The sequence below is a fragment of the Salvia miltiorrhiza genome, chromosome 6, assembly GCF_028751815.1.
Source record: "Salvia miltiorrhiza cultivar Shanhuang (shh) chromosome 6, IMPLAD_Smil_shh, whole genome shotgun sequence".
NCBI classification, from domain to species: Eukaryota; Viridiplantae; Streptophyta; class Magnoliopsida; order Lamiales; family Lamiaceae; genus Salvia; species Salvia miltiorrhiza.
Window position 1 is genome coordinate 7,816,537 of NC_080392.1, and position 72,089 is coordinate 7,888,625.

The following is a 72,089-nucleotide window of genomic DNA, read 5'->3' on the forward strand; positions in this document are numbered from 1 at the left end:
CGCATCTAAGTTCATTGAGATATCTAATCAATCAATAAAGCATAAAACTTGAATGTAAGCATCAGTACATTCATATAAAACGTGAACTTCTCAATGTTTTAAAATCATTACCACCTTCTTTCTTGCTGAGCATGACGATGTGATGAAGTGATGAGCTTTGGCTGACTGACTCATATATACTAGTGATCATACTAGAAAAATGGGCTAACTCTAGGGTTCAGAGCAAATGAACTGCTCTGATACCACTCTGTCACGACCGGTCCTAATTAAGGATAATTAAGCCGGGAAATCGTGGCTAATGGAGGGAGATTAGAAGCGGGGTAGAAAGGGGAATAATCAAACAAGAAAGGATCGTATTTCATCATTGTTAACAACATGGATATCTATAATATAACAGAGTTTTTGTCGTATAGACTCAAATAACTAACAAGTTCGGATAACTCCGACTTATCCAAAATAACATAAAACTTCTGAGTACGCAGCGGAATAAGGTTCTGATTACATGTATGAAGACATGTAACCCTAGAGTTCATTAATACATAATAAGACAAAAGAGTCCCGCTCGTCACTTCATCACCATCGGCAGCTGCTCAACCTGCACATTTAGAAATATATGCAGGGCTGAGTACAAAAGTACTCAGTGGGCACATATGCCTACTATGAAATATAACATGCTTCGTAAAGTTGTAAATTGTCATGCCATCATAAACAGTACAGCAAGGGAGTTTTTCGCTAAAAAGGCCCAAGCTTACTAAATTCATTTGTGATTCTTAAAGTTCGTCTGCAGACTAAGTTCTCTTGTAATCTATCATATCTGGAACTGTGTGCCGGAGAGGTGGCCACCTCTCACGGACACTTGACCGGCCAACCCGCTAGATGACTCACGGTCACTGGTGTACACTAGCCCTGGCAGGATAGCTATCAACTGCTCAAGACCCGAATTCGATTACATGATTAAAGTCACATCAGATAGATATCATACTGAAATTTAAACATTTTATGGCAAGACAATATTTGAAATAACTTCAATTAATTTAGTCATGAAATAACTTGCTTGAACGTAACATTTAAACTCATTTGATATATATGAAAGTAATGCCCACCTGATAGAAATTTTCTGTGGTACAGTAGCTCCTTGACTGATTATTAATCTCGTGTTTGACCTTTATTACGAGAATATAAATAAGATACTGCTCGAATAAAATCCTCAATTAATGAGAATGCGTAATTTAACTATGCATGACTCATATTCCGATAATTATTATTCTGAGATAATAATCTGGGAAATTCTATTATAAATCCTAATTGTCGAAATAAAATAATTTAAATAAGGCTCGTCACATGAGGTCGGATAGATTATCATAATCAATCCGTTCTCATCGGGTGTTCTAATCCGTCAATTAAATAAACCCCGTTCCTCGTAGTCAATAGAAAATAAATACTTCAACCTATTCGCTTTATAATCTCATAATTAATCGGGCTTAATAAATAAGAACAAGTAATGTTATAAAATTAAAAAAATAAATAAATAAAAGGCTCAACATAAGGCACATAAGAATCACAATCAAACATCATCAAAACATGCTCTGCTTTTACACTGACTCAACTTCAAAATTTAATCTGTTCTGACTCCGACATCTCCTGGACTCGAGACTCATACCGAAAGAAAGATCTTCGAGTCTAGTTTCATATAAAAAAAACATAGAGTCGAAAACTCCAAGTGGTTTGAGAGATATGACGTTTTTACCACGATCTACCATGTTCGGCAGTTTTGAACAATCGAAAACTTGTATTTTTGAAAAATAGTAAACGTTGTCAAACTGGGCTCAACTTTGGTGGATATCTAAATAACACAATAAGGTTAATACCATAAAAATTTGGAAAGCTAGATCACCCAGGAAGCTACTGAAATAAATGACTCTTTTCTCTGTTCTCTGAAATTCTCAGTAGTAATGTGCAGTTTAGGTTTTGCATTTTAAAGAAGTATCATACGAAGTTGGAATGGCTTGAAATTTTACCAGGGTACTCAAGACTCATGTAGGGACTTGCTATAAAATTTTCAAAGCTGTTAGACATCGACAAACCGTCGATCACAGTAGGTCAGTAGGCCTACGAAATTCATATTTATAAGTCCTTAAAAATAATTTATATAAATCAAGAAATAATAGTTTAATCCCAAAAATATTCATTAAAAGTCCATCCTAATTTAAATAAAGAACGGACCTCATTTAAAATAAATAGTCCCAAACTTGTTACGCACATATACTAAATCTTTCACGAAACATCCTTTAAAATAAACTTTGATACATAGAAAATAATTCAACAACTTGAGCTCTTAAGGGGTTAGTTTTACAACAGACACCAAATCTACCTCGGATCTCCAAATGAGGCTCCAAAAGACATTCTGGAAACTAGACATTTCAAGGATCATTCTCCAATTTGAATCGAATGAAAAACAATTCAAACGAGCAAGATATGCCCTCTCAAAGATGGGTATTTAACAAGCAAAAATCTGTAAATTTCATATTTCCAGATTACAACCAAGTCAGTGGGCTTTCTTTAAAAATTCATATCTCCCTTTACAAAACTCCACTGGGAACCCCAAAGGTCAATCTGGAAACTAGGGAGAGATCATAACACTCTCCAGTTGGATTTACTCTAAGAACCTTCATGGTTTAGAAGATATGACTATCTAAAGTTCAGTGCACAAAAAGAGTTCAAGTTTGGCAGATTCAGAACATAAATCGGAAAAACCACTTTAAGCTTCACCAAAAATTCTAAAACTGAACAAGTAAGTTCCCAACATGTCAGTGAATATTCAGTAGAAAGATAGGCTTGAGAATCAAATATTTAAGTCGGCCTTTTCCACCTCAAAGTCGTAGGTTTGTAAAATCTACTGGATGGTACATGGAATAAGAACTAGATTTCAAGAATTTATACCGATTGTTTCCCTTACTCAAAAATGGTGAGGCCGATGTCAAAAGAAAGATACGGGAGTCTAGAGTGACATATTCAAGTTTCAAAGGTTTTCACCGATTGAAACTTTACTTATGATCTCCCAAAGATTGTTTACCAAAAATGTATTCCAGATGGGCAGTGATGTTTACAAATTCATAAATAAATCATGCGAGCTCTAAATATTCTGAAATTTTACCAAAATATAGAAAATGTATGAAAGATGATACACAATTAATTTGAGAATTTTTTTGGGAACCGTTTGGATGATATGCAACTGAATTCAAAATAAAGAAGCTTAGTATATACCTCTTCAAGTTACAATTTGGAGTTGGAGGAAACTCTCTCTCCCTTTCTCAACTTCTTCTACACGTTTTGGTGAGGGAAGAAAAGACTTGATGGCTGAAACAATATGTGTTGTTGCATAATTGAGTTGGTGGTGAAAGTGGTGGGGAAAATGGTGGTGAAAGTCAAAAAGTAGATTTAGTGGTAAAATGGAGTGGGGAACAAAATTAATGGAAAGAAAAAGAGAAGAAAAAGAAAGGAAAAAAATGTAGAGGATAATTATTGATGTATTTTCTCTGTCTCGGTGATTCTGTAACTGTAAGATGGATCGTGTGCTCGTATATGCTTGATACTGTTTATTTAAATAAATCTCGTATTTCGACATGTGATTTCTCGCTTAAATCGATAAATTATAAAATGAATCTAAATTAAATCCGTAGATTTAATTCGTTTGTTGTTCTAATATTTAAATTAAATCCGCAGATTTAATTAACTCACGAGTCAGAAATAAATCACGACTTGACTAAAGATAAAATCTAATTTCATCTTGCTTAAATAAATAACGTGACTTTGCTAAGTCAGTTATAACTCTGAAATAATATCATTAACTGCTTTAACAATATAAATTCAGGATCATAAGCTGAATTCATATTAGGATAAAAACCGTTTTCATTCACTGATGAACAAAAATAAACACTCATTACTAGATTTAAAATATATAAAAGAGCGGGTCACTACAGCGTTGTCACTTTTGGACAACGTCATATATGAGATATTGGTTGATGCTTTATTTACAGGTTGAGGGTCTGCCTAACCCCTCACCCCTTGGGTGTTTTTTTTTAAGCATATCGGTTCTTGACATACCATATCTCACCACATATTTTTGAAATATTAATAAACACGTAAAGATATCCGAACTTAATTTAATACATATCAAAGATAATTGTATGGATACAAAAAAAATACATACATTAATAAAAAATAAAGAAATTGTCATATTTAGAAAGCAACACTAATTTTAAACAAATTAATTAAAACATGTAAGCTTTTATTTATCTCTTATAACTTTTGATTCAATAAAAAATGAATTATTTAATCTTGAATTTAATTTTCATTTATTTGATGATGAAGCAAATATTGAAAACTAAAATTAAAATTAAGAAAATAATAATATATGATAACATGTTTTTAAAATATTTTTTTATGTAAATAATTTACACATAATTTTAGACTGAAGTAATAAAGATTATTTAAATATTTAACATATTCAAATGGTTTAATAAAAAGATTATTTAATATTGAATGAGTTAGCTTATTCGGGGAAAACAGTTAGCAGCACATAAAAAAAAATTCAATTATTTAATATTTATATTTAATTTTATTTTTGAAATAGGCTATCATTTAATTTTTTGTTTCGGCACAAATCATTTAAAATTGTTTTTGCTAATATTGAACTCATTTGTCAGTTAACAATTTTCGACATTTTTGTAGGAGTATAACTAACGCCAGTTTTGTAGGAGATTTTTGTTAGTACAATTATTTTCTCAATTCCAATTATGTCCTTCAAATTGAATTAAATTACATTTACTTTATATATATATATATATATATATATATATATATATAAATTACACAAAATACTATTTTCTTAATTTTCGTGCTAAAAAAAGTCTTAAAATAATCGGAACGAAGGGAGTACAAAAAGTGCATAATTCTCTCAACTGGAATAGACTTCAGCACGCAAATCTTCAAACACCATATACAACTTCTTCTTTGATTGAACTCGTCGCGATTTTAGTTCCATGATTTTTTATTTTTTCTGAATTTTTTGATGTTTGAAGAGGAAAAAAAAGATAGAGAAGTAGAAGGAATGGAAAAGATTAGGGGATAGTTGATGGTGGTGGATCTTGGTTTTTGATTGTCTGTACCCTATTTTTTCTACTTTCTCTTTCTGTACTCTCGTTTTTGGTACTACTGGTACCTGTTTTTTAATAGATTTTACCATTTTCTGCTAAAAAAAAAAAAAAAAAAAAAAAAGAAGGAATGGAAAAGAAGAAATAGGATAAGCTGTGTGAGTGTTGTAATAATTCAGGTGAGGTAATCGAAAATGTGTAAAATATGGATCTGCATTGAAATTATAAAACATATTAATTAGGAGAGATAAAATTCAGTATCTGAGTTTTAAATGTGATCGATTTTATCCATTTATGTTATTAAAATTTTATTATTTTAACAATAAATCTATGCAGCCAAAATGTGGCCACCCACAAAGTAGTATGGTTAGGTTTCATTTGTATACTTGGTGGAATCTGGCATATCTTAACTAAACCCTTTGCGTGGGCTCGACGCGCCCTTGTATGGTCTGGAGAGGCTTACTTATCTTATAGTTTAGCGGCTTTATCCGTCTTTGGTTTCATTGCTTGTTATAAGAAAAATCTTAATTTATTTCATTTATTTTTTTTAAATAAAAATAGAATTTAGTTATTTTATTATATTATCTACATTGTACTTATTTTTTTCATTTTTTTTTGCATTTTTTATTTTTAATTTATTTTTTAATAAAAATAAAAAAGTTATCAAAAATTACAAAAAAAAATACAATGTAGAGAATATGATAAAATAATTAAATCTTATTTTAAAAAATAAGTTGAATAAATTAAATTATTTTCTATTTAAGTAAATTGTGGGTGGCTACATTGCGACTGTTTAGCATTACTTTTTTTTTGACTTGGAGGAGTTCGGGGAAAATAATTAAATCTTATTTTTATTTAAAAAAATAAATTGAATAAATTAAATTATTTTCTATTTAAGTAAATTGTGGGTGGCCACATTGCAACTGTTTAGCTTTACTTTTTTTTTTTTTGACTTGAGGGAGTTGGGGAGGGGGAGCAGTGGGGTTTTAACCCGGGACCTCACTGTTCACACACAGGAGGTCGCACCGCTTGGTGTCCCTTGGGGACACTGGTTAGCATTAGTACTCCCTCCGTCCCATATGCTTAGGCTTGTTTTCCTTTTTTGAATGTCCCATTTATATACGCTTGTGTCTATAAAAAGTAATATTTTTTTACTCATTTACTATTATATTCCTATTTAATTCTTTAATTTACTCTCACTTTAATACATCATTAAATAATAAATATAAATATACTAGAAAATTTACTTATATATTTTTATTTTCAATAATTTTTCTTAATCTTTGTCAAAATCCCAATTAGTCTGTCCAATTAGTCTGACCATGTGGGAAGGAGGGACTATTACTCTTATTTTAAATTAGCATGTGCTACCACTACGTCCGAATAGCATTACCGAATTTGATAAGCTCAATTAATATACTAGTATTAAATACACAGCGGGTGAAGACTGAAGAGTACCTTGAAAAATGTAACTTTACATAAAATAATCAAGCGTATCATTTATCATTTAAAATATCAATTCCATATAGATCAATTAATACAAGTAATCAATCTGACTTTGATGCCATAGATCAACAAATGCAAGTAACCGTTGTTACTTAAAATGGATGTCAACCACCTAGTGAAAATGAAGCATATTCAGAGATCTTTAGAAGAAATTATTCTAGTGATTGTATTAAATACACACGTCAACTTGGATGATTGGATCTTTTTGTATTAATGCAAAAATTATATTTTTATATTTATATTAAATTAATACTAATTCATTTATGAGTGGATTTTTAAAATGGCCACTTTCATATTGTAAAATTAAAAATTGTTCACTAAGATAAAAAATATTAAAAAATAGCCAGTGTTACCAAAATACTCTTCACATTAAAAATTAAAAAAATGTCCACTTCATTTTACACTTTAAACATCACCCCTTTAAAAAATCCCGCAATTCACAACCAGTGTGAATTCACAACCAAAATTTTTTGGTTGTGAATTCACACATAACCAGTAGAATTCACAACCACAATTTTTTGTTTGTGAATTCACAACCAGTCGAATTCACAACCAGAATTTTTTGTTTGTGAATTCACAACCAGTCGAATTCACAATCAAAATTTAATTCACAATCAGATTTTTTTGGTTGTGAATTCACAACCTAAATTTAATTCACAACGAAAATTTAATTCACAACCGTAAACCCTAAACACTATCTAAGCCCACTCTAAACCCTAAACCCTAAATCCACTCTAAACCTAAACCCTAAAACCTAAACCGTAAACCCACTCTAAACCCTAAATCCTAAACCCACTCTAAACCCTAAACCCTAAAACCTAAATCCTAAACCCTAAACCCTACACAATCGAATTCACAACAAGAATTTTTTGGTTGTGAATTTACAACCAAAATTTAATTCACAACCAAAAATTTTTGGTTGTGAATTCACAACCAAAATTTAATTCACAACCAGAATTTTTTGGTTGTTAATTCACAACCAGTCGATTTCACAACTAAAATTTAATTCACAACCACAATTTTATTTTGATTGTGAATTCAAGTAGTTGTGAATTTGAGTTTTTAAAGTTTGAATTCACAACTAAAACTAGAATTTATTTTGGTTGTGAATTCGAGTTTTAGTTGTGAATTCATAAATCTGGTTGTGAATTCAAGAATATTAAATTGTGAATTCATAGATGTGGTCGTGAATTAAAAAACATTAAGTTGTGAATTCAAGAACATTAAGTTGTGAATTCATCAAATTGGTTGTGAATTGAAGAACATTAACAACTACTCAAACTCACCTCCATATTCATAGCTTCATAATTTGATATTTCCATGCCAAAAATTTACAAACGAGAAAAATAGAAATACACAAATCTACAAAATCATTAAATATACAGACTTGATTAAATGTAAATTTTACAAGCTCGAGCTTCACTGTGATTTTAAATGATTCAAAATTTAAAACCTCCAAACCAGATGTTGATGGTTTCTAATTCAAAATTCTAAACTCAAAATCAAACATTATACAGCAAATCTCTGAACCAGACGTTACTGATTTTTAATTCAAAATTTTAATCCTCAAAATCAAACATTGTGAAGCACACCTCCAAACCACACGGTGCTGGTTTCTAATTCAAAAGGTTAAACCTTAAAATCAAACATTGTGAAGCAATATGTGGTTTTAAATAGTTCAATATTTACAAGTTTTGTCTGCAGTTGGTGCGGAGCAGCAACAGCTCCGCCGGTGACCTCACCGCGGGCGGAGGCTGAAGCCACAGCGGTGTTGGCTGAAATCGAAGGAAGCTGCCGGCGACTGTTGCAGCGTAGAGGGAGAGAGAGATCGAGTAGATCTGTCGTCGGAGGAGGTGGCGCTACGGCGATTCGATGTTGGAGGAGGCGGCGCAACAAAGAGAGAGAGATGATCTGGAACTTGGCGCGGAGCCTGCCAAGAGCATTTGCCGATCGTCCGACGTAAAATCGAGCTCCAAAATGTCCAGATCTATCAATCATTGTCGACGAGATCTCGTTGTTGTTGGCGAAGCTCTCCAAGTCAGAATCGAGAGAGAGAGAGAGATAGAAAGAGGCACCGCGGTGGTGGTGGCTATGCGGCGCTGCCGCTGCGATTGCCGGAGATTGAGTGGCGGCGGAGCGGCGCGACGGACAGGCGACGAGGACGAGAGGGAAAGAGAGAGAGAGAGAAGAGAGAGAAAATGAGTTGTACGATACAAAGAGAGAGGGAGAGAAAATGACTATTTTTTAATTTTTATTATTAAGGGTAATTTTGTACTTTTACACAAAAACTGACCAGTTTTTAATGTTTTTATTTCATAGGCCAAATTTTAATTTTACTATATGAAAGTGGCCATATATATATATATATATATATTAACTCTTCATTTATCATACTTATAAATGAATATAACCGAATATATTCCAATTGAATATTGAAAATAAATCCAATAAGGCCTAACTCAAGTGACAAAGTTGATGCATCCAAAAACTCTCATTTGTGAGAGGTCTTGAGTTCAATCTCGCCTGCATGCGGATAGTTTTTCCACATTTGTTTGGGTAGTGGTTCAACCTACGTGTGAATAGTTTTTTCTACCTTTGTGTGGTGTAGAGGTCCCGCATGTGTGCGGGTTCCTTATTTGATTATATTATAAATACCTATTGTAATTCTAAAAAACAAAATGAAAAAAAAAGAATTCACAGTTATAAAATTTGATATTATGAAAAGTAAAAAAAAAGTTAAAAATAAAAAATAATAAAAAAGAATTAAAAAATAGAGTTATTCAAAAAAGATGAGAAAGGAGAGAGATTTTTTTAAAATTTAATATTTAAACAAATATAATTTTTACATTTTAATTCAAATATTTAGATATAATATATCAAATTAAAGCTCTTATCACGATCTTTAATTTGATATGCATATTAAATATTTTATAATTAATCGAATATCATAATTTTAGAAAGAAGTAAAACAAAAAATAAGAAGTTAAAGAAAAAAAAAGAATATAGTTCACAAATAAACTTTTAATTTTATTATAACTACAAAAATATCACTCAATTTTTAAGTTAATTTAAAATTGATTTTAAATTAGAAGTTGCGTTTTTAATATATTATAGATTATAGAGATACTAATAGTTAGCTGGTCCATCGATCTGTGCAATCATTTATGCTCCATACTTTGACCATTTTGCATTAACTGAGTAATATATATACTTGGTTGCGTATGGCTTCCATGATCTGATTCCATGATTTTGATTGAACTCGTCACGATTTTGATGCCGTTATTTTTTGTTTTTTTGAATTTTAAAGTTTGAAGAGAAAAAAATAGTGAAGTAGAAGGAAAAAATATATATAGGACATATAGGGTGTGTGACTTTTGTAAGCTCTCAAAATTAATCTTCTTCCATTGAATTAATCTTGTTTATGTCATCTCAAAATTTGTACTGTCTTCTTCTTTTATAAGTACCATGCGATTACAATTCTCAATCAATTAATAATCTCAGTTTGAACTTTGAAGCCAAAATCAAATAAGGAGGAAAATTACAAAGGGAAAGACAAATTCAGTACATGACTCAAAGTTTGATCTTATTGTGTTTACGAAGTCTGATGCAAATCACATATATTACACAAAGTGAACGTTTGGTGGCCTGGTGGGTACGCAAACATTCAGCATTTGGTTTTCGGTTCTATCTTTTACTAAAATTAAATCAAATTTATATTTGATTAAAAAAATCAAATTAAACTGAATTAATCAAATACATCAATTCTAATTAATCAAAATTTTTAAAATAGAATAATTGTAAAAAATAAACTGAATCGAATCGAAAAATTGAAAAAAAAATTATATTTTAAATTAAGTTTCAGTTTAAACTTGTTCAATTATTCGATTTCGAATTTTTTTCTTAAGTTTGAGTAATTAGGGTATAGATCCCTTGTTTGATTACTTTGTACATAGATGATGAGTTATGAAGTTTTCTTTTTTTTTTTTTTTAAAAAGATGTTGAGATGTTCTTTTGATGATGTTTGGATGACTTGAGATTTTATATCCGAAATTGAGTTTGAGTATTCGAATAATTCGAGATAATTATTTGAATGAGAACGGTGAACTCGGAAGTGAGATCTGAGTCCGTTAAGACGTTTTTGAAAATTTTGACTTTTTGACGATGAATAGTAAAATACTGCTATTTCGTCTTTTTGTCGACTTTCAAAATCTTACGTGCACGTCATCGAGAAATATTCTTAGTTTTTCGATACGAGTCCAATAATGAAAGTTTTTATTTTTGGACGATGAGTGAATAGTAAATCGGGATTTCTCGATAAACGTGTAAATCTCGTTTATCAGAATTTCGAGAACGAGCTTGTATTTTCTATATTTATATAGAATTACGAGTGTAATAAAAGTGAGTAGGAGTTGAGAGGGCGAGTAACGAAGAGTATGGGTAGTTAGTCATTAAAACGAGACGAGACGAAACGAGATATTTAACGACTAAATATCTAGGCCTACCCTACCAAAACCACCCCCCAACCGCCCACTACCCTTAACTCACGCTGCACACAACACACACACACTAATTTGTGCTGCACACACACTAAACCACATTAGAAACACACACACACTTCACGTAACACCATTGTTGAGAAGCTTAAGCTTTTGACCTCCGATTTGAGCACCGAGACGAGCGCCGATCATCTTTTCGATCACGTATCTAAGTAGGTAAGATCTCTACCTACGTTTTGATGGTTTTCTTTTCGATTTTCGTCGACGTCGAAAAACGTCGATTCTCGACTTTATTTTGAAACGACGTCGGATCGTCGTGAAATTTTAGTATGTTGTTCTTGGGTAGATGTTGAGCATGTTTAATGAAGGGAGTAAGAACGGAACGAACCGTAGCTATGAAACCCATGAGGGCAGCCCCGTTTTTCACATATTAGCTTGTCTTTCGATTTTTGTTTGATCGTTTTGACTTGATATTTGTGCTTAGGGGTATGCTAGAATCGATATATATTAAATTCGTATTTTTCCAAGCACGAAAATTGTATAAATTTTTAGAGTATGATTATTTAAATTCGTGAAGTTTGAAACGTTGCATAATGAATATTATTGCGTATATGTGTTCTACGATATCACATGAGCATGCTAATTGATTTACAATTTATGGATGATAATTGTTGAACGAAATTAAAACTGGAATTCTGTCAAAATTTTACAGCAGTTTCAAGCTTATGTTTCGATGAGTTTTCATTGCTTGATGGCTCTGAAATTTTAGTATGTTTATCTATGATATGTGTATTTCGTTGCTGCAAAATTTCATGTCTTTTGGATGATGTTTGCTATTTTAAAGATATTTTGAAAAATCCTTGACAGAATCTGTCAACTATTGGTAGACTTCACAAAAACGTTTATATCTATTAATCCATGAAGGATTTTGCATCACCGTTTTTTTAAACGAAACTAGACTTCAATACTTTTCTAAAAACATAAGATTTCGATTTTTATGACCTCTGAAACAGAGCAGTTTATTATTTCAAAAATGCCCTGTTCTGCTGTCATATTTGTCCAACAGTAAAAGTGTATGAGTTTCATTGTTTATTTGGCAGATCATATGAACGTTTTCTCTTGTGAAATTTTAACCAAATCTTCAAGGATACCTTTAGTTTTGGATGATTAAATTTGATGGAATTTTATTAAGGTTTGCCTTGGTTTCTAATGGCCTAAACAAAATTGGCAGAAACTGTCAATCTTTGACAGCCTGCACTAAAAGAGCAATATCTCCAAAAACCTTTAACCTTTTTGGTTAACTACCATTTTTAGAGTGAACTACACTTCATGAAGTTTTTGAGATCAATTGGTATGAGAGTTTATGATGATTGAGTTGGTTGTTATGAATTTTTAAAGATGACACAAAAACAGTAAAACTTTCTAGAAAACAACTTGATTATATTTGTTTTGATGGATGATACGATATGACTAAATGGTGTGAGTTGTGAGAGTTATGATTAACGCACATAAATGTTGGTATCTGACAGTCGAACAATTGGTGTCGAGTATAAATGATAGTTTACTGATAAAGAGTTTTGATGATTTTGAATTGTTTGGTTTGCGTTGAAAAGATGTCAAGATGTTAAGTTTTGAGTCGAGAGACGAGTTCACGTAGTGAGATTCACGCGTTGAAATCTCGTGGCTGACATTATATGTGAATAGGTCATGCCGAATTTTTTAGTGAAATTAGAATTTGAGCATAGTCGATTCTTGTTGACCCGTGACTCAAATACATGCCTAATGGAAAGTTTAACTTTCTAATTGGTTAATTAGACGAGATGAGAGCGAATAGATCTGCTAAGAAAGTGGACTTTTCGATGTGTTAAATATTTCTTTTAATTGAAGCGCTGCTAATTATAACATAAGGATGTTATAATTAATGAGTAATGATGAGAGATAATAATTGTTATATTGATTAACAATCAAGAGAGATGAACATTAGAGATACTAATGTTTCATAAAAGAAATTAGATTATTAATCGAGGTTTCTTTTATAACTTCTCACCAATTCTTCATAACGATGAAGGTCCTTTTGGGAAGTAACGACTTGAGGGAGAGAGTGACGTTACTCATTGATACAGAGACACAACGAGGTGGGCATTATTTTTACTATACGTATATAGAGATCCCCTGCGTATCGTAGGCCTCTTATACGAATGAATGCATGAGATGATTTAACTGTTAATTTCAGTTTTATATATCTATCAAACGAGTTTAATGCTACCTCTGAACAAGTTATTTCGTTACAAAATCTTTGAGTTATAGTTATTTCAAGTATTGTCTTGCCATAAAATGTTTAAATTTTAGTATGATATCTATCTGTTTTGGCTTTGCCAATGATGCAATCGAATTCGGGTCCTGAGCAGTTGATAGCTATCCTGCCAGGGCTAGTGTACACCAGTGACCGTGAGTCATCTAGCGGGTTGGCCGGTCAAGTGACCGTGAGAGGTGGCCACCTCTCCGGCACAAAGTTCCAAATATGATAGATTACAAGAGAACTTAGTCTGCAGACGAACTTTAAGAATCACAAATGAATTTAGTAAGCTTGGGCCTTTTTAGCGAAAAACTCCCTTGCTGTACTGTTTATGATGGCATGACAATTTACAGTTTTGAAGCATGTATTTTTATACCTAGGCATACGTGCCCACTGAGTGCTTTTGTACTCAGCCCTGCATATGTTTTCTAAATGTGCAGGTTGAGCTGATGTGATGATGGTGCTGCAATGAGCGGAGTCTCCAGGGTTGTTAATAAATAGTTAACCTGTCTAGAATATGTCTTCATACATATGTCTAGCTACTTTCCGCTGCAAGATGTTGTTGATGTTATAGTATGTTATGTCATACTTTGAGTCTTAAGAGAATGGTTTCATACGATGTATAACTTGATTAATGATATTAATTAAGTTTTATGCTGTCTTTCATAGACTGTTTTCAATTGAGTATTAATGAATAAAAATGACGAGTTTTATTAAGATGAGTAAGTTTTACGGCTATAAATGACGCCCCTTTTCTTCCCCTTCTTCTTTAACCCCATCCCTAGTCGTGGATCACTCGGCCTAACTATCCCTAGTTAGGGCGGGCTGTGACACATCAACATGTTGATGAAGGGATGAAGGGAGAAGATTGGATGATGCATGTATATTCATTGGGAGAAAATAAGAGTTTTAATACACATCTATATAATTCAGCAACTTAAATGGTGAGGTATGTTTTGAACAAACACAAAAAAGCAGAACGTCATATGTATATTTGAAAAATTAATTTACATTAATATTTACATTAAATAACACTAACATTATTTTGAAATGACACTAACACTATTTTATTTTATAAATGACACTATCATGTTATATAAATAATATTGTCGTGAAATGACACTAGCACTATATTGAAATGACACTTACATTAAATGACACTATCATGTTATCGAAATGACACTGTACATCTGGGTGCACACACTAACATTATATTGAAATGACACTAACATGTTATTGAAATGACACTGTACACTCGGGTGCACAGAAGAATTTGTGTAAGAAAAATGGAAGGGAGTATTATTAATTGGACTGTGAAATTTTATTATTATAAAGAGATATTAATTAATTGATAAATTAAAAGAGATATTCCATATTTAACGATATTTTTGGGGAAAGTAAATAATAAATTCATATTTTCCCAAGTCATCAAAGTTAACTTTAATTCTAGAAGAGTATTAACCGTACTCCAATCGGGAATGGCACCATAGATTATTCTTTTTTTGATACAGAAAAAAATTACCAATTTGAAATTTGGACCTAATGGTACGTGATTTACGCTTAATTTTTTTTTTATTATAATAACATTTGTTTAAATTATTATACTCATTTCATTCATAAAAAAGATATTCAAAGGGAGAGGCACGGATTTTAAGAAAACTTATGTTAGTGACTGGATAAAGGGATCCACAAGAAAAGTGAAAAAAAAAATTAAGTTAGTGAATAGAGAAAGATGCCCATGAGTTAGTGAGTGGAGAAAGTAATCAATAAATTATTAATAATAATATATTAGGACATTTTTTGTAGACGAATCAAAATAGCAAATTATGACATTTTCTTGTGGACAGAGGTAATAATTAATAAATAAATCTTAATTAACGAAAGAAAAATAAATATCCTAATGAATGATCAATCGTAAGAACAAATTATTAAATCAAAAATAAAAATATCATGTTTAAAAATAATCATATATCTTAATTGGGTATCACAAATACTCCTGTGCAATCGGTTGCACCGTGTAACTGGTTTCCAGAATGACACTTGGACATTTTCGAATGACACTACTTCAATATACAAATGACACTTAAATATTTCAACATACAAATGACACTTCTTTAAGTGTCATTTGTATATTGAAGCAGTGGCGGATTCAGGGGGGGCTAGGGGGGGCTGAAGCCCCCTCCCATTTTTTTTTTTTTTTTTTTTAATATAGAAATTTATTTCACTTAATATATCAATATATATGTATATGTGTATATAAATAAGAAATAGAAGAAAAAATATAATACATTATTTCTAGTATATCCAACTATCCATATTATATAATTCTTTGAAATTGTACATTGATTTGTTACATTTATGTTATTTTTATCCTATTTTTTTTTCTTAATTAATTTTTAATGTTGAATTTGAGTCCATTCTAAAGTTAAAAGTAAAATAACTAATTATTAACAATGAAAGTTAGTTTATTTGTTTAGAAAATGAAATATATTTTTTTAAAAGAATGCATAAAAGTATTGTTTTGTATACTTTCAATCTACTTGATGTTGAATTAATTGAATTGCAAACATATATCTATTATATTAAGTGATTGTTAAAAAAATGCATGAAAATAAAGTGTACGGAATGTTCAAAAAAATTTGTTTCGGGGGCTCCCGCCCCCGAACCCCCGTGTAAATGTCTACATACGTCGTAGATCAATAAATTCAGCCCCCCCTAACCTCAAATCCTGGATCCGCCCCTGTATTGAAGTAGTGTCATTCAGAAACCAGTTGCACGGAGAGAGTGGCTCATTGGGTGTACATATATAATAGTAGTAGTATAATATAATAAATCGTTACAAAAATTGACCGAGATGCAAAAAACTGAAATCGAAAGCTGTACACTACACATGCATGCACACGTCCACTTGAGCAAGATGCAGATGACGTGGATAATATTAAATAGATTTGTTGTATTAAATACGCACGTCAAGCTGGATGATTGGATCTGTATATATACTTTTATAGAAATCGGATCTATATATACTATACTACTAATAGTTAGGTGGATCATCGATCCATGCAATATCATTGACCATTTTGCGTTAAGTGATAATAGAGTTGGTTGGGTATGGCTTCCATGATTTCCTTGTTCAACAGACCTCCTCAACCTCAACTGCTTCATGTGAAGCCTCAAGCTCCGGCGAAGAAATGGAGGATGGTGGTGGTTTCAGCAGGGCAGAACCCTAGGAAGAAATTACTTGCAGAGGAGATGAAAATGGCGGCGATGAAACTGCATAAGATAAAGCCGGGGGAGAAGGAGCCGGCCGGCATGGCTATTGCTAGCTGCACTACAAAAAAAATAGCCTATAGCTACACCCTTTTTATGACATTATGCAGAAGGTGTGGTTATAAATAATCTATTGCAACATTATATTTAATATATTGATTAATGCAAAATACGTTTTACATTATTACAACATCAAAAAGTCTCTGCCATTATATCATGTCAATTACGACACCAAAAAGGCAAAAAAATCCCACCGCTCCATACTGGAGTACTACAAAATACTAGCGTGAACTCTCCGTCAAATTAATTAACTTACAGGTTCTCAAAAAAGAAATTATATACGAAAAAGTCTGAAAAATAGAAACTATGTGTGCCCTCCCCACCTATTTCCAAAAGCAGTTTATAGGGTTCGTATTCTTTTCTTTTCAATCTCTTTACAAACAAAGAAACAATGAAAATTTTCCAGATCTTGTCACTTTGATTGCAAAATCTTTACATAATTAGATTTAAGGAAGGGGGCAGAGGGCAGAGGGCAGAGGGCGGAGTGCAAGAGCAGTTCTGGCGGCATCTCGTTCTGCATCTTCTTCTACTGCATCGCCGCTCTTCTTGAGGTGAAATTTTAGTCTTTGTTGCTTTTAATTTTTTGCAGTCTTATTGTTAAATGTTTAGATGCATGAATTCCGTATTTACTCGTTTGGTTATTGTAGAAAGATTTAAATTTATTTCATGTTTAGTCGGCTGTCAAGAATTTTTAAATAGATGATGTTAAACCTAGGGAAAAAGTTGCATACACAATTCTGTTTAAAGATTACATATGTGAGAATTTGTGCTTCATTTGGTTTGACTCCTATTATTTATAGTATCGTATAGTACTATTTTTATATCATTTACTTTTTTCCTATGGTTACAGGGATCGTGAATTCCATGGGTCTCAAGGTGCGAAAGAGGCTCAATTAATTTTAGATTTTAGTGAATTTTTTTTTACTGTGAATATATAGTACTCATAAACATATGGTGCACTATTTTGAGTTCATGAAACCTGATTTCTATCTGATGTTGTTCTGCATATTTTACATTTTATGTTAAATTCTTTGTATTGAAGTAAATAAGGTGATTTTGGTTTGGCAGGGAGTTTGCGATGTGAATTCTTGGAGGATTCACAAGCTCTTTCATATTTGTTACACTGCTCATGGTAAGAGAACTTTTTTTAAAAATCATATATTATATGATAATGGCATTGATGATCCAACACTTAATCTACGTCACTTATTCTTGGTGTTTGCTAACCATATTCCTAGTATTATCTTTTACCCATTTATATTGCAAAATATTGTGTAATTAGATATATAGATTAAATAAGCTGAACAAAGGTTTTATTTAATGTTCACTACTTTTCTTACAACTAATTTAAGATATTATTCTGTAGTTTGCTGGAATCCTCTTTGCTTATGCAAAACTAACACAAATATGATTTTGTATATGTTATTTTTGTTATGCTATATACCTTTGATTTGGATGTTTCATCTTCAGTTCATTTAAAATAGTCAAGAAATAATTGATATCATACCAAGATGCAGAGCTGCTAAGATGCAGAGCTGGTGAGTTTCATTGTTCTTAAACTATAATTTCTTATATACCTATTTACCTATTAATGTCTACATTGGAATAAGCTCTAGTATTGCTTAGATACTTTTCTGTTTAGTTTGGAAAGAATCATTGTTTTGTATTTAATATGGTTACAATGGGTGGATCCAATTTCCAAGAAGGCAAGAACTATATCTTACTTGATTGCTTAAGGCCTAATTATTAATATGAATAATGTAATAGCTTTATTACTCTTAGTTGTAGTATTCTAATTTTTTAGCCCCTCTATCCGTTAGATTTACCTTTTGTGTTATTCCCTTTGTTGAGTTCTAATGGCTCTTGATTTTATAGTGAGGTAATGAATTGATTTTGTGGATTGGTGTGAGGTAACTTGAGATAGCATTGATAATTCTGATATTTATTCATGGTTCAAGGTAAATTGATAATTATCGATTGTCACCTTGTCAAACTTCACATATGTTTCAAAGTCTTGATGTTTTTTAACCTATCATATTTGAATTGGTTGTTGGATGCAGGGAAGTGGGTACCAACAGGGGATAATGCACAAGAAGGTGTATATATAAAGCAAACTACTCATAGATATGAAAGAATGTCGATTGTCCATCACTTATTCAGGAGCATTATACTTGTACCTTATTTTTAGTTTGTCATTTTTCAATACTTTATATGGTTGATGTTATTACTAAAGCTATTAGCTTGTAGGTTTTGTATAAATTTTCATTGTTTGTTGATATGTTGACTGTTATGGAAGTAATATTTAATCAGAATTCTTTTTCTTTTAGTTATTGTTATTACTTTCATATTTTCGTTTATTTATAGCAATTCAATAGAAATTTACAATAAATTTGCGTAATATAAAATTAAAAAATGGTTTCGAAAGCATTAATTGTCAATAAAGAAATTTAATCAATTTTTTTAGTTGCTTATATATATATATTAAAATAAAATGGCAATTAATAGTGTCATAACAACTCATTTTACAATGGACGTGTAGATGCTTATTGCAACACATTAGAGTGTCTTTATATCTTATTATGCTTTAGCTACACAAGCATGGACGACACAATTAATCAATGTGGGGATAGGTTAAATGTTGCAACAAGCGGTTTATTGCGACAATTTTAGGTGTCTTTAAAAGCAATTTTTTTTGTAGTGCTGGGAGCCTACTCTTGATGGCTACTTGAGATTCTTGGCGGATACTAAGCTGATTTATGAAGCTCTCGAGAATATTGTCGACCGTGCTGTCTTCCCTCAATGTGAGTCTATATATCTTTGTTTTAAAGTCATGAAATGAGATATATTTGGGTGAAAAATATATTATACTTATCAATTATCATTCACTATATAGAGATAGAGAGAAATGTTACATTGAGAAATTAAATATTTTGTGAAATTGCGAAACATTGAATATATCAATAATTATGATGAATAAGATAATAAGTTGAAAATCTCATTACCCCGGAATTCAAACCCCAAACCAAAATGCTTGTTCATCAAAATCGCAGTGGGGCTCAATTTGGGGGAGGAAATCAAGATGAAAATCGAACCAGAAAACTGTAAGTATCACTACAAGAAAAATCACTTTAAAGGACATCAAAATATGTTGTAATAGATTATCTATAACCACATTTAATCTATAGCAACGGAGATTTTAAATGTCGCGTGTTCCAGTGTAGCTAAAGCTTAAATATGTATAATGACAAGAATAAGTGTTGCGATAAGTTCTTGAGAATCAGTTGGCATTTGAATAAATGCCATGATAGCCCATCAATTACCACATCTTCATTTGCCTGGAAAAGATATACGAATAATTTGTGATACTTTTATGCATTTATAAATATATTATAATATTATTAATGACGTCAATTTGAAAAGGCCATTTCACGGAAATTTAAGTATTTATTTACATTTTATAGCTTCAATTTCTATGGAAGAGTTATATAATTGGAAATATAAAAATAATGACAATTAAACACATCCAATACAATAAAAATCATATATTAATAATAATAATAAAAAAAATCAATGATCCCAAAAATTTGGAACAAGATGTCCATCACTTCATTAACTTTTATAGTAGCACTAATCGAACAACCTAGCTACTTAGAAAAATATCTAAAATTTCAAAGAAAAAATATATATAGTGCTAAAAAGTGATGGCATGTTGCACTCTTCTTCTGAAGCCATGTTGTGCATAAAATCTCCAACCCGTGTCTTTAGTTAATATGGCAAGCACCTTCTTCTTGCTACAATTTTAAAATTTGTCGTTTTTCCTGAATTTGATAGACCAATAAGAACGGTCATCCTGAGAACAAAACTAATATGAAAACATTTCAAAACCAAGACCAATATCTACTACTAGAAATTGGATCAAAGTATAAAGAGATAGATACATTCTATTGTTAAGAAAATAAAATTTGCACCATATGTAAGCATACCTTGATGGTTTCTACAATAATACTAACATCTTGAAGTATCTTAACAACTTGTTTCTTGACTTCTTCGATGGGTCATATACCTGATCATCCCTACAACTATAGAATCATTTATCATTCAATCCTAACCTAACTGAAGGAAATTGAATAAAAAATAATATAGTATACTTTATCTACATTGAAATTCTCATTGAAAGTAACAGGTTCATTTTTCAACAAACAGAAGTTAAGGTAAAAACATAAGAAAAGTAACATAAATATAAACTATACTCATTCAAAATGAACCAACTCATTGGGAATATTAGAGATACTGTTTTTCTACAGCCATTCTTCATGTTAGCCTATTATATTTTCTTAATAAAAATAATTTAGAAATTGAAATAAAGATATAACAAAGTATGACCACAACTGATTAATAGTGAAGAGCAGGGATTAGTAGGAAATAACCTGATATGAAATGTGCATCCAATTAGCAATCTAACTCAGCAATAGACTTTCATGTACATCAATAATTAAAAAACAATAATTAAAAGGAATATACAATAATTAAAAAAACTTTACAATATAACTTTAATAATTTCAACCCCCAACAACTTTACAGAAAAACAATAATTAAAAATTTCTCCTACTGATTTTAGCAATACTCTTTACAATATACAACAATGCCTAATAAAAGAAATAGATCCATCTAGTTAAGAACCGAACTTATTACTTGACATTGCAATGATAACGTTAATTTATAATTTCACAGCTACTATCATATAATAAGTTAACCAGAGTTAAATAATAAGAGTTGAGGGTGGAAAGCACATACACTGTAGATAGCAGTAGATAATGGCTCCAGGGAGCATCCATTTCAACCTCACTGAAAAATTTTAACAAAAAGCAAGATACTCATAGTATTTCTTACACAAAAAGCTAAATCAACATAGAATCAAACTTATGTCTTTATAAAAAATCTAAACAGAAAGAAAGTAGAGCATGATAAGAATTTGATATATATATATACACTTATAGGTCCATGCATTGCTAGACAATTGATACTAAACTATACTTCTGAAGTAACAATTAATATATCTAAATACTCAAATCCTGGAACTTGTAATGCACAAAAAGTTGAGTTAGATATATTAATTTTGCGCACTTTAATCGACTAGAAACGCCAAGCATATATGTGTCAATGTGTGTGTGAGACAGAGATAGAAACACTCACTGAAGAATACATACCAATTGACCGGAGAAGAGAAAGGCATCTAATGAAACTGAATTTCAGAAAAGGACGAACAAATATTAAAAAATAAACAAAATTAAATTAGGGCAGAATCAGATTTCAATAAAATGATCAGACAAAATAAGAGCATAGCCTTACCTCAAGGGTTCCTACAAATTGACCATTCCACTGATGCTGATGAACTTCTAAAAAAGAAGGGCAATTCAAACCATGAACAAAATTGAATTAGGGAAAATCAGATTTCAATGAAATAATCATTAGCGAAAAACGAGAGCATACCTTACGGGTTCCTTCATATTGAAAACAAAAATTTGCTGGGTGAACTTCTGAACTTTGAATTAAGAGAAACTGTGAACTTTGCTTCACATCTAGAGTAACCGTCTAGTAGAAAAGGAAATTTTTTAGCGCCATGTGCATATTACCGGGAGATTAAACTTTTTTTTTTTTTTTTTTGAAGGATGGGAGATGAAATTTATTGCACATAATCCCACCCCACTCAAAAAGAAATTATTCTCCCACAAAAAATCTAAATAATAACGTATCATATCCAAAATATTTAAAGATTTTAAATATTGCGCAAATAATGAATTTTAAAACAATCATTCATTATCCTTAAAAAAAAAACAATCCGAAAGAAAATTATTTGGTGGGAAGTATTGCCGCCTATGGAGCTATTTCTTTGTTTTGATTAATTAAAAATATTTTTTTTATCATAATCTGGAATTAAAAAAACAGTACTCCCTCCGTTCCACTCGAATATGCTTAATTTCTTTTTTGGGATGTCCTATTTCAATAGGCTCATTTTTCTTTTTGGGTAAAAAAGTTGTACTTAATTGGTGTGGACCACACCACTTTACTATTACTTTCCTACTAAAAAATACTCCCTCCGTCCCTAAAATAACTTCCTCTTTTTCCATTTTGGGACGTCCCCCAAATAACTTCCTCTTTCTTTCTTTCCATTTTTGGAAACCTACCCCACCACTAACAATACTTTATTTATTCTTACTTTTTACTTTTCATCACTCCCAATACTAATTATAACACTTTTCACAACTTCCAATAATAATTATATCACTTTTTCTCCACTATCAATACACTTTACAACTTTTTATTAAAACCCGTGCCGTCCCCAAAGAGGAAGCCATTTCGGGGACGGAGGGAGTAAGTTTTTTTAATTTTCGTGCCCAAAAATAGTGAGCCTATTGGAGTGAGACGAAGGTAGTATTAAGTAATTTCTTTTAAGCTGAAGAGTGAATCTGAATGTGTAAATGCTTTGATAATGAGGACTCCACAGCTGTCATCGCTAATCTATTAATTGTCATTTTTTAATTGAAAAAGTGCACTTTGATGTCATTTAATTTTATTAATTAATTAAACGTTGTTATCAACTCTAAATTAAAAATTCGGAAAGAAAAATAAAGGGTTGTGACGCTGATTAATGTCGTAATTAGGGTACTATAGAGGCGTGTATTTCTTTGTGCCATAATAGTCTAAAATTAAAGAGTAATTGTTGATATTTAGACGTTCGGTGTCACGATAGACACTTATGCAGACACATATTATTTTCTGTCATGAAAGGGGTGTAGCTATAGGCCATTTTTGTTGTAGTGTATATATAATTGGGCTTTAACGACCGAAAAATATCAATGACCGAAATTCGGTCGTTAATAAAAAAAAAATTATACACAGCAATGCTCGTCACATATAGGGGTGACCAATCGGTCGGTTCAGTTGAAAACCGATCCGATCTCTTAAAATCAAATCATCCAAAGTTTTAAAAAATGTCAACCGATCCAAACCAAAATTCTCCTTCCAACCGATTCGATCCAAAAATCATACTTAAACTTCGGTTTCGGTTCGATTTTCGGTTTAACCAAACTTTGATATAATACTTAAATTTATAATTTTACAAACATATTACCTGTCAATGAGAATTTTGTAACAAAATAAATTAAAACAACCTCAACTCAAATATTTAACATAAATATAAAATTTACCTATCCATTGACCAAGTTCAATTATGATCAAGTTGTACGCATAATATATATATATATATATATATATATATATATAACAAATTATTAAATTAAAAAACTTCGATCAATTTGGTTTCATCCGAATTTTTTAAATACAAAACTGATCTGACCAAACAAATTCCATTTTTTTAAAATTAGAATCGATCCAAAACCAAAACCATTCCAAACCAAACCAAACCAATCAAATACCAATGGTTCGGTTCGGTTATTTGGATCCGGTTCGATTTTGCTCACACCCCTAGTCACACATGGTTATTAGTAATTAAATTAAATTCAATTAAAATAACTTTAACGGCCATATATAATCAGTCGTTACAAATTAAATATATATTAATTAAATTTAATTACTTCGAATGCTCGTTAACAATAGAATACATTAAAAATATTAAAAATAACGCATAATTTAATTTCAAAATTATTACGACCGTCTGTAAAGGGTCGTTACAAAAATGCGAAAATATTTAACGACCATATTTATGGTCGTTAGGGGTTTACAACCATTTCTTATATGGTCGTTAATTTCAAAAAATAAAAAGAAATACGTATATATTATGTCGTAGTTTCATTTTTTTCAGTCGTTAGACCCGCTATTAATTTTAGCAACCGAAATATTCGGTCGTTGGAGGCGCGCGTGTTTTCTTGTAGTGCATCGATCTTAAACGATGTCGTTCCAAAGTTGCAAAGCACACAATTCTTCGCATGTACTTTTTGACAATAATATTAGTTTTAATTTGGATTGATGTTGTAAACCATACAAGATGTAGAATCTATATATTTTGCTGGTAATAGTGAAAATCGTATTGTTGTGTGAAGTAAAAGTGGCGTAGTAGTTGTATGTAAATTTAAATATATATACATTCGCTTGTAACACGTTTGGTTGCACATCTGAATATATGTGTAGCTACTGCACCTTATAGCAATTACTCAAGATTGAAGTTTAATTCATTAAAGTAATTAAAAGGTGTGTAAATTAGATGCAGAATTGAGGAAGACAGGGCTGGAGAGATCAGAGAGAATTGCAAAAGACATGGAGTGGTTTGAGCAACAAGGGCATCTCATCCCACACCCATCCTCTCTTGGAATAAACTATGCTGAATACCTCAATCAATTGTCTGAAAATGAACCGCACGCCTTCCTTTGCCATTTCTACATGACTTACTTTGGCCACACTGCCGGTGGTACGATGATTGGGAGAAAGGTCAGCCTATATATAGCTACCTATATCAACCAATAATCAATTAATTACTATACATCTTATCTACTTAATTAATGATTATTAGGTGGAGGAGAAGATTCTCAACGGCAAGGAATTGGAGTTCTACAAATATGAAGGAGATCTGCCCCAACTATTGCAGAATGTTCGAGATAAGCTCAACACTCTTGGGGAAGTATGAACTAGCTACCCACACTTACTTAATTATGTATGCCTACCTAGCCTTTAATTAATTAAATGTATTTGCAGGGATGGAGTCGGGAGGAGAAGGATCGATGCCTTGAAGAGTTTCAGAATTCGTTCAACTTTGGGGGCGATATACTTCGTCTTGTGCTACTCCACTGATCACTATCATGCATGGATATGGGTTCACATACAAACTCATCTAAGTCGATGCTCAGCATTGATTTCATTTACAATAATGTTTCTCTTTTTTCCTGTTGATTTGGGAAAAGGGAGAGCGGTGAGGTTTGAACCCTAAACGTAAGTGTTTACGGACTGAAGTAGGCATTGCATGAATGTCTCCTTTAGGACAAAATAATAATGTTTATTTGCTGTATTGCTTTTTATTTCTATGATTAATACATTTATGACAATTGTGTATCATACAAAAAAAATAAAAATAAAAAAAATACTCACAGACACACACACATGCAGTAAAGTACTCTCTTAGTTGGTTCAAACACCTAATTTAGTGATTAATTGGAGGAAATCTTATTAATCGAGCTTAATTTCGTGGTCGAGTGTATCATATAGCTACTAACATGTGGAAGATCTTTTATTTGAATAATCATCAATACTATATTAAAAGGAGAATCTTTGATTTAAAAATAATTTGAAATTGATTTTAAATTAATTTTAATAGAAATTTTGTAAATTAAGGAGAAATTTATGCCATAAACAATGCAAAATTTTAAAAAAAATATATTTCCTCCGTCTCATATATATATATATATATATATAGGGGGCGGTTATTCAATAAATCACCCTTATTTTAAGAATTACGAACCAGCAAAAATGTATGAATTTTATGTATAACACGCATGAATAAACTGTATAAAGGCATGAATTGCGAAAATAATTTTTTGCTACCTTTGGAATTCGAACTCAGGACCATGAATTTATCCAACAAGGTGATGAATCAACCATAGATCTTGATGATCTAAGGACTGAAAATGGTTCATAATTTATATTTTAAGAAGCGTTCTTATTTTAGCCTTCCCCTATATATATATATATATATATATATATATATAGATATATAGGGTTAAGGTGCAGATAGGCCCCTTAAGTGGAGGCCCTTAGAGCGTTTCAGTCCCCTTACTAACTGTGTGTGCAAATTGGCCCTCGAACTCAAAAAACGGTGCAGATCGGCCCTTCTGACTTAACACCGTTATGGGCCGTTAGTCAAGGGGGCGATCTGCACCGTTTTTTCGGAGTTCAGGGGCTAATCTGCACCTTTTAACTTTTTAATTAATTCATCTCTCTCGCTCAAAATTTGATCGTCGTTGTCGCTGATTCAAGCTCCGGCGAGGCCGGCGAAGGGCGCCGCCCCTTTCTTTCTCTCTTGGGCCCTAAACCTCGGAGCTCGCTCGACTGCACACGCTTAGCGTCAAGGACGAGCCCTAATTCTCCCATTCCGTTGGAAATCGCCGCCGCAATATCCGGTGAACCCGCCGCCTGGCTTTTCTCGATGAGAAGTCGCCTAGCTTTTCTCGATAAGGAGTCGCCTCTTTCTCTCAAATCCGGCGAAATCCGGTGAAAAAGGCCGACGATGCCCGTCGCCATCTACACTATCGACGTGCTGTTGAAGAAGGACGCCTCCAAATCAGAGACCATGGCCAACATGATCTCGATCTCGATTGGGGTCACGATCACCGCCTACAGCGAGGAGAAGTTCGATTCGTTGGGGGTGATTCTGCAATTGGGGGGCGGTGACATTCGAGGGAGAATTCGAGTTTTCATTTCGATCATGTGATTTTCCGGAGCAATGACGCCGATTTGGAATTCCCGATTTGGGGCTTGGGAACTTGATTTCGTGATTTTCCTCATCTGACGGCGATTGACGACGGAAAAGTTGGTCGGAGGAGATGAGATGTGATTTTTTTTTTAATGAACGGTGTGCAGATTAGCCCCCGAACTCCAAAAAGGGAAAAGGTGCAGATTAGCCCCTGAACTCCAAAAAAACGGTGCAGATCGCCCCCTCTGACTAACGGCCCATAACGGTGTTAAGTCAGAGGGGGCGATCTGCACCATTTTTTTGAGTTCGAGAGCCAATCTGCACACACAGTTAGTAAGGGGACCGAAACGCTCTAAGGGCCTCCATTTGAGGGGCCTATCTGCACCTTAACCCATATATATATATATATATATATATATATATATATATATATATATATATTTTCAAAAAATAAAATAAAATTAGCGACGAAATTTATTTCCGTCGCTATTTTCGCCGCTGATTTCAGACGACGCCGGCATCGTCCCGTGCTCGCCTACGGACGGTCCGTCGGTATTTAGCGATGGAAGCGAAATTCCGTCAGTAAATTTTTTACCGACCACTTTCACGACGACACACGACATCCGTCAGTGATCCGTCGGTATATGACTTTACCGACGGAATTTATGGCTTTATTCCGTCGGTAATAGTGTGGTATTAAGGGATGGGGAGAATACACCTTTTATAAATTTTTGTATTGCTTATAAACTTAACTGAAGATAAAACTTTGGCAGCAAGCTCCAAAGTGATTTAGATCAACATATGGTGAGTGAGCTAGCTTTGTCCAAACTATTTGTTTTATTAGGTGAGAGATTAGTTAGTTAATCTATTGACTACTTGCAGCTATTAGTTGGACATATAGCTAAATTAGAGCGTGAAATATGGTAGTTAAGCTACTCTCGCTTTGTACTTAGAAAATATTTTGTAAACATTTAGTTTAGTTCATACAAATTAGTCAGTTCGAGTGCAAGTTAAGTTAGCTGATTAAGTCAGCTGACAAATGTATATTGATGGATTGTGCTAATGTATTTATGTGTTGAGTGATGACAATTCAATAAAAGAATATTTAAAGTACACATAGTTTTAACTGGATCAAAGAAACTCACGTCCACATGTTCACGGTATTTAAGGGTTTAAGGTTTAAGTCAGTTGTTCAGTATTTAACCTTTACTGAACCACATATTTTTTACTTCACTTCATGTTGTTTACTTGTTTTCTACTTCTAACAAACAATCCCAACTTCTTATAGAAAGGTGAGCGTTTAAAGGGTTTTCCAATTGAGAGCAAACGAATAGTGTATAAGATTCAGTTTGCTAGATTCCAAGGTTGGGATTTGCAAAGTAATCGCTTAGAATTTAAGGGAAACATAAGTCAAAATCTCAAGTAAATATCTGAATATAAAATTGGATAGATTTGCTTGGTCAGTGTATTTCCCTTTGGTTACTTATTGCTTTCAAGTGCTTGAAAGTATGGAGCTTTGAGTTATTGAGAATTTAATTGTGTAACAATCTTGGTAATCTTTGCTGTTGCGAATCGTCAGGTATTTATAAGAGGATACGATGAATAGTGTCATTGGAGGACCTCATACAAAGTATAATCCTATGTGACATTGAGGTCTTCCTATTGAGATCCGTGTGATGTCGCTTTTGGCACTCTGCAACATCGAACACTTGTCGCCTGCAAAATAGTACTCCCTCCGTCCCAAACGAAATGTCATGTTTTCCTTTTTGGGCTGTCCCAAACGAAATGTCATGTTTTCTTTTTTGGCAATACACACTCTCTCTATACTTAATACTTAAATAATTTCCACCAACCCACTTTATCTACTTTATACACATTTCTTAATCTCCGTGCCGAAAAGAAATAGACCATTTCGTTTGGGATGGAGGAGTACTTGATTTTGCAATATTGGGATTGTCTATAGATCTTGAGCCAAAGTCCGCCAAAATTTAACTAGGATTTGGTATCTTCTCAGTTTGACTTCGCCTTCACCTGTTATGTCTTTGACCGATGCGACCTTGACTGTTGCATTGTTAATTAGCTTGATCTTCTTAACTAATTCTTATTAGCTTGTAATTCGCATTGACTGATTCTTCTTTATCATCACGTTTATAATCAATAGAATCATCTTCATTCACTTAAGTTATAAGTTGGTTGTAAATTGGAAAACTTCCTTCAATTTGAGCTAACTTACGAATCATGGTTGAGAGATTCTCTTAACTACTCATCTGTAAACAAAAAAAATAAGCTCTTTAATAAACGAGCTTCAATTTATTATATCAACTGACTATCATCATTTCATGAGTTCATGAGGTTTAATTTGATATCTAATAAACAAATTGACCAAGTCAGTTTTAATTTATGTTGCTTACCACTAGCCACATTTTTCCAATTCAATTGTAGTTGCGCAATTTTGCATACGATTCAATAAATATGGAAGGCTACAAGTATTTTCTAGGCTAACATGCATGTTGATTTATATCATGACACTCTTGACTTGTCCAATATATTATCGCATTTATTGGGCGATTCAAAACAAATTCTTACAACTAATTAACAAATTATTGACAATTTAATTTGATTTAGAAAATTCAGCAATTAATCAAATATTCATGGACATTTCTGAATTCAAGCGTACAGATTGTGTCGGGGGTTTGAAGGGATTTTGGTCTTATGTTCATATCTACAAATATTTTTCGTGGAAGGTTTTATTATATTTTTTTAGGGGTGATATTAGTTGGTCAGGTGACAGTTTATATTTTCGAAGATGAGTCTATCTAGATAAAATAAAATAGCTTAATCTATTATTATTTATTAAGATGAATATCTCAAGATTTTTGATCATTTATGTTATTTGATTTAGTTTTGTTCGATTCATGTCTATAATCTATAGTATATTAAAAATATAACTTTTTCAATTTGAAATTAGTTTCAAATCAATTTAAAAATTGAATGGCAATGTTGTGATTATAATATAATTAAAGATTTATTTGTAAACTCTTTTTTATTTTTTTATTTTTTTTCTTTATATTCTTATTTTAAATAAAATCAATCAAGTTAACATTGAATATATTGTTGTAATGTTGTGATTATAATAAGATTGAAGATTTGTTTGTAATTTTTTTTTCTTTTTTTTCTTGTTTTTCTAATTTTTTTAATTTTAAAATTCGACTAATTATAAAATATTTGATACACATAAAATTAAAGATTATGATAAAGCTTTAATTTGATACTCCCTCCGTCCCGATCCAATAGGCCACAAGCCTTGGTGATGAAGCAAGAAAATAACACCCAAATATAAAACGTATAAAAATACTATAAGATAACACGAGAATTTAACGTGGTTCGATATTTAAAGATCTACATCCACGGAAATCACCCGAGTAAATTCACTATTTTATAAGGAGTTTTACAATTTACAAGTCAAGTGCTAGAAAAATGAATCCCCTTTTCCATGTACAAGAGCCCTATTTATAAATGATTAATTGGGCTTAACCATAAAGCCCACGAAACAGAGAAATAAAGCCCAAGTCGGTGGCAAGGCTGAAAGTCAAAGATGGAGCTGGCGAAGCTGGCTCTCAACAAAGCTGGCTCTCGGCAAAGCTGGAGCTGGAATCTGGCAAGGCTAGAATCCAGCAAAGCTTAAGAAAGTTCTCTCTCCTCTCTCATTATTTTTTGAAAAAGAAAATCTATTTTTCATTTTTTTATTAATTTTTTTTTCATTTTTTTTCCTTTTAACTTATTTTTTCTTAAGCTTTTTGTTTTACATAATATCATTTTTTTATTGTGAATTCTTCTTTATGTTTTTCTATTTTCAGCTCAAATATATTAAGTTAAAACTATATACTCCCACCGTCCCAATTTAAAGGGTGCGTATTTCTTTTTGAGTTGTCCCACCTAAAATGGTGTGTTTCTATTTTAGTAATAATTTTACACTACAAATAATGTGGCCTTACACACCTTTACACACTTTTACACTACAATCTTATTCTCCTTAAAAATTTTGGGTCGAAAAGAAGTGTACCATTTAAGTTGGGATGGAGGGAGTATTTTTTTACTATATTTATAAGTATGATAATTGAATTGGTATCGATTTTATATATATAAAGAAATATAATAATATTTCTCCTGCATTACACGCGTGCAAATACTAGTTTTGTTAAAAGGACATGATTGAAGAAATCTAAATTATGAAGAAAATAATATAATCTTAATAATAATGCGTTCTAACTAATTTTAGAATTCAAATAACATATCTGACCAAACCAAAAAAAGAAAAAAGAAGCGATTATGCAAATCAAATAAAGTGAGCTTTCCTGGAGAAAAGTATAATAATTGTTTCGTGGAACTTATCGCATATTCGATTAGAATTTATGGTTAGTCAGGCAGCAAATAATTGGACAAACCACCAATTATTTGGAATGAAGTGGTTAATGCTGCCCAACTTTAGAAGATATTTCAAATGTTTTAACTTTGAAAGATGCAAGTAAGTTATTATGCTAGTTGGGGAATTGCACGCCATGATGGTGCTTATTGATATTTGTTTCCAAAATGATTGGACTCTCGCTGAATTTGTTTAACTCACGCTCTCCTTATAATTGATCATCAAATTTGTTGAATGACGACTGTTACGACAATGTTTGGTCATGCAAAGGAGCATCTATTTCTTCATATTTCTCATATCTACCACCAAGGAAACAAAGCTAATCCAACTACTCATAACTGAGGTAATTTTACTGTTTATATATATATATATATATATATATATATGGTGTGGTTATAATGAGAACCACACTTATAGTGAGAATATAAGAACCACTAAAATCAATGCATCTGTTATATAAATTAATGCATTCACTATTAAATTTAATGCATCCGAAAATAATAAAATTTTTGCTCCCTTCAGGATTCGAACCCAGGATCTGCATTCATCCACCAAGATGATGATGCATCCACCGTAGATCTTGATGATCGAATGGCTTAAAATGGTTCTCCGTTCTAATTTTATTTAGTGGTTCTTATTTGAACCTCTCCCTATATATATAGGGTGTGGTTCTAGAGAGAACTATATTATTTGTGAGAACGTGAGAACCATCAAATCTAATGCATTCATTGTAAAACTTAATGCACTAAAAAAAAATTACTCGCTTCAGGATTCGAACCCAGGATCTACATTCATCCAACAAAATGATGCATCCACCGTAGATCTTGATGATCGAATGGCTGAAAATGGTTCTCCGTTCTTTTTTTATTTATTGGTTCTTTCTTGAACCTCTCCCTATATATATATATATATATATATATATATATATATATAAGACGAAAGTTCTCACGTGGCCGCTGCGAATGTCTTGATAATCTTTGATGTGATTTTTCTGAAAGGTCGACCTTAGGTGGATCGAAATTTGCAGCGATTTTCTAAAAGAGTGAATCATATTCTGCAAAAATTGAGAAAGAACCTTACCTATCATGCGTTGTGGCCGAGAATGGTAGACGGTGAATGAGGAGAAAAAATAGGAATACCGGTTTACTCATATTAAAAAGTTACAATAATATGTGAACAAAAAATTAGATTTTTTTAAATTTAGATCCAATTAATTTGAACTGTTAGATTGCTCAAAGAACTAGATTTATTCTTTATTCTCTGGGAATTCTCCATAGATCCCAACCCTATATATATATAGAGCTGGCAAAATCGACCCGGCCCGCCCGTGTTTAGGGCTGGGCTGGGCTGTACAAAATATAGGCCCAAAAAAACCCGGGCCTAAAAAGCCCGCCCAGTCAGCCCGCCGGGCTGACCGGGCTTTGGGCTAAAAAGCCCGGGGTTTTCGGGCCTAAAAGCCCGCCCACTCTTTATTTTTTTTATTTTTTTATTTTTGATATTATTGTATAATTTCTTACTTTCTTTCACTAAATTTCCCGTAAAGTCTCCTGACTCTCCTTTCATTCCAAGTCCAAAGTTCAAACTTCAAACAAAGTTCAAAGTTTAAACATTCTCACTAATTGATTATCGATCATCTGTATATGGAGTCATAGACTATAGAGAGACAATGCAGTTTATATTTTAGTATTAAAAATTACAGAGTGCTATATATTTTTTACAGAGTGCAATCTTTTATATATAGAGAGAGACAGAGTGCTATATATTTTTTAGATGCATTCAAATTAACTAATGCATTTGCTGTAATGATTTCTTGTTAAAAAGACATTAGATTTGCTGTAATATACTAACGATTAGACTTGGAAGTCAAAAATATACTAATGATTTGCTGTAATGATTTTTATACAATGAGTTGTTGTAAATGTAATGAACTAATGATCAGCAACTTTCTTAATTTGCTGATGATTAGATTTGCAAGTCAAAAATTAAGATTTGCTAATGAGTTGCTGCTAATGATTTCTTGATTTTTATACAATAAAATCATTAGCAAAATCAAAAATGTTAATTTGCTGTAATGAAATCAAAAATAGTTAATTAGACTTGCAAGTCAAAAAATATACTAATGAATTATTATTTGAATTTATTTTAATTTATTTAATTTTTTGTAAAAAAATAGGATTTAGTGAAAAAAAAAATCATTGGGCGGGTTTGGCCCGACCGCCCGGTGGCCCGGTCGAGGCTGGGCTGGGCTTGAAAATCGGAAGCCCGGTCGATTTCGGGCCGGGCCGACCCGGCCCGGTAAATCTCGAAAGCCCGCTGGGTCGGGCCGGGCCAGCCCGGCCCGCCCGATTTGCCAGCTCTATATATATATATATATATATATATAGGGGTGGGCTAGGGTGAAAACTGTCACAGCCCACTATCCCAATTTTAGGTTAACCGGGGTTATGACTTGGGGTGAACAATAAGAAATGGAAATGGACAATTACTTAACATTAAAGTATATGGAAATGTCACTCATAGATAAAATGCTAGGATCATATATGATTATTTGGATACTTATAAAACATACACATAATTGAGAACTGATTAAGGTGGTTACCCAATAACACGTATCACAACTTCATATCATAGAGCTATCCTAATCAAAGTGTTTTGCAGCGGAAAACGTGTGAGATATACATATGAAGATGTATACTCAAGGTTACATTTCTTGAAATGTCAAAGGAACACCCGCTCAACATCATTCCATTCCATCAGCTGCTCAACCTGCACATTTAGAAATACATGCAGGGCTGAGTATAAAAATACTCAGTGGGCATAGCCGAAAATACATTCATGCATAACATATATATAAATTGAACTGCCATAACAGTAACACACAGGGGTTTTCTTGAAAGACCTGCGCTTACTAAAACATTTCTTTCATTTTCATAAAGTCGATCGGCCGATCATTTTCCTTCATATGATCCATATCTGTTCCTTTCTATCACGCGCCGGGAAGGAGGCCTCCTTACCACGGACGCCAAGACCGGTCGCAAGCGACTCGCGGTCTCCATGAGTGTACACGTTAACCCTAGCTAGCGACCTTTGTCTAGCATAGGATCCCAATTGGATTTCCTTTAAAGTTGGCGAACCAACACAGATAGGATACATATAAAAACATAAACATTTTGGCAGTCAATCATTTCATAAACATTTCATTTTCATAACATTTTCATTTTCATAAAGGGCATTAAACATATAAGCATTTCATAAGAACTGAATAAATAGTCAAAACATATCATGCATATATATTCGCATATGAGGCCTACGTCACGCAGGGGATCTCTATATACGTAATAATAAAATAATGCCCACCTGTATAGGCAAAGCCTGTCGTTTAACCTTATCTCTGAATCGGAATAGCAGTGCTAATCCTTCTGATGCTCGAAGCCTACAAGAAATCTATTCTCAATAGGTCTCCTTGTATCTAATCTTAAGTCATGGTGTAGTGCTTAACATTCTATGATTCACTTAGCCGGGTTTTCAAAATTTAATAAATAAATACTTGAAAATATTTCTCTTGAGTTAAGAACACCAACAATATTCTTACTCAATTTTCTTAAATAATTGGATTTATAAATCAAACCAATTAAATCATAAATACTTTTATTGCATGATGCAAATGCATACTTAGCATATGGTAAGTAATTACTTAAAATATGCACATAATAATGATATAATATTATTATACAAATCATCTCATGCTTAATCGTATATGCACATAATAATAATAATAATATTATTATGCAAATTATTCTTTAAATAAAAATTATTCAAACCTTGCTATAAGTCCAATTAATAAATAATGGGCAGCCCATTTAAAATAATTAAATCAAGGACCTCCCCCTTTTTCTTAAAAATTTTCGCAGCCCACTATAAAATGGGCAGCCCAAGTTAATTAAACAATAATAGGGCCATCTATTAAATAATTGAATTAAGGCCCAACATTTTCCTTAAAAAAAAAATCGGCCCAAGTGGTATTTAAATAAGGCCCATCTGTTTTAATAAAATAAAGGCCCAACTGAAAATTAAACAAAGAAAATCGGCCCACAACCAAGCCCAACACTCGGCCCAAAATCTCAAGCCCTACATCTCAAACTAAGCCCTAGCCCAACTCAAGCCCATATCTCCTCCCCCCTTTCTCATATCAGTCACGCACCTTCTCCCCTTTTCTCATATCACGCTGCTCGCCTCTCTCCCTCTCTCAGAATTCCTCCGGCCGCGTGCCACCACTCCCGGCGACGAGCGCCGCTCCGACTCTCCTCTCCCTCAACTGCTCTCTCTTCTCTCGCGCTAAAACGGACGCCCATCACTTCCCTCTCTCTCTCTCTCTGACAGTGGCCGAGCACAGCGGCACCTCCTCCCTCTCGATTCAGGTCGACAGCAGCGAGGACCGCCACTGACCGCCGCTGAGCCCTCCACCTCCATCGTTTCTCTCTCAAATCTCTCGCTTGTTCACAGATCCGACGGCCGTAGCAGCGGGAGCTAACCACCACCGTCCGCCGACTCCGACGCCTCACCTCTCTGTCTCCGGCAGACGACGACAACGCCGCCCCTGTCTCCCTCCGCTCAGACCAGCTCCGACCAGCCACCGCCCCACACAGGTAAACCCCCAAATCTCCCTTCTCTTCCTCTCAAAATACAGAATCTGAAAATTTAATTCCTCCTCCCTCTCTCTCTCGTTGGCAGGAAGAGGAAAAAGGCGGTGCCTTTGCCGCCGTGGCGTCGCCGGCGTCGAGCAGCCACTGGGCTGAAACTCACCTCCCTCTCGACTCATCACACAAGGACAGGAGACAAAAATTTCAAAGCTTCAAAATGAAATCTTTTCTCTTTTCTTTTCAATGAATCATGCTTTCATGTAAAAACAGTAAAAGTGTGGAGTATTACAGAAAATAGAATGATTATGCTTTGGTGTGTGTGATTTCTTGGATGCAAGAGGCTAAATGTTTTCGTTGCTGAGATTTGTGTGTTTGTGAAAATAAATGGAGATGCTTTACCCAATACTGCAAAGTATTATAATTTGAAGAGAATGAAACCTTGTGATAATTGTGTTGAGGAGGAGCTCACTGAATCTGGGTTTGTGTGGTCCGAAAATGTGCAGCTGTTTAAGGCTCTGAAATTCTAGTTCGTTCCCCTTTCTTTTGGAAGAGAGAACTTCGTGAATTGAGAAGTAATGAAAATTGGGCTGCACTATAGTCTTTTGGCAGAAGAACATGGCAGACAAGCTTTACTCAAAAGCTATAAAGTGTAGACCTTTGAGGATTATAGGGAGTGGGTGGAAAGGAAATTTGACAGGTATAGGGTAGTTGGTTGGAAAAGAAATTGGGTAGGTGGAAAGAGTGTAAAGTGTGAGTGTTGATTGGACTAATAAAATCCATCAGGATAAAATATCGGGACTGTAATAAATACTTTAGGGTTCGCTAAATAAGTATCTCGTGAAACTTCTTGAATGCTAAATTAAATAAATATGCAACGCACATAAATTTAATAATTAAATTTACAAATGCTTTTTGTAAATTACTTTTGTTGGAATTAAAATAAATTTATTTTCTTTATATCCGGCGTGAATCATCCTGACTTCTAAGTTCAAAAAATTCCGTCCTCGGAATTGCATATCTGGTATTCTAGCTTGTGATACTAGTCATTCATTTCACCCTTCTCTTTTGTGGCCTTTTCCATCCTGTGATGGTTCCACTACATGACGAGAACAATATCATTGCCTCGTAAAACTTGAATCTTGCGATCAAGTATCTGGACTGATTTCTCTTCACAACTTAGGTCCTGGCTAGGACTACTTTATCTTGCTTAATCACATGCTTTCTTAATTGCGAGATGCTATACGTATTGTATACATCCACAATGCTTGGTGGCAGAGCCAACTTATAGGCTACAAAGGCCTAACTTATCTAGGATCTCAAAAGGTCCTATATAACGGGGTCGTAACTTGCCCCTATTTCCCGAAACGTATAACTCCCTTTGAGGGAGAGACTTTGAGGAAAAATCGATCCCCAACATTAAATTCTAATTCCGATCGGCGTTTATCGGCGTAAGACTTTTGTCTATCTTGAGTTTTTTTTTTTTTTTTGATTCTTTGCTTGATGTGGTCGACTTTCTCAATCATCTGTTGGACCAGTTCAGGACCTAACAACATTCTTTCACTCACTTCATCTTAGTAAAGTGGTGAACTACCTTAATTGTTTCCTTTGTCCTAAGTCGCCTTCTCAGATTTGACTATGGAATTCTAACATCCAACTTTTCTCATCATCTTGGTAACTTTCACTTAAAGATTAATGGCACTCCTTCTGCCATGTAAACTCATTTTCTCATTTTCAAATGATTATTTAATGTGGTTTTCTAAGTTTCCATTGTGGTGGCGTTCCAACTTTATTCTTGATGTAGCTTCTGGCACTTTAGTCAAAGCATTCACTCTCTTAGCTTGAGCCTACTAGCCTTGGGGTTGGGTTATACTTTAAGTTTAGTTCTAGTGCTTTCCTTCCATTTCCTTTTTCTTTACCTCCATCTTGAGGTGGTGTACATATCTTGTTTGTGCGTGAACTTTTTCCTTCTCCAATTGTTGTAGTGACTCGGTGGTGAGAATCTCGTTCATTGCTTGTTCCTTCATAATATCTCCCTAGTTTACTAGGGAAATTGAAAATCTCATGCCGCGATTCATTTACGAACTCCTTTACGCATTTCTCATTATTCATTTATAAATGACTTAAATAAGCATTTTAAACTCCATTAAAAAGGAATTGATTTAAAACATTTTAATCCTTTTAAAATCCATACTCATAAAGCCTTAACTCATGCTCTATCTCATGTTCTATCTCTTTACTCAACTCTATATTAACTCTCCACTCATCTCAAATCCTTAAGTTCAAGGATAGGTTTCAAGAAAATCATGGTACTAAGTCTCAATTTATCTCTCATATAAGGCTCGTCTAATCTCATTCAACACATAGACAACACAATCACATAAGGCACATAAGAAAACACAATCAAACATTATCAAAACATGCTCTGTTTTTACACTGACTCAACTTCAAAATCTAACCTGTTCTTACTCCGACACCTCTTGGACTCGAGACTCATACCAAAAGAAAGGTCTTCGAGTCTATTTTCATATAAAAAAAAAAGTAGAGTCAAAAACTCCAAGTATTGTAGGAGACATGACTGTTTTACTACAGTCTACCATATTCGGCAGTTTTGAGCAATCGAAAACTTGGATTTTTGAAAAAAATAGTAAATATTGTCAAACTGGGCTCAAATTTTGTGGATATCTAGCTAACACAATAAGGTTAATACCATAAAATTTTGGAAAGCTAGATCACACAGGAAGCTACTGAAATGAATGACTCTTTCCCCTGCTCTCTGAAACTCTCGGTAGTAATGTGCAGTTTCGGTTTTGTATTTTATAAAAATAATAGACGAAGTCCAATTGACTTGAAATTTTACCAATGTTCTCAAGACGCATGTAGAGACTTGGTATTAAAATTTCAAAGCTTTTTGACATTGAAAAAACCGTCGATCACAGTAGGTCAGTAGGCCTACGAAATTCACCAAAATCTCATCTCAAACTCTTAAAATACTCAACTCAACATTCCTTCAAGGAAACTCATTAAAGCTCATTTTAAACACATATAACACTCACAAACATTCAAGCACAATATAATGCTCATCATACTCAAATCTTGACTCTCTTCTTACATCATAACCTCAAATCTCTAGTAAAACGTTTCAATGAACGCATCATTAAAATTCTCTTCTCATTTTCATGATCAAAATTACTCAAATACTCAAACACGATCTCATTCATCATATAGATCATTATACACATATAGATTCCCTTTTATCATGTACTAAACTCTAATGAAACTTCATGTATCATCATAAAACTCTTAATAAAACATGACAAACTTTCACATAATGGTCATAAAGCAATTAGACCTCATTTTATCAATCATCGACTTCTCAAAATATGAAAACTCAAAAACTCATACAAACTAAACTAAGTCAAAAATTTCTTAGCCAACAAAAGACTTACTCAAACATAATTATACACTAATATCATGCTCAAATACATATATCTTAAGCCAAAATAACTTAAATAACACATAGGCAAAAAGTCCTAATTTTATTAAACTAAACTCTTTTGAAAATATCACTAATCATGTATAACCTATTGATCAAATCATAGTTCTAACATCCTAGGTTACCAATTAGCACAAATCAACATCATAAAACAAGATCACATATAGATACATATGTATGTCATCTTCTTCCTCAAACTAACACTTTTCATTTTTCATTTCTCAACCTCAAGCTTCAATCTCATCCATCATTAATCATCTAGATCATCTCATAAACTCAAATCCATCATCAATACATCAATTGATTCATAGGATCTCAACATCCCAATTTTAGGTAAACTAACCTAATAGAAAAATCTATATCTCATGGCTAATCATCAAGATATTCATATATATTAACTCAATAATCATCAATCATCATATAACTCAAGCCAATTCAAGAAAACAAACAACAATTTTCGTAGGGTTTCAAGCCCCTAATTTTCGAAAATTTCATAGAAATAAGTTGGGTGATTTTCTTGCTCAATCATGATCATATACTCACATATAACATCATACAATCTAGATCTATAAAAATAAGAATCACTTACCCAAGATTAAACAAAGATCAAAGTTTTCCTTTCTCACTCTTCAAACCAAACCCCACGGTCCTCTTGAAATCTTCAAGAATTGAAAGGTGTTTATGTTGATTTGGTGGAGGATTTGATCTTGATGTGAACTTGGAAGCTTTGGTGATTCATCTATGGTGATCTTTTGGAGCAAAATCGGAAGAGAGGGAGAGAAATTGAGAGTGGCCGAATGGTGAAGAAAATGAGGAAAATGAAGTGAATTTGTCTTGCTTAGGAAGGATGATTGGAGACCAAACACTATTCACCATTTAATAGTTGTCCCCCCCTAAACCTATACACTAATCCATTCCCTTCATCTTCATACCCCACGTCCACTTCAAGTAAGGCTAAGGAAATTAATCACATGCTTATTAGATTAAAATAATCATGTGTGTGTAAGGTTGTGTAGTCTAGAATAAATCATGTGTTAAGCTACATTAATAAAATCATAAAAGACTAATTACTAATTAATGCAATGCTATAACACAAAACTATTGTGACCAATATTTAAAATAAATATGGCACTAATATTAGTGCACTCACTCAATTATAATATTCCTCATCATAGGAAAAATAATTTGAAAATATTTTGTTTGGAAAAATTTTCATAAACCGACATTCTTTGATTTCTCGGTAAAAATAAATTGCACTTGCTTTGAAAACTTAATTAAAATTCCAAGTGCTAAGGTTATCAAATAAAAATCATAATAACTTGCTCACAATGACATACGTAACAAAACTCACATAATCAATCAGTCACGTAATTTCACATAATATCACGTCAAAGCAGTCGGTAAACACAGACAAACTAGACGTCTCTCCGACCGATTTTTTTTATCAAGTTTTTTTTTTTTTTCTCGACTCTATTTTCAACTAATTATTCGTATTTTCTTAATAGCACAGTCAATCTCTCTGACATCTCAGTACTCTCAATAGTGTTAAGGCACTATCTCACAACATAGGGAAAAGTACGGGGTGTTACATGTACTATCAAATTTAGATAAAATTCATGACTTCATGCATAATTTAAAATTCATGTGGCTCATATAAATACACTTAACTCACCAATTAAAACTTATGCACCACATTTATAAAAATTTCCTTTAACTAAGCACATTAAAACACATATATAACGATTAAATCACATCAGATAAATCAAACAAGTTTTTATTATTAATGGATGTCGAACCCTAATTATTAATAATTAAGCCCTTAATCAGGAATTAAAAGTCGAGGTATGACATACTATCCTCCTTAAAAGAAATTTCGTCCGAAATTTGTACCACATGAAAATAATTCTGGGTACTTCTCCTTCATGCTAAACTCGAGTTCCCACGTCGCCTCTTCTTGATGATGGTGCTTCCAAAGAACTATTACTAAGGGTATCGACTTATTCCTTAGTACTTTAACTTTCCGATCTAGAATAGATTCGGGTCTCTCCTCGTATCAATTGGATTCCCAATTCCAATTTATATACACGAGATTTACTTGAGAATAAGTTCCCTCGTTCTTTTGCGGCGGTTCATTACTCCTACCTCATTCCTAGGGCTCATCTACGGAGTATCCTATTTTCCAAAGACCAAAATGGTCATCAACCCATTTCTTGTTACCTATCACATGCATAACACTTTCCTATGAATCTATCTTAAAACTATCATAGACCAATTAACTTAAGTCCTCGTACTCGAACACTATATTACGGTCTTAGCTTGAACTCTGAATTTCTATCATAATGAGTGGTCGATATCACTAATAGGACAAAGACTAATCTCAACTAATCACAATGAGACACAATTATATGAAGCCATAGTTTGGGTAGTATACTACATCGGTAGACTAACACTTCTTGGTCTTATCAAACAAGATGATCTATTATGACAACTCACAAGTTGCAAGGCTCAAACTCAACACAACATCAAAGCAAGGTGTTGTAGAAATTGTTCAAGAGAATCAAAAGAATGACCAGAGGGTATGAAATGATTAATTACTAGGTCGAACAAAATGACCTCGAGTAAGAACCCATCTGGCTTTTCAACCGAAAGTTGAAACACATGGGTTTTCAACCCAAAAGACGTCTACTGAGATTTGGATCATGTGGACTGGCCAGGTCCAACATCATCACCTCCCAGTCACACGGGAAACATCGTCCCGAACTTGGAGAGCCATGAACATACTATACAAAACATAAGCTCATAATGACAACTAAACTTATCTTAAGGTTCCCTATCCTATTGATCTCAAACCCCAAACCTCTCTTAAGACATATACACACAGACATACGTACACAGACAAAACACATTATTCTTAAAATCTATATTATAGCAAAAGTCGATTTGATATTCCGTCGTACTTCCGTTGCACTTGAACATTTGAACGTAGAGACTATGGTTCAACCTTTGATGCAACGTTTACCTAGAATTCGTCGTGTATCGTCATTCTGTGCTTTTCCTTTACCTCGTACATATCTTTTCAATCCTCTTTGTAGTTCAAAAGAACCATCATTTTCTTAAGGGAGCTGAAACGCTCTAAGTTCTCTTTCATTCTTCTACATCATCACCTTAAGAATCTAGATTGTAGAGATATCCTACTAATCTAGTAGTCTATGTTCTTTTAAAATTGTGATCATGCAACTTATAGCAATCTATGTTCTCCGGGAAAACATATGTCAATTTTTCTATCATTCGTCTGATCATAACATCATAGATTGCGAAAGTATGCCATGAAAGGCAAAACATTCAACATTTCATCATAACATGCTCTTCACATAAACATATTCATGAAGCATTTTAGAACATTAACATCTTTAAAACGTTAAAACTGCAGTTACCTTCTTTCCTTTATTGAGCACGATGCAATGGAGTGTTGAGCGATGCCATATGAACCCATGTAAGTCTAAAGAATCAAACTAGACTCGACTCTTTAGAATAAGGTTTCTAGGGTCAGAGCGAACGAACCGCTCTGATACCACTCTGTCACAGCCCACTATCCCAATTTTAGGTTAACCGGGGTTATGACTTGGGGTGAACAATAAGAAATGGAAATGGACAATTACTTAACATTAAAGTATATGGAAATGTCACTCATAGATAAAATGCTAGGATCATATATGATTATTTGGATACTTATAAAACATACACATAATTGAGAACTGATTAAGGTGGTTACCCAATAACACGTATCACAACTTCATATCATAGAGCTATCCTAATCAAAGTGTTTTGCAGCGGAAAACGTGTGAGATATACATATGAAGATGTATACTCAAGGTTACATTTCTTGAAATGTCAAAGGAACACCCGCTCAACATCATTCCATTCCATCAGCTGCTCAACCTGCACATTTAGAAATACATGCAGGGCTGAGTATAAAAATACTCAGTGGGCATAGCCGAAAATACATTCATGCATAACATATATATAAATTGAACTGCCATAACAGTAACACACAGGGGTTTTCTTGAAAGACCTGCGCTTACTAAAACATTTCTTTCATTTTCATAAAGTCGATCGGCCGATCATTTTCCTTCATATGATCCATATCTGTTCCTTTCTATCACGCGCCGGGAAGGAGGCCTCCTTACCACGGACGCCAAGACCGGTCGCAAGCGACTCGCGGTCTCCATGAGTGTACACGTTAACCCTAGCTAGCGACCTTTGTCTAGCATAGGATCCCAATTGGATTTCCTTTAAAGTTGGCGAACCAACACAGATAGGATACATATAAAAACATAAACATTTTGGCAGTCAATCATTTCATAAACATTTCATTTTCATAACATTTTCATTTTCATAAAGGGCATTAAACATATAAGCATTTCATAAGAACTGAATAAATAGTCAAAACATATCATGCATATATATTCGCACATGAGGCCTACGTCACGCAGGGGATCTCTATATACGTAATAATAAAATAATGCCCACCTGTATAGGCAAAGCCTATCGTTTAACCTTATCTCTGAATCGGAATAGCAGTGCTAATCCTTCTGATGCTCAAAGCCTACAAGAAATCTATTCTCAATAGGTCTCCTTGTATCTAATCTTAAGTCATGGTGTAGTGCTTAACATTCTATGATTCACTTAGCCGGGTTTTCAAAATTTAATAAATAAATACTTGAAAATATTTCTCTTGAGTTAAGAACACCAACAATATTCTTACTCAATTTTCTTAAATAATTGGATTTATAAATAAAACCAATTAAATCATAAATACTTTTATTGCATGATGCAAATGCATACTTAGCATATGGTAAGTAATTACTTAAAATATGCACATAATAATGATATAATATTATTATACAAATCATCTCATGCTTAATCGTATATGCACATAATAATAATAATAATATTATTATGCAAATTATTCTTTAAATAAAAATTATTCAAACCTTGCTATAAGTCCAATTAATAAATAATGGGCAGCCCATTTAAAATAATTAAATCAAGGACCTCCCCCTTTTTCTTAAAAATTTTCGCAGCCCAGTATAAAATGGGCAGCCCAAGTTAATTAAACAATAATAAGGCCATCTATTAAATAATTGAATTAAGGCCCAACATTTTCCTTAAAAAAAAATCGGCCCAAGTGGTATTTAAATAAGGCCCATCTGTTTTAATAAAATAAAGGCCCAACTGAAAATTAAACAAAGAAAATCGGCCCACAACCAAGCCCAACACTCGGCCCAAATTCTCAAGTCCTACATCTCAAACTAAGCCCTAGCCCAACTCAAGCCCATATCTCCTCCCCCCTTTCTCATATCAGTCACGCACCTTCTCCCCTTTTCTCATATCACGCTGCTCGCCTCTCTCCCTCTCTCAGAATTCCTCCGGCCGCGTGCCACCACTCCCGGCGACGAGCACCGCTCCGACTCTCCTCTCCCTCAACTGCTCTCCCTTCTCTCGCGCTATTATGGACGCCCATCACTTCCCTCTCTCTCTCTCTCTGACAGTGGCCGAGCACAGCGGCACCTCCTCCCTCTCGATTCAGGTCGACAGCAGCGAGGACCGCCACTGACCGCCGCTGAGCCCTCCACCTCCATCGTTTCTCTCTCAAATCTCTCGCTTGTTCACAGATCCGACGGCCGTAGCAGCGGGAGCTAACCACCACCGTCCGCCGACTCCGACGCCTCACCTCTCTGTCTCCGGCAGACGACGACAACGCCGCCCCTGTCTCCCTCCGCTCAGACCAGCTCCGACCAGCCACCGCCCCACACAGGTAAACCCCCAAATCTCCCTTCTCTTCCTCTCAAAATACAGAATCTGAAAATCTAATTCCTCCTCTCTCTCTCTCTCGTTGGCAGGAAGAGGAAAAAGGCGGTGCCTTTGCCGCCGTGGCGTCGCCGGCGTCGAGCAGCCACCGGGCTGAAACTCACCTCCCTCTCGACTCATCACACAAGGACAGGAGACAAAAATTTCAAAGCTTCAAAATGAAATCTTTTCTCTTTTCTTTTCAATGAATCATGCTTTCATGTAAAAACAGTAATAGTGTGGAGTATTACAGAAAATAGAATGATTATGCTTTGGTGTGTGTGATTTCTTGGATGCAAGAGGCTAAATGTTTTCGTTGCTGAGATTTGTGTGTTTGTGAAAATAAATGGAGATGTTTTACCCAATACTGCAAAGTATTATAATTTGAAGAGAATGAAACCTTGTGATAATTGTGTTGAGGAGGAGCTCACTGAATCTGGGTTTGTGTGGTCCGAAAATGTGCAGCTGTTTAAGGCTCTGAAATTCTAGTTCGTTCCCCTTTCTTTTGGAAGAGAGAACTTCGTGAATTGAGAAGTAATGAAAATTGGGCTGCACTATAGTCTTTTGGCAGAAGAACATGGCAGACAAGCTTTACTCAAAAGCTATAAAGTGTAGACCTTTGAGGATTATAGGGAGTGGGTGGAAAGGAAATTTGACAGGTATAGGGTAGTTGGTTGGAAAAGAAATTGGGTAGGTGGAAAGAGTGTAAAGTGTGAGTGTTGATTGGACTAATAAAATCCCTCAGGATAAAATATCGGGACTGTAATAAATACTTTAGGGTTCGCTAAATAAGTATCTCGTGAAACTTCTTGAATGCTAAATTAAATAAATATGCAACGCACATAAATTTAATAATTAAATTTACAAATGCTTTTTGTAAATTACTTTTGTTGGAATTAAAATAAATTTATTTTCTTTATATCCGGCGTGAATCATCCTGACTTCTAAGTTCAAAATAAATTCTAAATTTAGCTCGGGGAAACGGGGTATTACCTTAACGTATAAAATAGGAACAAATCCTACACCTAGGATAACATAATCTGACGGTTACTATTGAAATTTAGATTAGTCTTTAATTCTAATCTAAATTTTTGCCGATTCATGCATATTTATCGACAAATGGGCAAATTGGTCCTATAAATTTTGGTTGTATATATTCAACAAACATATTCGATATTAGTGTGCAATTAAAAAGGAAAATAAATCTTCAAATAATTGCAAATCAAATCCTTTCCAATCAAACTTAATTGAAAAAATAAAAAGTAGCGTATGAACACAATAGAGAGTAGGGTTAAGTTTTTTTTTTTCTCCCATTTTCGCCGTCTTCTCTCATTTCGCGGATATAATTTCCTAATTCTCTCAAAGCTAGAGCAAAATTTGTTACCCAAAAAACACATAAACAAGGTAGAAGTGTGTGTATTTGTTTGGGAATTGCGAAGACAAAAGCTAATACCCTTGGTGAGTTTCGCGTGCGATTTAGTGTGATTTAGTTTTTCCTATATTCAATTCGCGTGTTTTTTGGTTTGGTGTTGTTAGATTAGATGTTTTTTTTTAGTACGAACCTTGGTTGCTATGAACTATTGGATTGGCTTATGGTTGTGTATGAATTAGGTTGAGTTGTGATATGATTAGTGTCATGTTATGTACATCTTATGTATATGTGAATTAATCCATGACTGATTATGAACTAAATGTGATGTTTGCGAATAATGTCATTTAATATATGAATTATGTCGCATGTGTTTGAGAACTATATGTGTGATATTTTTTTTTTTTGAGGAGGTAATGTCTATAACTAGTAGATTGATGTATGTTTGTCATCAAGGAATCAAACGAACTGTAATTAGTTTTGAATAGTTTATATTATGAGTATGTTTACACTATAAATTTGGGCTATCTCTACATCCTTATAACTTTAAAAGTGTAGTCTATTCTTCCAGATTGTAGTGTTTTACACTCATTGACTACGGTTAATTAAATAATAACTACGGTGTAAATCGTAGGCTATATTTCACAAGGACTACGTTTTTAAATTGTAGTGTAAAATAATGAAACTGTAGTCTTTTATACACATAGACTACGAATATTCATTAAAATCGTAGAAAAAAAGTGACATACACTACACTTGGTTATGAATTAACTACGTTTAGAAACTGTAGTCTATGATAGCTATAGACTACGATTTTACAACTGTAGAGAAAATGGGTGTCTTTCTCTACATACCTATTCTCTACAGTGCGGAATGCTCATACTCTATAGTTTTACTACAGTTTAAAACTATAGAGTATGAGAGAATTTGTAGTAGTGAATGTTTCATTACTTTTGAGCAGGAAATTAAGAAATATGTAGAAAATAGATAGAGTAGGTTGATATAAATTATTTAAATATTAAGCATAGAGAGAGAATATTTTGTCAAAAAATGAATGAGATATTTGTAATGAGACATCTCATTATGGAAAGTGAGACCTTTGTAATGGGACTGAGGAAGTAATACTATCTATGTCCCTCATAAATATGCATAGTTGATCACGGTACGAGTTTTAATAAAATGTTGTTTGAAGTATTGATAGTGTAGAAAGATTCCACATTGAATGTATTGTTATGTAGATTATAGATAAATAGTGTAAGTTACAAGTATACAATTATAAAGTAATGTTTAAAATAATATGTGCATAAATTTAGAAAACGTACTAAAAATAAAAAGTATGTATAAATATGAGATACAGGGGGACTAACGGCTTTTAACTATGAGGGTTAATTTCACGAAACAAGAAAATATTTATTTGAAGTTTCAATCTCAACAATAATATTAAATAAAGAGTTATAATGGTTCATTCTATCTCATTTCACTAAATAAAAGGAAATTTTAGGCATGTCGATCTAAATGTGGAAATAGTAATCCTCCATCATTTTTTTTGTTTGTCTCAATATTATAGTAGTATTTAATTATTATGATTATTTTGAGTATTTTCATTTATCAGATTATGCGAATACGATACTCGATTACTATTTATATTACGATTATATTGTGTTAGTTGTGGTATTTTTGTTACTAATCTATGTTACTCCCTCCGTCCACAAAATATTGTCCTAATTTATCATTTTGGTCTGTTAACAAAAAATTGTCATAATCTATTTTTAGTATGGGTCCATTTCTCCCTTACTAACTTAATTGTGAATGCGATACTTAGTTACTATTTATACTACGATTACACTGTATTAGTTGCAGTATTTTTGTTACTAATCTATGTTACTCCCTCCATCCACAAAATATTGTCCTAATTTGTCATTTTGGTCCGTCCACAAAAAGTAGTCCTAATCTATTTTTAGTAATAATTTGTTTGTTCTCGATTTTGGTTTCGTGTTTTCTTTGTCATTTGTAATGGACGTGTACTCTTTTCCATCTTTAAAGGTTTTTTCTAATTAAATTTATTGAAGAGGTTTTGATGAGGTTCGACCCTTAGAGCATCTCCACCGCGGATTTTTTAGACCCGGATCGTGCCGGCAAACTTGGCACACCGCATGCTGGAGAGTTGCGGCGGTGCTCCCCATGTACATTTCATCACCTCAGGTCAAAGAAGGGGGAAGGGAGGACACGTTTGTGGAATACGCCAAATTTTAAAAAAAAAAATCTATTTTTTTTTTAATTCGACCGTTTTATTTTTTTTATTTTTAAATTGGGTTAAGTACCAGATTCCCCCCTATCGATGGCAACCTTATCGCGTTTAGCCCCCTACCGTCAGGGGGGGAGAGCTGCCCACTACCTCAACGTGGCTTTATCGCACCAATTCCCCCTCCCCCCCCCCCCGCCTTTTAACATCCGTTAACGGGCGCTAAAAGGCGGGGGGGGGGGGAATTGGTGATGCAAACGGCTAGGGCAGATTTTTCAACAACAACTTCATCAGAGCCGAGTATCACGACGAGGCTCTAAGGCCAGAAAGCGGTGAAACGAGATAAAGGCAAGGGGAAGAAGGGCAAAGCCTCTTCCACACAGTCGTCATACTCCTAGGCACTTGAAAAAGTCGTCGTCAGAATGAAGGAACATGCAATCTATATTGGTGCAATTGCCGCGGTAAAAAAGGAGGAGCTCGATTTGAAGATCCTCAACATGGATACTTCAAAGATGATGGAAGCTCAATTGGCATGGCACAACCATTTGATCCAATAGGTGCTCAAGCGTCGAGGAATCATATAGTTTAGGATTTTTAAAATTTTTGTAATTTTGTTTAGTTTTTTAAATTATGTTATTTTTTCAGTTATTTAAATTATGTAATTTTTATTTCTAATGTAATGTTTAATTTTAATTTCAATAAAAATTAAACATTTTAACATAAAAGTGTAGAAATTGGAATTTTGGTGGAAATGGAGATTTAAGGACCTCCATAAGTAGGGCTGGTAAACCGGTCGGTTCGGTTATAACTGAACCGGTTTACCGGTTAACTGAAACCGATTAAGGGACAATCCTCTAATCGGTAACCGAATCGGTTTTTTGATCAGTTAACCGGACCGGCTAATCGGTTAACCGGTCAGAACCGATTAATCCATTGTTTCTCAATTTGGTCGAATTAACCGGTTAATTCGGTTAATCGAACCGAATTTAACCGATTTTTATTTAAAAAAATTCAACTTTGTAGAATGTGTGCAATAGAATTTGAACTCTTAACCGTTGAAAGAAAGAATGAGGTCTTATCCACTACACCAATTCATAACTTGTGATAATTTAGAACAAATTTTTTTTTATAGACACATGTAATTTATATTAAAAAAAATAACAATGATAATAAATTAATTCCCAACCTAGGCAACAATTAACGACACTTAAATTGAATTACATCCCTAACCAATATTTGTGTAATTAAAATGGGGGTATACCGCAACTTTGCTCTTGGTGCTGCAAAGAATGGGGGTATACTGCCCATTTTTAGTTTTTATCTGTTGAAACAGTGTAAAATCCAAATCTTACACCCCTTTTCTTTGAGTGACCGATTTGATTCTTGCAGAATGAGATTTACCTAAGTATTAATCACTCTATTTTAAAACCATGATTAAAAGGCAACAAATGACACCAATGGGGTCTAGTAATTTCCACTGCACCATTCTTTTAAATGTATATGATTATTGAACCTTAACTTTTCCTCTACAGGAACAAAACTATAAACAAATAATTCAATCAAACTTTACTATTAGTACATTACTGGAATCAAATTATGTTATGAACATGTAAAAGTGGTGGCATAAAGCATACAAAAGAAAAAAAAAAGTAACAGAGCAATACCTAAACTGACAGCAACAAATCTGTGAGCTCAAATGTTTCAATTGTATAGATGGAGAAGCAATATCTTGTGCAGGTGCAGCAGCGGCGCTGGAGAGGAATACACCGGCGCCGATGACCGGTGGGAAGAGCGCCGGTCGCCGGAGGGAGGCAAGGCAAACAGTCGAGCTGTGGAGGGCCTGGAGGCGTGAAGGCGAGACTCGGGAGTGAAGGACCGAAGGTTGCAGGCGTGAGGCGTGAGGCGTGAGTGGATTTCAAAAATCAAATGAATGCCCTAGTTTTAACTTTTACTTTTACTAAATGTAAATATGTAATACAAAATTAAATTTGTTAATTAATTTATGAATTAAACCGGTTAATCGGTTTAACCGGTTAACCGACCGGTTAAACCGATTAACCGGTTAATTGTAAGACCACTAACCGGAAACCGAACCGAACCGAAAACCAATTTTTTCTGGTTCGGTTCCGGTTTTAACCGAAAAACCGACACCGGTTTACCAGCCCTATCCATAAGCATCATGCATTGGAGGGGGGAGGTGCTTAAGGTGGGGACTACCATTTAAGCACCTCCCATTACTGCTGAAATAACATTTTATTAAAAAGAAAAGAAACAACAACGGAGAACCAAAAAACCCCTGAAAGCACAAAGCTGCAGACTAAGGGCCGAGCCTCGTTAAAACCTCATAACAGCTGAGGAAAAAGAGTACTCGTCAAGGACCAAGGTTGACAGAGCTGAGTTAGGAGGTCTCAAGGATTCCGGCCAAACCATTACCCTTAGACCTCCCGGCTCACAACCGATCCAGAACCAAGAGAAAAAAACCAAAAAATCAAGCGAAACGAGTAAAATAGGGAATAGCAACATCCTCCTTGACAAAATCATTTAAACCAGCAATGGCATGAGGCCAAAAACCCTCCTCCGAAGCTTGAGAAGCCAAAAAATCCGCCGATCTGTTGCCCTCACGAAAAATGTGAGAAATGCGCCACGTGAAAGAATGGAGTTTGGAGAGAGCAAGCTGCCACCGAGGCTTGAATCTCCAAGGAACCGTCTCAGAGGGCGACTGAAGAAGCTGAACCACGTAAGAAGAATCTGACTCAAACCAAACTCTCTCCCATTTGGCGCGATGAGCGGATTCAATCGCAATAATAATAGCTAAAAGCTCTGTTTCGAACGCAACCCCCTGGCCGCCTGAAAAATGATAACAACTAAGAACGTCGTTGAAGGCATTCCTAAAGACGCCCCCCGCATGAATCCTCCCTTCACGGACCGAGCCATCAGTATTAACTTTAATCCAAGACGGCGGGGGAAGTTGCCAAGCAACGTAAATAAAGGAGAAAGGCTTCCTGGGTTGTCCAGCGATGGAAAGATTCTTAAGAATGAGAAGATCAGTAACAGAGTTGGCCATAGTGCCAAGGACGAAATTGTTGGCAGCTTCACAAAGAAAAACCCGGACCTGCTTGAGAATTAGAGATGCTCTTAGTTTTTTTCTTTCCTTTTTTTCTTAATAAAATTTCAATTTAATAATTCACTCAATCACTTTTTATTAAAATTTGTGCTAAAAGATTCTAGGCATAAATATTGGGAACGAAAGGGAATATTTCAACATATTTCATCTTTCTAATTTTTCTCTGTAATTTATAATCTCAATTATTTAAATATTATGATAATTTATAAATTCTTGAAACACTTCACAAATATTTTAAAATAGTTAAACACCCTCTAAAACTTGATAATTAATTTCAGTATACTCCGATCCTTATCCAAAAGGACCTAAACCCAAATACAATTCTGAAAATTTAACTTGTTGCCATTTTTTTTTTTTTTTGCTTCATTGAGATGTGATCCTAAATCCTATTTTGGTTAATTTATTTCTTCTTTTGATCAAATGGTTTAGTTTTAGTGTGGTAGGTGAGCACAAATAGGGATTGTTGTCAATCATTGTTCCCTTCAACATACAATGTAGTAGGAGTATTACTAATGAATTCTTAATTATATACTGGAATGCTTGAATACTGTCCCCCAATCCAAAACTTTGAGATATCTTGTGTCTAACCTTGTTTTTTATTGTTTAAAATGATTATACATATTTAATTTTCGATACTCTACAATACAATAGCACAGGGACGGAGCCAGAAATTTAGTTTGGGGGGGCTGAACTTGTACGGGGGTTCGGGGGCAGTAGCCCCCGAGAATTTTTTTTTTGGGCATTCAGTATATTTAAGGTATTTTTTTTTATTAAAATACTAGCATAATACTAATAATAACGAACAATATTTTCATAGATTATATAGTTTCAATATATCACAAAACTTTTTTTGGAAATTCCGTATATTTAAGACATTTTTTATTAAAAGACAAGCATAATAATAATAATAACAAACAACATGTCCATAGATTATATATTTTCTATATATTACAAATTAGTTTCAATACATTATAATTTTTTTTATCATTTCATACATATTAGGCATTTTTTATTAAAAGACAAGTATAATAGTAATAATAACAAACAATATTTTATAGATTATATAGTTTTAAATAACAAAATTATCCTTAAATTAAGTATATATGAGAGAATATAATAACCAAATACTCTTTTATAAAATAAAATTATTTTATAATAGGTATAAACATATATCTATATATATTTAAAAAAAAAAAACTCAAAATTTGGGAGGGGGCTCTAGCCCCCCCGGCTCCGTCCCTGCAATAGCATACATATTATTAAATGTAAATACTCTCATTTATTTGAATCTCGAGATAGAACCCAATTTCCTCGACTCGATTGTTTTTCTTTCTTTCTTTCTTATTTTCTTGAGAGTTGGATTCATAATCCATATATAGCAATACCCATAACAACCGTACATGTGAGTTGGACACATTTATCCGTCAAAACCGGGTTCGGGGGCAGTAGCCCCCGAGAATTTTTTTTTTGGGCATTCAGTATATTTAAGGTATTTTTTTTTATTAAAATACTAGCATAATACTAATAATAACGAACAATATTTTCATAGATTATATAGTTTCAATATATCACAAAACTTTTTTTGGAAATTCCGTATATTTAAGACATTTTTTATTAAAAGACAAGCATAATAATAATAATAACAAACAACATGTCCATAGATTATATATTTTCTATATATTACAAATTAGTTTCAATACATTATAATTTTTTTTATCATTTCATACATATTAGGCATTTTTTATTAAAAGACAAGTATAATAGTAATAATAACAAACAATATTTTATAGATTATATAGTTTTAAATAACAAAATTATCCTTAAATTAAGTATATATGAGAGAATATAATAATCAAATACTCTTTTATAAAATAAAATTATTTTATAATAGGTATAAACATATATCTATATATATTTAAAAAAAAAAACTCAAAATTTGGGAGGGGGCTCTAGCCCCCCGGCTCCGTCCCTGCAATAGCATACATATTATTAAATGTAAATACTCTCATTTATTTGAATCTCGAGATAGAACCCAATTTCCTCGACTCGATTGTTTTTCTTTCTTTCTTTCTTATTTTCTTGAGAGTTGGATTCATAATCCATATATAGCAATACCCATAACAACCGTACATGTGAGTTGGACACATTTATCCGTCAAAACCGTAAAGTTGAATTAATTAAATAATCCAGTAAAGTCATCATTGCATATGGATTTTAGTCTTTAGATGCTCTTATAGTTTTATTATAAATTTTCACACTAGAAACAATGGATAATGAAAATTGAACGCTATATTCTCTTATTATAAATTTTCACACTACAAATAATGGGAAATGAAAATTGAACGCACACGCTTAAATAGGACTATAAATAAACATAATTATTCCTAAGTTATTTGAAATACGGCTCGAAAAAAATTTATTCGAAATTATATAGTAAACAAGCCGAACTCGAACTTGACAACACTCGACTCGTTGAGCTCGCGAATATGTTCGAATTTGATTGTTCACGAATATATTTATGAGCCTGCTCACGAATCTTCGATTGAGTCTTCAAATTAGTGCACGAGTCTTAAATAAGTCAAGCTCGAGTAATATATATATTGAAGATTTTTTTTTTCTAAATTTTTAATTAGTTCGAGCTCCAACATCTAACGAGCCAAGCTCAAGCTCAAGCTCGAATTTGACGTTATCTAGCATCACCCGAACCAAACTTGAGTTCGGTAAGTGGGTGACGAGCGGAACTCAATCAATAAGATAAAAGTTTGAATCGTGCTTGAATCGTGCTCAAACACCCGAATATTTAAATAAGTCGTGCTCAAGCCTGTTAGTATTCGGTTAAGTTCGACTTATTTACAGTCGTACACTAAATTTAATTTCAATTGATAAAATATTTGTTTTTCTATTTTTCATTTCAATTAACAAAACGTTTATTTCAAATTAAATTAGAAGCGAATTAACTAATTCTAAAAAATTAGACATTGAAATTTAAAGCAAACACCCCCTTTAACATCTTAAGAGGTGATTGGTATGATAGAATGGAATGAGGGTGGAATAGAAAATGGAATGAAGATGAGAAAAGAATGACAATTAAACCGTAGGTGATTCTTATGCTTGGTATGCAGAAGGAATACCAAAGGAATGAAATTGTGATTCTTTGTTTGATTTTTATTCCTATGATTGGTAGCTAGAAATAAAGTTTAGGAATGAGATGAAATTATTTTATTTTACTAAATTACCTTTTACATCACTTAAAAAGTATAAAAAATATAAATATAATTGAGTAGATAAATATTTTATTGATGTATTTCATGAAGAACATTTACAAAAATTTAAATTAAAATGATAATTTTGTGGATGTAATATATAGTTTTATAAGATATACATTTTTTTCTTCAACATTAAAAAAAAAAAAATCAATTGTCCATAGATAGATTTAAGTATTTGTAATTCTATTTTTTTTCTTTCACTTCATAGAACTTAAACGTTTGAATTAATAAATACTTAAGAGCACTCCCAGCAGATCACCTAAATGCATCACTAACTTAAATTTAGGCTAAAACAAGTGAAAATGTGATAAAAAAATGCATCCAACAGATCCCCTAAATTGGATGGGGCCCACAAAAAATTTTACACCTACCTAAATTCAATCTTAAATTTATACCCACCCTAAATTTATTTTAAGCTTATAATTAGTAGGGCCCACACATAATTATTGTTTTTATGTAGAAAATAGGAGATCTGGTGTATGCATTTATAAAATCGAGATCCTAAAATTAAATAGGGAAGCTTTAGGGAGGAATATAGGAGCATAATTTTGAGATTTCTGCTGGGAGTGCTCTAAGTATGTTAAGACTAAATATTAGTATTAAGGATTCCCTAATTCCACTTTATTTGATTGGAGACGCGTTTGCCCTAGCTATGACCCCTGTCGTTATTTTTTAGCGCCGCCACCGCCCCTCCGGCGTCGGCCTCTTGTTGGCCGGAATCTCTCCTGTCGCTTGCCATGGTGGAGAATTCCCTTTGCAATTTTCCTCATCTTTCCAGCGGCAGCGCGTCTGTTGTGTGCAGCACGCCTCCAACCGCCAATCCTCCGTCTACGTCTGCGCGTGAAGGCCAGCCACCAGTGTCCTCTTCCCAGCCCATCGGTAGTGCGCCTGCAGTGCGCGATGGCTCGGTTTTGACGCCTCCGGACGAGTCTGGTATCCTTATGTCTGCGCCTGAGCGCGATAGTATTCTACTGAAGACACCGGACAGATCTGGCCTCAACCTCCCTCCGGTGTCATCTAACTACTCCCAGCCCCGACGTGGTTCGTCGACTAAGGTTCCCAGCCATGGCAGCTCGCCTCCTAGGGTTTTGAACACTTCCACCATAGATTCTTCGATGAGGGTCTCCTTCAGGTGTTGTTCTCGTCGCATCGTCGTCTGTGATGCCAAATGCTTTTACAACTGTTGGTCACAAAGAGAATGTTGCTGGTAATGATTGTCGTTCTTATGCGGACATTTCTCGTCCGAAGTCTCGTGCCCATCGGCCTGATGTTCTGGCACATCGCGTTAATACTCCTGAGCCGAACGTTGATAACGAGGTTATTTCTATTTCAATTCCTGCTTCTATATATCAACATCGTGTTAAGGAATTTGAGCATGCCGTCATTGGGCGGCTTTATCTTCGCAAATGCGATAAGCTTAAGTTGGTTGAAGAGATTCGGTTGGAGCTCCAAGCTTTATGTAACATTTATTCTCCGTGGTAAATCATTTCTATGAGCAAGGGTTTCTATATATTTCGTTTTGAGTCTGTTGAGGATAAAGAGAAAGTGAGGCAACGTGTAGTTTGGGATTTGCCGTATGGTGCATTGAGAATACGAGAATGGGTTAGGCATTTTGATCTATACAAGGAAATTTCTTCTCCTTGCCAGGTATGGACACGAATTTACTGTTTACCTGTGGAGTACTAAACGACTGAGATTATCACGACTATTGAGAAAGTTGTGGGAACACTGATTAAGGTGGATGGGGATACAGTTGCCAGAGTCTTCGGGCATTATGCTCGGGTCTTGATTGAGGTTGATTTGGCACTTCCTTTGTCGGAATTTGCTCTCTTTGATTGCCCTGATAAATCTTTTTTCGTTGAATTTGGAATTGAGAAACTTCCGTTCTTTTGTTCCAAATGCAAGATCACGGGGCATGCGGTGGATAAGTGTATGAAAATTCAGAAATTAGAGTTGTCTTACGCAGCTATCGTGACTGATAAGGAAAAACATCTGAACGTTAAGACATGTGATGAATTCAAGAAGGTTAAACCACGCAATAATTGGAAACCTAAGCCGCATCGTGAGACAGTTGACGTTGGGAAACAAAACCGGTATGCGGTCCTAGACAACGAAGAAGAGGGCATTCGAGGGCCTGATTTGCTTGACGCCAGTACGGTTCCGATTGTTAAGGATCATCACATTGACTCGGATGTTTTGGATGAGGGACATGTTGAAGAGGTGGATGATGAGGAAGTTGATGCTCCGGGAGAGGATGGATGAGATGTTGATGAGATGCTGATGGGAGGGAGACGACCTGTGAAACTGTAGGAGGTTGGAGGACAACCTGCGGAGTCGAAGTTGGCTGACAGGAGCGAGCATATTTCTTCGTGTATGGCGGAGCAGCAGTCTGCGGATAGGGCAAAAGGTGTTGGTTTTGATGGATAGCCCACTTCTGTTCTGGAAGATATAGCTAGTCGTATTAGTCGGTTAGAGGAGCAGGTTAATCAGGGATGCAGATGCTCTTGGAGCCGAAGCGAGGACTGGGGCATCCAAAGGGCTCGGGAAAGAGCATGGGAAGGGAGCCAGTGAATGCAGCTCCGGAAGGTAGCATTAAAAGTCATCTCAGGAATGTGGGAGAAATGGGTAGGGACTTTGTGGTTGATCTCAGCAATAGGCCTAGTATGCGTCTCATGGACAATATTGTCCATGGACGTTGGTCTGATGAAATGGACGACTATCCTGACTATCGTTATTGATATGATATTTTTTGTTTAGTCTTCTTTTATTTTACGATCTCTTTTCGAGTTTCGTGCCCTTAGTCTACGTCTTTGTGCTTTCAAGGGATTCTTTATTTTTTCATTTTCTTTAATACTCCATCCGTCCGCCAAAGTATGGCACAATTACTATATTGGGCGTCCGCAAAGATTATACCACTTTCCTTTTAAGGCAATGGTCCCACCTAGGGCTGTAAATGAACAGAGCTACTCGCAAGTTATTCGAGATTCGGCTCGAAAAAAGTTCGTTCGGAGCTCGATTCGATAATAAATGAGCCGAGCTCGAGCCCAATTTTGAGCTCGAAATTTTTATCGAGCTGAGCTCGAGCCTGACAGTGCTCGGCTCGTTGAGCTCGCGAACATGTTTGAATGCGATTGTTCGCGAACATGTTCACGAGCTTGTTCACGAACCTTCGGTCGAGCCTTCAATCGAGTTAGTACACGAGCCTTAAACGAGTCAAACTCGAACTCATGTAACATATTAATTAAGAAGATTTTCCTAAATTTATAACAAATTCGAGCTTGAACACCATATATACGAACATCTAACGAGCCGAGCTCGAGCTCAAGCTCGAATTCGATATTATCGAGCATCACCCGAGCCGAACTCGAACCGAGCCCGAGCTTAGTAAGTGGATGACGAGCCGAGCTCGATCATCAAGATAAAAGCTTGAATCAAGTTCGAGTCGAGCTCGAACACCCGAATATTTAAACGAGCCAAGCTCGAGACTGCTAGTATTCGGCTCGGCTCGTTTACAGCCCTAGTCCCACCATCCACTTTTATATTTTATCCTTACAAACACTCTTTATTTACAAAAAATCCACCATAAATTCTATCTCAACCACACATCTCATAAAGTGGTGGGACCCTTTTTCCACTACATCAACATCATCACCAATTTTATTAAATCTCGTGCCCTGCCAAAGTGTCATACTTTTGGCGGACGGAGGGAGTAATAAACCTCATTTGAATAATTAAGGAGTCCATAAAATTTAGCATAAATTTCACATAGTATTATTTTTATATACATAATTAAACTGTAAGCATATAAATTGTCATTTAAAAATAATATTATTTCATCACAAAAATATATATCTATAAATTTCACAAATTATATTTTTTTAATTGTATTTGTTATACTGTAAATAGTCACTTTAGTTAAACGCATTTTTAAGGATCTGCATGTAATATTTTTAATATATATAAGTTAGAAAAAAAATCAATTAGTTTGTGTAATTATTGGTGTATAATAAATAAGAAAAAAGAAATATATAAAATAAAAACATTAAAGAAAGAAGGTGAACAAATTATATTAAATAAATACGTAGAATCTTTTTATATACGATTATGTAATGTGATGCATCAATTTCAATCTATTATTAAACAATTGCTTATATAAAGTTGATAGTGATAATTTTTTTAAAAATATATATATTTCTTATTTAAAAAATACTTTTTATATTTTGAGTAATAATATATGTTTCATATATACATGTCAAAACTTAAATTTAAAAAAGGATTAAGAATGGAACTGATCATTCGACTGATTACTTAATGCGCGCCACGTGGATTCAGTGGACTGATACTAAAGTCAAGTATCAATTAAACATTCTTCCTCGGACTGAACCTCCAACGTTCAAAGGAAGCCACACACTCCAGAAGTACAGCCGCATTAAATGCAGAGATTTCGGGATCGTCCTTTCTCTGCAGAGGCCATTCCTTTTTGGTGATTACCTTTTCAGAGATGTCACATCTCCTGCTCTTCAAAGTAGCCGTTCTCACCAAACAAGGAACCTCGAAGATTGAAGCCTCAGCTCAAGTTCAAATTACTCTCTAACGGAAGAAATCTTGAAGACCATCTCCGCCAACGGATCTATTCAAGACGTCTCCTATAAATAGCGCTCGAGGATCACTTCAATCTTCACCGATTCAACAACATAAGCTGAAACGCTGCCGAATTCGTTACTCAGCAAAATCAAGTCTCACCAACGTTTGAATTGAAGAAGAGAATCACAAAGCCAAAAATCAGTCACTGCTGATTACATACATTCTCTTAGAACTTAGGCAAATATTGTATATCCAAAGCCTAGGTAAAACTGACTGCAAAGAACTTGTTCTTTGTGGTTTAGTTGGCAAGTTTTCAAACCTCTCTTCAACGAACCGAATTGAGTGTTTGTGTCGAAAAGGAGTTCAGACCAGTGTTCTGTCTCCGTGAGATCTTAGTGCCCAGTGTGCGCTAGGAGTGAGAAATCCAACCCAGTGCGTTGGTACTGAATATATGATCTTCAGTCGTCTCGGTTTGTGTGCATCCGCAAGCACACGTTCAGGTTTGTTGTGCACCCGTAAGCACACGCATCGGTTTGCAGTGCACCCGTAAGCACTTGCCCAGTGAAGTTGTTGGTCTGATCAACCGACCGTAGATGTAGGAAGTGTTTTCCGAACGACGTAAAAATCTCTGTGTTATTTACAGCTTTCAGTACTTACATTCTTACTTGTGCTCTTACCTTCATAAACTGAAAACTAATTAATTGCAAAGAGAAACTTAACGACTGACAACGTGCTATTTCGAAACTAAAGTTTTCCGCTGCGTGTGTTATCAGTCTAACTGATCTATCTTCTGATAGTCAGTAAGATTCATAACCTCTCTCTGTTTATCAAACTCGACCAAAGCCTTACGTGTATCAGTTAAAGTCTTTGACTTAACTGATAACTCTTTACTGAAGAGTATTCAGTATCAGTCGTCAATCATGTTTTGACAAAACTCTTTTCAGTAAACAGGTTGAGTCAGTTTGTATTTAAAGTTTCGTTTTAACTAAGAAAAATAGCCCACAGGTGTATTCCCCCCTCCCCCTCATACACCTATTCGAGACCCTCCGGACCTAACAAGTCTCTTGGAAAAGTCATGCTCGTCAAAGTGGAGTCTTAAATGGGACAAAAACGTGTACATATAACCTTACTTCAAAATTTCTACTATACATACAAAATAATTAAATGAAATTGTGTCAAGTCAAATTTAAAGATAAAGGACTGGTTTTTTTTTTAGAAAACTGTGCAAGAAATTATATGATTTTGTTATACTTCATATGTCCATAAAAAATAGTTCTAGAAGAGGACGACACTGAGTTTTAATGAAAATGACTGAGTTTATTGTGAGTGGAGAAAAAGTCCCACTAAAAAGATAGTATTGATAATGAAAATTAAATGTATTGTGAGTGAAGATAAGGGTCCACCATGTGATAGAAAGTTGCCAAAAGTAGAAAGAGATTAATTTGTGTGAACGTTCCAAAATGGCAGAAATAAACTTTTTTTTGTGGACGGATGGAATATATAATACGCAATCCCTGCCTTTTATACATAGGGGTTGTTTACAATTCCTAATTCATAAAGATAAATAATTAGGTATTTTTGTTATCATCGTTAGAAATTCTCCATTCCTATTATTTTAGTACATGAATCACAAAAAAATAATTTAGATAAATAAAAATTCAAGGAATTTGAATTCTAGAACATGTGTACTCGTACCCATAAGCATGTCTATAAATATTTAGACATGTCTATAAATATTTATTATATGCATTAATAATAAATAGTGTAAATAGAGAAGATTAATAAAAGGAGAAAAAAATCAAAATAGGCATGTCTACTAATAATTGAAAACCTTTAAAATTTATGAATTCGTACATGTCCAAACTTATTTAAAGGTGATTTTATCACTAGTTTCTTTTCGAACCCAACATAATTTTATCTATTTTCATGAGTTTATTAGCATCACAGTATGTGTGTGTATATATAATTTATTAGTAATATTTTTTTCAATTTTAATTTCATGAGTTTACTATACTGTAATGTTTATCATTTCTATTACAATTAACACTCACAAATCATTTAATAGCGTCACATCATAATACGAGTTAGGTGATAAATATTTATGTACAATATATCAAAATATTAATTGATTTATGATTTTGTAACGTCTTTATTAATTGATTGATTAATAAATATTTATTGTTCATTTTGATATGTCATTTATATTTATAACTAATTATTAAAAAAATATAAAATGAAGAATAATTGCAAATTAAGGAGCTTTAGAAAAGATTCAAAATGGTGAAGTTTTAGATTGACATGGAGTATTAATTTTCCTATTATTACCACTCATCTCTTTTCGAACCCAACAATTTTTTTTTCATGAATTTATTAGCATCACAATACAAACACACACACACACACACACACACACACACACATATATATATATATATATATATATAATATCTATTAATTTTTTTCTTCGGTTTTACTACATTTTAATATTTACCATTTCTATTACAATTAACATCCACAAACCATTTAATAGCAATATAGCATCACATCACACTTAGGCTTAGGTGCTAAATATTTATAAATAATATATAAAAATATTAATTAATTTATGCTTCTTTAACATCATTATTAATTGATTGATTAATAAATATTAATGTTAATTGTGATATGTCATTTACACTTATAATTAAGAATTAAAATAATAAAAAATAAAAAATAATTGCAAGTGAAGGAGATTTTAGAAAAATTCAAAATGGTGAAGTTTTAGATTGCCATGTAGGGAAGAAACTATTTTCCTAATCGTCTCTTTTCGAATTCAACGAAATCTTTTCAATTTTCATATGAGTTTATTAGCATCACAATAAAACACACACACACACACACACATATATATATATACACATATAATTAATATTTATTAATAATGGTTTTTTTCGATTTTCATAAGTTTACATTTTACTAATATTTATCGTTTATATTACAATTAACATCCTCAAATCATTTAATAACATCACATCACAAATAGAGTTTAGTGGTAAATATTTATAAATAATATATTAAAATATTAATTTATTTATATTTTTGTAACATCTTTATTAATTGGTTGATTAATAAATATTAATGTAAATAATAATGTGTAATTTATAATTATAATACTATATTAAATACTACACGGACGGTTTATCATGACACTAAATCCATCTGTGTCTCTTTCCATCTTCTGACCTTCCAATATCCAAAATAACTGCGTCATTTTACTTGTGTTTTATTCAATTGAGATTCCAAAAATGTACCAACAGATAACATAGAAGTATCACATAAATTTATGAGAATATAGAATTAACATCTAAATAGTAGGAAGTGAATAGTGTACAGATTCATATCAAATATGAATATCAAATTAGAAATTATGATAAATTTTATGTGAATATGATGAATTTTTTTAAAAAATAAAATAGTTGTTCCCAATGACCATAATAGTCAATAAAGTGATTAATCTACCATAAATTTTCATGATCTAAGGATTGAAAATTAGGAGTGTGCAGCGGATCGGACCCGGACCGACCTGTCGGGTCTGCTGGACCGAAAATTTTGAGAGGACGGAAATGTGTGTGGGCCGACCCGAACCCGGATCGAACCCGAGCAACGGATTCGACCCGCCGAGGCCGAAATTTTTTTCTCTTCATGTTTCGCACTTAATTTTCATACATAAAGTATACTCTCTCCGTCTCACTCCAATAGACTCATTTTCCTTTTTGAGTAAAAAAGTTGTACTTAATTGGTGTGGACCACACAACTTTCCTACTAAAAAGTAAGTTTTCTTAATCTCCGTGCCTAAAAGAAGTGAGCCTATTGGAGTGGGACGGATGGAGTAATAAATACGATATCAACACATATCAATATCATAGTTCCACCATTCACAATCCACAACTCAATCTTTAGGGTTACAAATCTGAATTTTAAATTTTATTAATACTATTTTAAATATTGAATATATAAAAAAAATAATTAATTTATAAATACATGAGTCGGTCCGGGTTCGACAGGTTCGATCGGGTTTCGACCCGGACTGACCCGACAAAAGTTCGGTCTAAGAAAACTGATCCGGACCGGACCGAACATAGGTCTTGGGTCGGTCCGGTCCGAACCAACGGGTTTGATTCGGGTGAGTTCGGCGGGTTCGGGTTGGGTCTGCACACATGTTAGGTCTGGAGGGTCTCGAATAAGTGTATGGGGAGGGGGGGAAATACACCTATAGGCTATTTTCCAAACGAAAACAAACTGACATAACCTTTTTCAGTTAAAAGAGTTTAGCAAGATTTAGGGTGGCGACTGATACTGAATACTCTTCAGTAATGAGTTATCAGTTAAGTCAAAGACATTAACTGATACACGTTAGGCTTCAGTCGAGTTTGTAAAACAGAGGAGTAATATGAATCTCTCACTGACTATCCCAAGATTTATCAGTTCGACAAATATTACTCGCAACGGAAAACTTTTCTTTCGAAATAGCCGTTTTGATTAAACAAGTTGTCAGAGATTAAGTTTCTCTTTGCAGTTAATCAGTTTTCAGTTGTAGAAGGTTTAAACACAAGTAAGAAGGTAAATACAGAAAGCTGTAAACAACACAGAGATTTTTACGTGGTTCGGAAAACACTTCCTACATCCACGGTCAGTTGATCAGACTGACAACTTCACTGGGCATGTGGTTACGGGTGCACAACAAACCTAGAAAACTGAAGATCCAATCTTCAGTACCAACACACTGGGATGGATTTCTTACTCTTAGCTTCACTGAGACAAAACTATGTCTTTCCGCAAAGACTAAGATCTCTTGGAGTCAAAACACTGGTCTGAACTCCTTACAACTCAAACTCTCAATTCGGTCGGTTGAAAAGAGGTTCGAAAACTTGCCAACTAGATTACAAAGAATAAGTTCTCTGTAATCAGTTATACCTAGGCTTTGGATGTACAATATTTGCCTAAGTTCTAAGAGAATGTATGTAATCAACAGTGACTGATTTTTGGCTTTGTGATTCTCTTCTTCGATTCAAACTTTGGAGTGGCTTTGAATGCCGAGTGACGAATTCGGCCACGTTTTAGCTTATGTAGTTGAATTGATGAAGATTGAAGTGATCATCGAGCTCTATTTATAGAAGATGTCTTGAATAGATCCGTTGGCTAAAAGGGTCTTCAAGAATTCTTCCGTTAGAGAATAATTTGAACTTGGACTGAGGCTTCAATCTTTGAGGTTCCTTTGTTTGGTGAGAACGGCTACTTTGAGAGCTGGAGATTGGACATCTTTGAAAAGGTAATCACTAGAAAGGAAGGGCCTCTGTAGAGAAAGGACGATCCTCGAAATCTCTGCATTTAATGCGGCTGTACTTCTGGAGTGCATGGCTTCCTTTAAGCTTTGGAGCTTCAGTCCGAGAAAGAATATTTAACTGATACTTGACTTTAGTATCAGTCCGCTGAATCCACGTGGCTCACATTAAGTAATCAGTCGTAACTGATTCTTGGACTGGTTAGTCAAATATCAGTATTTGACTTTGCCTTAATCGTCACATCAGTCAGCAACTTCAGTCTTCAGTCTTCAGTCCTCTGGCTTCAGTCTTCAGTCTTCAGAACAACAACTAAACTAGAAAAATAACTCTAACACTTGAGTTCGAACAGTTTTAGTCTATTACAAGTGAAACCTATTGATTTTTGTATCATTAAAACTAGAATTAGGATATTTCATTAAGTTCCCAACAACACTCCTATTGAAAATGATTCCTAATTTATATCTTAAAATAATTTTAATTTTAGCCTAACCCTTAAGTATAACAAACGGTAAAAATAAAAGTAAACCCTAATTATCTACATTGTATCTCTTTTTTTTTTTTTTTTTTAATTTAGAAGAGAGAGCCCTAAGATTTGAACCATAAACTACCCTATGTTTCTTAAAGACAACTACATTTTAGCTTAGGCATCGGATATCCCAAATTTGTACTAACCAAAAAATATATTGGGTACAAAATATAGATTGTCTTTTGTATACCTATTATGTATTTAAGTTTAAGGGTAATTGTGTAAATTAGTATATTATATACTCCATTTAAAAAATATATAATTTATTAGATATTAAATAAAAATAAAGATAATAAAAGTATATACCATGACTTTTAATTTATCAACCTATTATTAGCTAATAAAAGTGAAATTAAATGATAAAAAATATTTATATACCCTAGATTGATGGAATAAACCCTAGTTAATAATCACAAAATTAAACTAAAGCATATAAAGTTCAAATTGAAGAAAATATACATAAGAAATTAAATAAAATTGAAAATGAAACACAAAGTGGGACGTAAAGTATGGTACACTGAATCGCATTCCCTAGTCTTTCTGCCGGTCTAATAAAAACCACTAAGGAAATTACATAAACTAATGTAACGTGGACCGGAACGTATAACAAATAGATTCACCAGTCTCACCGTTTCCATACATAAGTCTCGGGTTGACTTTGTCAATAAATGGAATTTAACTGATATGCCACCTCTATAAATATTTAACACTCCTCCATCAACATTCTATAACGAAGCACACCAAAAATGAATCCTCACACCTCATTCATCCTCACTTCATTTCTCCTCCTACTCTCAATCTCAACCGCCGCACCAACTCCAATCCAAGATTCCTTCCCAAAATGCGTATCCAAACACAGCGATAAATCCTCCCCTTCAACCACCACCTTCATCACCGCCGCCCAAGCCTCGCTCTACACCTCCCTTTTGCACTCCACCGCCCAAAACCTCCGATGCCTGCTCCCCTCCATGCCCAAACCCCTCCTCATCTTCACGCCCACAACCGAATCCCACGTCCAATCCGCCGTCGTCTGCGCCAGGAAGCTCGGCGTCCACCTCCGCCTTAGGAGCGGCGGCCACGACTACGAAGGCATTTCCTACACCTCCGAATTCAAATCGCCGCCGCCCTTCATCCTCCTCGACCTCGGAAAACTCCGCGCCATCAACGTCGACGTCCGCTCCAAAACAGCATGGGCGCAGGCCGGCGCCACCATCGGCGAGCTCTATTACAGAATATCGGAGAAGAGCAAGACGCTCGGCTTCCCCGCCGGCCTCTGCACCAGCCTCGGCGTCGGTGGACACATCACCGGCGGCGCCTACGGCCCCATGATGCGGAAATACGGCCTCGGAGCGGATAATGTGGTCGACGCCAGGATCGTCGACGCCGACGGCAGGATCCTCGACCGGAAATCCATGGGGGAGGACGCGTTCTGGGCGATCAGAGGCGGCGGCGGCGGCAGCTTCGGCGTTATATTAGCATGGAAAGTGAAGCTCGTCAAAGTTCCCTCCACCGTCACCGTTTTCACCGTGCCGCGAACACTCGAACAAGGCGCCACCAAAACTCTATACAAATGGCAGCAAATTGCTGACAAAATCGACGAGAATCTCTTCATAAGAGTCCTCATCCAGCCGGCGCCCATCGCCGGCGGGAAGAGGACGATAGTGACCGCGTACAACGCGGTGTACCTCGGCAGAGCCCCCGCGCTTCTGAAAATCATGAGGTCCAGCTTCCCGGAGCTGGGGCTGACGCGGAACGACACGGTGGAGATGAGCTGGATCGAGTCGGTGGTGTACGTCGGGAGCTTCCCGGCCGGAACGCCGCCGGCGGCGCTGCTGGCCGGGAAGGCGGCGTTCGTGAACCACTTCAAGGCGAAATCGGACTTCGTGAAGGCGGCGGTGCCGGAGGGGGGGCTGGAGGGGCTGTGGCGGGTGATGATGGAGGAGGAGGCGCCGCTGATGATATGGAATCCGTTCGGCGGGAAAATGAGCAGGATTCCGGAGGCGGAGATCGCGTTCCCTCACCGGAAGGGGGTGGTGTTCATGGCGCAGTACCTGACGTCGTGGAGGAGCGATAAGGAAGACGTGAGGAAGCGGTATGAATGGATGGAGAAGCTCTACAACTACATGGCGCCCTACGCCTCCAAGAATCCAAGGGAGGCCTACGTTAACTACAGAGATGTGGAGATAGGGATGAACGCCGTTGGAAGGGCTAACGGCAGCTCCCATGATTGGGGGTTTAGGTATTTCAAGACCAATTTCCACAGATTGGTGCAGGTCAAACGCATAATCGATCCCACTGATTTTTTCTGGTTTGAACAGAGCATTCCTACCGCGCTCTACAAATAATTCTCTCTCATCAACTTTGCTACTACTATCTTTTTTTTAATAAAATGTTTTTTTTTTATGTATGTTTTATTCTAATGATATTGGAATTAGTTTAGAGTTTCCGTCTCTGCAATGTGATGGTTCTATAAAGACTACTACTTGAGGCGGGTTTACTTTTTTGTGCACTGTATGTCTGTATTTTGATAGTTATATGTTGATATTCTGTTTACTTAACAAATTAATATGAGTCTGATTAAAAAACAAATTAATATGAGTCAATTACGTTGTAGTCAACAACTTGTTTTTTTTAAACCAAACCATCATATTACTTCAAATCTTCCAAAACAATATCCCTAAGCCAGCTAGGGAAAGAAGATGTCCAAACAACATAATCCGGACAAGAAAGCGAAAACTGGGCAAGGCTATGCGCAGCGCTATTTGTTTCTCGAAACATGTGACTCACTCGGATAAGGCTATTCTCTCTGTCCAGTTACAAGATCTCGCAGATATCCTCAGGAAGCAGTTTTTTCTCTTCATCTTCGTTGGCCATAACTCTAGCTGCGAGCATTGAGTCAGTAAAAATTTCAAAAGGCGTGAAATTATGCTCCATGCTCATAATGATCCCTTGAACAACCGCCATGAGCTCACTGATGAGTGGACTTAGCAGTCAGTTCTATCAACCATGATTGAAATTGAAAATTTTATAACGTAGGTTTGAGCAATAATATATAGGCGGAAACATTTATATTTAAGAATATATAACAAGTTACTATAAGACGAAACACATAATTATCATTTAGCAATTATATTAATTTCAAGAGCCAAATGTAACTTGATGCTTTCTACAGCAGAATTACATTAAAATATAATTTAATATATATTCCTCCGTCCACAAAAAAGAGTCTTTGTTTGAGGGTAAAAACAATAAAATTGTTAAAGTTATTGTAAGTAGAATAAATGTATAATTTATAGGGGCAATGTTATTAAAAAAAAGAATAAAAATATGTAATTTTTTAGGCTAGAATAAAAGTATATCATTAGTTGAAAAATGGAATAAAAGTATAATTTAATCTATAGTTAACTATAAGAGAGAAAATATAATGTACGTGATGATTGAAAAAATGAAATGACACTCTTTTTCGTAGTAGGATTCTTTTTTGCAGACGCATGAGAACTATTTTGTAACCTTTTCCATCTGGAAAGCCAATTTTTTATTTTTGTTTGTGAGGATTTGTCAATTTGTACGTACAAATTGCACAATATGCAATGGTGACTTGCAATTTTTAAGATGACCTAGGGATATCATAATTAATTGGGTTAAGTACCAAATCCCCCCAACGTTGGGGCCCCTATCGCGTATAGGACCCTATAATCAGGGTAAGCACTGCTTACTACCTCAACGTGACTATACCTAAGCAAATTCCCCCCGCATTTTAACAGCGCTTAACACCGTTAGTTTTTTAATTTTTTTGTTATTATTTTAATGAAGGTGGCCCCCATTTCACACGTTCTTCCCCAACCTCCGCTGCCGCTTCCCCCGCCACCGCCAGCCATGCCTTTCGCCGCCACCAGACATGCCTTTCACCGACCTAAACAACACTCTCCAATAAGTCAATATCACTTCCCTTCTTCCAGCCATCATTTCCAAGATTTCAATTCTTTCTTCCCTAAATAGAATTTTCCAAAATCTCCCAAATCCGCAGAAGAAGAGGAATTCCGGCATGGACAGGGAGCAGGAAGAAATCCAATTCCTAGGGTTCTTCGGAATCCTGCAGGAATCGTTCAACATAGTGGCGTCGTGGAAGAAGATCTTCGCCCAAATCACGGTATCCCTAATCATCCCCCTCTCCTTCATCTACCTCGCGCACATCGAGATCTCGGAGCTCCTCTTCACCAAGATCATGCACAACGAATTCATCCTCGACCAGACCCCGGAGGGACCGACGCCTACGACCACCTCAGCGCCCCCCTCTCCTCCGGGCTCACCACCTTCTTCCTCTTCAAGATCGGCTACTTCATCTTCTTCATCGTCCTCGCCCTCCTCTCCACCTCACCCTGAAGGCGGCGGATCTGTGATGGTGGTGGGGAAAGGCGGTGGAGGAAGAGGTGTGGTGGTGAGGGAGGGTAGCGGAGGGAGCTAGAGCTGGAGAAAACGTGGTGGAGGGCGGTGGAGGAAAGGCGGTGGAGCTGGAGAAGACGCCCTTCATTAAAATAATAACAAAAAAATTAAAAAACTAACGGTGTTAAGCGCCGTTAAAACGCGGAGGGGGGGATTTGCTTAGGTTTAGCCACGTTGAGGTAGTAAACAATGCTTACCCTGACTATAGGGTCCTATACGCGACAGGGGCCCCGACGTTGGGGGGGATTTGGTACTTAACCCTAATTAATTATTTGATTGAATAAAAATAATATCTTTACCTCTCAAAAGAAAATAGAAATAAAGGTGGTAAATCGAAATGGCAGTGAGAAATGGATTCCAAATATGAATTTACTAATGTTCATTGTGCGTAAAGCGTGCCCATTAAAGCAACACTCGAGTCAACTTGCCCAAATTTGTATTCAATGATTTAATTATGATTAAGAACATAGCATAACACAGTTCAAAATTTAGGGATGCGGATTTAAGATTCACCACTCCCAACTTGTTTTTTCTATTTTTAATCTTTTATTTAGTATTTAATTCCAAATTTCCAATTTTAGTTTATTGTCGAAAATTTTCACTTTTAGTTCCCCTAAATTAATTTTCTATCTGGGCCCTGAATATAATTGTATTCTTTTATAAGTATGCCGTTGGAGGGGTGAATTAGCGAAACACGTAGCCATCTATAAATTAAATCAACTTTTTACATCCTCTCAAAATTAAATAAAAATTCCCAAAGCTTTTGACAAGAACTCCTACATAATCATGACGTGCATGCACGTCACTGTAAATAACAGGTGCTGCAAATGAATGTAGTGTGAATCATACATGTGTTATATAAGTGTGCAATTAAATACTATATGAAGTTTTACTATTCTATGATTTGTGAAAAGGACACGAAATAATTGAATTTCACCTAAACATTTATTAATGCATTCCTGAACGATGCAAAAGTGAGCAATGTTGGCATTCTCAAGGTTGTCGCATGTGCACATATAAACCTACTTAGATTAGATCGGATCTTAGATGTAAGATTGATTTCTGACTTTGATTCATCATGTTCATGATATTATTTATTACTATCATTTCGCGAGGCATTCTTAATCATCCACACCCCACAGCAAAAAATTGATCACCCTTCCTCAACTTAAAACAAAATAAAAAGGAAAAGAAACCAAAAAGAAGGTTTTTTTTTTGTTTTTTCACGACAAAAAACTGCAATGGCTAGCTATTTGAGCTGCATATTGGATAAACCCCGCTTATGTACAATAGCATACACATTAATTATATTAGAATCACATTTAAAAAATTAAATATAATAAACTTAATCTATTAAAAAAATTGATGGAATTCAAACTTAAAATTTTTAATCTAAAAAAATATATACTTCACAGTTAGACCGTAAAGAAAAAGAAGAAAGATTTTCGTTTTGCCGACAGTGATGCTAAATGCTTGGACATAGGGTCAAAGACGCTTGCAGGATTTCACGTTTTTCTTTTGAAATAAAATGACATCGTTTGATGAATTGGGCCATATTCCGTTATCTCCATTGATATTATCTGACCCGATTTTCCTATAGTATTTTA

At 34.4% G+C, this 72,089-nt stretch overlaps 3 protein-coding genes and 5 long non-coding RNA genes across 13 annotated transcripts in view; 5 read left to right on the forward strand and 3 right to left on the reverse strand.

Annotated features, from left to right (window-relative positions):
• Positions 1-3,436, reverse strand: part of LOC130988364 (uncharacterized) — a 13,875-nt gene extending 10,439 nt beyond the window's left edge. For 2 of the 4 annotated variants that reach the window (XR_009090069.1, XR_009090068.1), the window contains exons 1-2: positions 3,265-3,436; positions 1,104-1,163 (exon numbers count right to left, since the gene is read on the reverse strand). The gene's annotated coding sequence lies outside the window, so the exon portion shown is untranslated. Of the gene's footprint in view, positions 596-1,103; positions 1,164-3,264 lie in introns of all 4 variants that reach the window. The other 2 variants (XM_057912188.1, XM_057912189.1) reach the window with 2 other exon arrangements.
• A 7,802-nt stretch (positions 3,437-11,238) lies between these two features.
• Positions 11,239-14,112, forward strand: LOC130988366 (uncharacterized). The gene is made up of 3 exons (XR_009090070.1): positions 11,239-11,371; positions 13,224-13,290; positions 13,892-14,112. It is a non-coding gene; the product is annotated as an uncharacterized LOC130988366 (long non-coding RNA).
• A 2,379-nt stretch (positions 14,113-16,491) lies between these two features.
• Positions 16,492-25,837, forward strand: LOC130988367 (heme oxygenase 1, chloroplastic-like). The gene is made up of 5 exons (XM_057912190.1): positions 16,492-16,776; positions 19,481-19,582; positions 25,003-25,226; positions 25,309-25,416; positions 25,491-25,837. The coding sequence occupies exons 1-5, from the start codon at positions 16,563-16,565 to the stop codon at positions 25,584-25,586; spliced, it is 744 nt and encodes a 247-aa protein (XP_057768173.1). The 5' UTR covers positions 16,492-16,562; the 3' UTR covers positions 25,587-25,837.
• LOC130988368 (uncharacterized) lies at positions 16,979-19,107 on the forward strand. Its single transcript, XR_009090072.1, has 5 exons — positions 16,979-17,332; positions 17,632-17,657; positions 17,850-17,913; positions 18,252-18,319; positions 18,842-19,107. It is a non-coding gene; the product is annotated as an uncharacterized LOC130988368 (long non-coding RNA).
• LOC130988369 (uncharacterized) lies at positions 20,289-22,513 on the reverse strand. Of its 3 annotated transcripts, none has more exons than XR_009090075.1 (6): positions 22,272-22,513; positions 22,131-22,174; positions 21,989-22,023; positions 21,576-21,626; positions 20,765-20,860; positions 20,289-20,631 (listed from the first exon to the last, which is right to left on the reverse strand). It is a non-coding gene; the product is annotated as an uncharacterized LOC130988369 (long non-coding RNA). The 3 variants fall into 3 exon arrangements; XR_009090073.1 differs by having other exon boundaries at positions 20,289-20,599; positions 22,131-22,177; XR_009090074.1 differs by having other exon boundaries at positions 22,131-22,177.
• Positions 25,838-34,099: 8,262 nt separating the features above from the next.
• On the reverse strand, positions 34,100-40,642 carry LOC130988371 (uncharacterized). The gene is made up of 2 exons (XR_009090077.1): positions 40,347-40,642; positions 34,100-34,390 (listed from the first exon to the last, which is right to left on the reverse strand). It is a non-coding gene; the product is annotated as an uncharacterized LOC130988371 (long non-coding RNA).
• Positions 35,759-36,625, forward strand: LOC130988370 (uncharacterized). Its single transcript, XR_009090076.1, has 2 exons — positions 35,759-36,270; positions 36,356-36,625. It is a non-coding gene; the product is annotated as an uncharacterized LOC130988370 (long non-coding RNA).
• A 26,104-nt stretch (positions 40,643-66,746) lies between the features above and the next one.
• Positions 66,747-68,536, forward strand: LOC130988373 (berberine bridge enzyme-like 15). The gene has a single exon (XM_057912191.1). The coding sequence runs from the start codon at positions 66,786-66,788 to the stop codon at positions 68,382-68,384; it is 1,599 nt and encodes a 532-aa protein (XP_057768174.1). The 5' UTR covers positions 66,747-66,785; the 3' UTR covers positions 68,385-68,536.
• The last annotated feature ends 3,553 nt before the right edge of the window (positions 68,537-72,089 follow it).

Bases quoted from the DNA above. Each gene is read 5' to 3' on its own strand.
- LOC130988367 (XM_057912190.1), top strand. From the start codon at position 16,563: ATGGCTTCCATGATTTCCTTGTTCAACAGACCTCCTCAACCTCAACTG. The intron at 16,777-19,480 runs GCTGCACTACAA...TTTTTTTGTAGT, and splicing joins GGCCGGCATGGCTATTGCTA to GCTGGGAGCCTACTCTTGAT. The intron at 25,417-25,490 runs GTATGAACTAGC...ATGTATTTGCAG, and splicing joins AGCTCAACACTCTTGGGGAA to GGATGGAGTCGGGAGGAGAA.
- LOC130988373 (XM_057912191.1), top strand. From the start codon at position 66,786: ATGAATCCTCACACCTCATTCATCCTCACTTCATTTCTCCTCCTACTC.